The sequence below is a fragment of the Ictidomys tridecemlineatus genome, chromosome Y (genome assembly GCF_052094955.1).
Source record: "Ictidomys tridecemlineatus isolate mIctTri1 chromosome Y, mIctTri1.hap1, whole genome shotgun sequence".
In the NCBI taxonomy this organism is placed as follows: domain Eukaryota; kingdom Metazoa; phylum Chordata; class Mammalia; order Rodentia; family Sciuridae; genus Ictidomys; species Ictidomys tridecemlineatus.
Window position 1 is genome coordinate 1476503 of NC_135494.1, and position 70793 is coordinate 1547295.

The following is a 70793-nucleotide window of genomic DNA, read 5'->3' on the forward strand; positions in this document are numbered from 1 at the left end:
CCTCAGTTTATACAGGACTCCTACTGTAGTGTGCTGATTTTACGTTTTGGGGGTATAAACTATAAATTGAGCTACCGTAAACATTGCCTCATCAATGTTTACAGTAGTTTAATTCACAATAGCCAAGTTATGGGCTTAACCTAGGTAGCCTCCAACAGACGAATGGATAAAGAAAACGTGGTACACATACACAATGGAATGTTACTCTGCCACGAAGAAGAATGAAACGATGGCATTTGCAGGTAAATGGATGGAGTTGGAGAACATCATGCTAAGTGAAGTTAGCCGATTCCCCCCAATCCAAAGGCCAAACGTTTTCTCTGATGAGTGGATGCTGATCCAAAATGCAGGGGGTTGGGGTGACGGGCAGGATGGAGAAACCTGGGATGGGGCAAATGGTGGGGTCTGGAGCATGGAGGTAGGAGAGATGGTGGAATGAGACGGACATCATGACCCTAGGTATATGTGTGAGGACACCGATGGTGCGACTCTTTGTGTACAACCAGAAAAATGAAAAAACGGTGCTCCATCCGTGTGCTGTGAATGGAAAGACATTCTGCTGTCGTGTATAACTAATTAGAACAAATAAATAAATTAGTTTTTTTTTTTTTTTTTTTTTTAAAGACGGAGGGGACCCAGGTTCTGTCTCAGGGCATTGAAACTGCAGAAGTAGCTGGAGCTCTGGACCCTGCCCGGCCCAGCAAGGGATCCAGCAGATTTGGTTGGGGCTCCAGGTGCCCCCGAGTCCATCCAGCCACAGTCTTTCCTCCTTGATTTGGTCAGTTCCCAAAAAATGTTCTGCAGATCGTGTATTGATCACATACATAATGTAGTATTTATTATCTCTATATACTTATGAAGTATATCATGATTAGATGAATATTAAATATTAAATGCACCAACACGAATATTAAATATACAAATACGAATGGATAAATATGTCTAATAGACCTTATGCATTACATCAGATATATAAAACCCATTTTACTATAACTACCTATATGTTTGTATAAAAATATGTGCCTATTTTAATTGCACTGCTGCGATGCGATGTGGGTGCCTGGCAAGCGTTGGACGGCTGAGCCTCATCCCCGACTGCTCCTGACTTTTTCTTCTGTCCGAAGCAACATCTAGGGAGGAAATCATTAAATAATGATCCAAAGGAAGAAGTGAGGTGTGCAGCCAGCCATGCATGCAAGGAGGATCTTGGAGACCAGCCACCCACTGGCCTCTTCGGGAACAGCCAGCCAACGCCCCCCCCCCCCGGGGGGTTGAACCGGAGGCCGGGGCTGGAGACCTGTGTATTCTGGAGGCTCCTCTTGCAAGAAAGAACCGGAAACCTGCTGCACACGCCGGAGGGCGGGCAGCGCGCGGGGCCTGGCCGGGTCCGCGGGCTGCGCTGGGTGCGCGGCGCAGGGACAGCCTCCCCGGGGGGGGGGGGCGCGCAGCAGAGAGGACCTCGCAGCCCAGGCGACCCCCCCGCAGCCGAGGTGCCGCAGGAACTGACGTCCCCGGAGCTGAGCTGGGCTCCCCCCAGAGATCCCTCTGCAGGTAAAGCCGTGTCCGCCGGGTCCCCGCCGCCGCAGGCCGCCCTGCCCGGCAGCCTGTCCCTCTCCTGGCGACTTTGGCCACTCTTAGAAGTTTTTCTGTGCGACTGAAAAGAATCCGCGGGGGCCTTGGGGGCTATTTATTTGGTGGTTTTGAAACTTGGTGTCCGTGGGGGCGGCGCAGGGGCGGCCAGGGGCAGCAGGGGACAGCCTTCTCCGAGGTCCCGTCTCCGGGATGTCCGCAGGCTGCCAGGACGTGGCCACCCAGCCCAGGCCTGGCGGGGGCCCAGCACTGGGGGAAGAGCAGGGGCGCAGTTGCATTGTGGCGCAGGACACTCAGTGAGCTGAGTGACAGGGCGGGCGCGGGCTGCTTCCCTGCGTCCCCGTTGCGCAGCGGTGAACGTGGTGGCCACCGGCCAGCGTGGAGGGGAGCTGCCTCCCAGGGGCTGAGATGCAAACGTGTCCCGGGCAGGAGCAGGCCTTTAGCTGACAGAGTCAAGTCGCTTTTTATCTTGACTCACTCCGCAGCCAAGGCTTGAGCTTTGTCTCTGGTCTCCAATGCAAGGAGTGAAACCAGCACAGCCAGAATGTCCTCCAGAGGCGTGGGCAGAGGCCCTTGGTACATCTTCCTGCAAGAAAAAGAAAACACACACACACACACACACACACACACACACACACACACACACACACACACACAAGCGTCTATTTGATAAAGAATAAAAACCGACTTTGCAATGCCTGTCATAGCCACTGGATATAAGGAGAAGCTGCCTGCGAAACGTGTAGGAATGTAGACTCGCAGCGGTGCACTCTGCAGAGTGACAGGATCCAATAGGTGTCCCTCCAGGTCATAACAACATTCAAAAGTTCCATTTTCTTAAAACCAAGCATTCTTACAAAAGAATCCAAAGTTAAAAAAAAAAAAAAAGCAAGTTTATGAAGGGAGAAAGTTTCAGTGAACTCGGTTTAATGTTTCATTGAAGAAAAAAATCATAAGTGTAGTCTAGTCTAAGGACACAGTGTTTTGTGTTTTTTTTTTTTTTTTTCCCTTTGGTAGCAGTGATTGAACCCAGGGGGTGCTTAACCACTGAGCCACATCCCCCAGCCCTTTTTATTTATTTATTTTTTAATTTTTTTTTTTTTTTTAAGGGCTGGGGATGTGGCTCAAGCGGTAGCGTGCTCGCCTGGCATGCGTGTGGCCGGGGTTCGATCCTCAGCACCACATACAAAGATGTTGTGTCCATCGAAAACGAAAACTAAAAATAAATATCAAAAACTCTCTCTCTCTCTCTCTCTCTCTCTCTCTCTCTCTCTCAAATTTAATATATATATATATATATATATATATTAAATTTGTTCTGATTAGTTCTCTATGCCACTAAAATGCACTTGGACACATCCTACATAAATAGAGTACAACTTCTTATTTTTCTGGTTGTACACGGTGTAGAATCACCCTGGTCCTGTGGTCATATATGCACACAGGGTCATAATGTCCCATGCATTCTTCCCACCCCATACCCCTCCCCTCCCTTCGCTCCCCTCTGCCTGATCCAAAGTACCTCTCTTCTTCCCCAGTCTCCCCTTTGTTATGCATGAGCATCGACATATCAGAGAGAACATTGAGCCTTGGGTGTTTGGGAAATTGGCCTGTTTTACTTAGCATGATAGTCTCCAGCTCCATCCACTTACCAACAGATACCGTCATTGCATTCTTCTTTAAGACTGAGTAATATTCCTCTGTGTATATAGACTTACATTTTCTTTACCATCCCATCAGCTATTTTTTTTTTTAATGTAGAGACAGGGTCTCACTAAGTAACTGAGGGCCTTGATAAGTTGCTGAGGGTGGCCTCCAATTTGTCATCCCCCTGCCTCAGCCTCTCAAGCCTCTGGATTAGAGGCCGGTGCCACTGTATCCAGCATGCCCACAGGATTTATAAATACTAGAGCTGCCGGCATTTGTTGAACTTTTACATTCATTCAGCGCTCACAGACTCAATAGGGGGACTTATCCTGCAAGCTCTGTGCATGGCAACAGCCCCAAACAGCAGCACCTTTCATAAACCTTTTATTTTATTTATTTTTTTTAATATTTATTTTTTAGTTTTCGGTGGACACAACATCTTTGTTGGTATGTGGTGCTGAGGATCGAACCCGGGCCGCACGCATGCCAGGCGAGCGCGCTACGGCTTGAGCCACGTCCCCAGCCCCTCATAAATCTTTTAGATGGTGTTTCACGGAATCTTTTCTTTGCCTGGGCCATGTTTCGATATTACCAGGACATGTCACAGTGTTGCAGTTGCCTACAATACAGTAGCATGCTCGACACATTTGCATCCCAGACACTACAGGCTCTGCCACCCAGCCAGGTATCTAGCCCAGGCTCCCATAGTTTGGCACAGCAGTGAACAGGCCTTAAGTCACTTCCTCTGAAGGCATCCCCTGCTTTGGTGATGTATGAGTGCCTTGAAATTCATATAAAAATATTTCTATGCCCCCCCCCCACTGCCCCACATCACGGTAATGATTTCAGTTTGTAACCAAAAATCGCAAAGTGTAGCAAACACTGGGTAGGCACCACACCTGTGCTAAAAAAAAAAAAAAAAAAACCAAAAAAACACATTTTGCTGCCAACATCCATTACGCCAGCAAAATCATCGGCTTGTATAAACAAGTCAGGCCCCAGGCATCCTCCCTGTCCAAGTCCAGAAGGGAGGTATTTTCCATGTCATGGAGGAGGGGTGTCGGGGACTCAATGATTGCGATCGCCCCTGGGTCTTTCCTGGACTCAGTGCCCGGGCTGCTGATGCACTTTGGGAAGAGGTATCAAGTGGAAAACTTGGAATCCTCCAACCTTGTAGGTCAAAAACGATCCAGTAGGGTGCCTACAGCACATGGGTGAAAAAAAATAATAATAATAAAATTTATTGTATGTTTCAGGATAGCGAGGAGGGCCAGGTGAGGTGGCTCATTCCTTCTGGAAGTCTTGTTGGCTCAGAATGGTTTGTGGGGGGCGGGGCAGGGGCTGTTCCTGGCTTCTTTCCCCTGCCCCTGGAGTGTGCTCCTCCTGTGGATTCGGGGAGGAGGAGCTGCAGGCTTTGCAGGAGCTTCATTTTGGAGACAGTGGTGCCTCGGAGAGTGTGTTTTGTCCGTGGAGATTTGAAGAGCTGCTAACCTCTTAGGAGACTGAATTGTCTACCGAGTGATATTTGAGAGCTAGGCTGCCATCGATATCCCACCATGGGGACCTCAAAATCTCCAAGCCATCATTGGGTACTAGAGGTACTCAGGGGCACGGGACCCCTGAGCCCCGTCCCCAGCCCTATTTTGCATTTTATTTAGAGACAGGGTCTCACGGAGTTGCTTAGGGCCTCGCTTTGGCGGAGGCTGGCCTCCAATCCCAATCCTGCCTCAGCCTCCTGAGCTGCCGGGATGACAGGCGTGGGCACCGCCCCCAGCCAGGCTTAAGTTTCTAAACTGCTGCCTTTGCTATCACAACAGGCCTTTCTGCACCAGCATATGCAGACAATGTGGGTTTTTAAAAAAAATGTTTTTAGGTGCAGATGGACACAACATAATGCCTTTATTTTTATGCGGTGTTGAGCATCGGACCTGGGTCCCGCCTTAGCTGGGCGAGCGCTCCATCGCTGAGCCAGAATCCCAGCCCGACAATGCGGATTTTAAAGATGTTCAGAAAGACCGAGGAGTCGCTGGATACTTTACAGTGACCTTGGTACATTCTCTCCTGGTTCATTTCTGAGCTCCGGGTCCCACCTTGCTCTGACTGGTCCCCACATTGCTGCAAACTTGATCATTTTTTTTTTTTTTAAAAAGGGCATTTGTCCAGATCACGCCATTGCCCATGCAGAGGTAAACATCCAGATGTCACCCTGCTCAGCATGTCACCTCGCTCAGCACATCAGCCTGCTTCCTCCCCATGTCCCAAAGCCCAGAGCCCACAAGTCAACACCAAGCTCTTTCCCTGTGGCAGACACGGCCAGCTCTGCTGTCCCCGATGCCTGGGAGACACCCAGTTGCTCTGAGCTAATGGGTCCCTCGTGCATCTGTGCACAATTTAAGAGAAATGGAGAGGAAGCTTCAGACAGGGAGACAGGACTTGGAAGCAGAGCTCCTGGGTCAGGTGCTCTGGTCTGTCAGCTCAAGACCCCTTGGGGACAGTCAAAAACCCTCATCCCTGTGTGCTGGGAAATGTGTTGACAAAATGCACCGAGCCCGGTGACCAGAGAACATCTGGTCTCTGGCCAATGATTGCACCATGATCGGGAAGGAAAGCTCAGGATTTCAAAAGCGTTGCACACCCAAGGGGCACACTGCCTTGTCGTCAGGACCCACCTGGTTTGTGGGATACGTGTCCCTCTACATTGCACAGATACTAGGTCTCATAAAAGCATAGTGTGGCTCACAGGTGTAAGCACTCCTGTCCTGCAGCAGGCGGGCAGATAAGCAAATGGTGGTGCGTGCAGAGAACAGAAGAGAGAAGAGAACGGCAAACTCACTCTTCCAGCATTGCCAGGGCTCAGTGAGCAAGCCCAGCTCTCTCTCTCTCTCTCTTGCTCAGCAAGGTTTTGCTGACAGGAGTGTCCATTCATTCTTGAATTTTCTACTCCCACATTCTCCCTACCGCAGGCAAGTGGGCTGGTTGCAACAGAAACTATCTGCATTGCAAAGCCCCAAATGCTCCTTCTCTGGACCCACAAAGGTCGAACCCAGGAGTGCTTCACCACTGAGCCGCATCCTCAGCCCTTTGTATTTTACTTTTTAAAATTTTCAGACAGGGTCTCGCTAACTTTTTGCTTAGGATCTTACTAAGTGGCCGAGGCTGGCCTCTGACTTCCTATCCTCCAGCCTCAGCCTCCTACCTTTGCAGAGATGACAGCCCTTCACCACCACGTTGGGCTTGTCCACCTTTTGGATAGAGCGCTGCCGGTGTGTCCAGACCCCGTGCCGGAGCATCGCCTTATGAGAGTTTGCCATGGTTTTAAGGTTCTTCTGGAGCTGATGCCGTCAGAGCAGAGCTTCCCCACGTGGCTCCATCCCCATCTTTCACCTCTAGGAAGGATGTGCTTCCTGCTGCCCAGTTCTCCTCAACCCCTTCTTTTCTCTACAGGAAACACGACAGGAGCGAGGCCATGCGGTGGCGGATGGGATATTCATGGTAAGACAGGACGGTGTGGTCCCCGGGCCCCTGCCTGCGTTTCCTCCCGTCTCTCCCCAAATCCACAGATAAGCAAGGGGCCTCTGCTCGGTGAGGAACCCAGAGACCTTGGAGCCCCGGGCACGGGGATCAGGATCAGTCTGAGGGCTCCAAGCCCCCGTACCTTGGGAGAGCTCCAGTCAGCCTCAGGAGAGATCAGCCCCAAACCTGGTGGGAAGCGCCAAGGGCATCCCATGGCCAGGCGCCTGGCTCTCCGCAGCCCCTATGGCAAAGCTCCTTGGAGACTCCAGGGTCATCTCTGCTCTGCCACACTACGGAGGGGACCTGTGCTTTACTATCTCTCTGGACCGGGACCTCCATCACTTCCAAAGCCCACCTGCGCATCACAGTATCGTGGGATGAAAGATTCAGGGTTTTCCGCTTCTTCCTGGCTTCCCGTTGCCAGCTTCCCGATGTGATGCCAGGTTCCTGGGACCCCGATAGACCTCCAGGAGCCGAATCCAATGCAATCACACAAGAGTCTTTACTGCAAGCTCCAGCCTGGACTCACAGCCGTTCCCGATGCAGTGGTCCCAGGGAGTGAGTCCCGGTCCTTTGTCCAGTGAGATTTGATAGGTTTTGGGGGGTACTCTATGCGTCACAGCATCACACAGCAAATCATTCCACGCCGCGGGAAAAGCAAACAACAGCTCTTCACATTGATTAGCACATTCACTGGCGGGAACAAGTTGGGGAGGGGGGATTGGTTAGTGCAAGAGGGGGATTCATTTAAACTGATTGGTTTGAGCCAAGAGGGGTGTACGTGCTGAACTCCATGATTTCCCAACACGTTATCAACCACCATAAACTACTTGGGGGTCATCTGGCATCCCAGGTATTTCCCTGTCTCATGCTGATTGGTGGCTGCTAGGGGATTGCTATGGGTCCCCACCCAGCCTGACTGAGTCAGGGACACCTGGTCCAGCAGATCTCTCCTGTTATTTGCAGACAAACAACTCAGCAGGGTGGGTGTGTGCCTAGGAGTGCTCTGTGGGTTTGTCCAAGGACAAGGGTCGATTTACCCCTCTACTCTATCTATTTCTGGCTTCACCGGGACTGGCCACTGCCCAGAGCTGGTGTCTACTCAGTGTTCCAACTTGTAGCAAGGTACCCCCAACACACAAGTCCAACCCAGTTTTGCCATTTAAGAAAGAAGGACAAGAGTCAGGCGCGGTGGCGCACGCACCTGTCATCCCAGTGGCTGAGGAGGCTGAGGCAGGACGATCGCGAGGTCAAAGCCAGCCTCTACCAAAGTAAGGCCCTAAGCAACTCAGGGAGACCCTGTCTCTAAATAAAATACAAAATAGGGCTGGGGATGGGACTCATTGGTTGAGGGACCCTGAGTTCAGTCCCTGGTAACATCCCCCCCCCCCAGAGAGAGAGAGAGAGAGAGAGAGAGAAGGAAGAGGAAGAAAAGCCAGTTGGAGAAGGGGAGGGTGCAGTAGCTGTTCTTGGAAACAGATCCATACATTTTAAGGAAGCTTAAAGAAGGCTTTTTAAGTTGCTATTGCCATAACCATTCAACAACACTCTAGAGCCTCCAAAATTACTTTGAAAGTCCAAATAAGACCATCAACTGCATGGGCAATTTTAAATGAATAAAGAAAAAAAAAATCAAAGGCCTGGGGCATAGGTTCAAAGCTAAACCCTAAGCCCATCAAACCCTTAAACACTGACGCCGCGTCCCCCCTGCAAGCGTCTGACCGTCGGCGCGTGCTACAGGGCTGAGCGTGCTTGTGGAGCCTGTGTTTCAGGAGCTGTCTGGCCGTGGCCCTGGGTCTGTGGCTGGGAGGGACGCCGTCCGCCTGCAGGGATGCGGCTGACTCGAGGCCCAACGTCCTACTGATGATGGCGGATGACCTTGGCATTGGAGACCTCGGCTGCTATGGCAACAAGACCCTAAGGCAAGGAATGGGAAATGGGGTTCTTGGGGACCAGAGGAAAGAGCAGGTCCCAGACCTGGTGATTCCTATAGGAATAGAGGGTCCGGCCGCCCCCGGATCTGGAGGCAGGTAATGTGAGGATGCATTCAAGCCTAGGAATGGCCGACGGGGACATTCACAGAAGCCTGCACACGCAAACATGAATCCAGCTCCAATCCACCCAGCAAACCATCATCCACTCACTTGGGTTGAAAATAGGGTTCTCACCCAACCCACTACAGACGGAGGGCGTCTTGGAAATGAGTTTTATTGCTTGTGAGCCCAAAGCCATGCTGAACTGCCCCTCACTCCCAGCCCCTCTTCCATCCAGCCAAGCCCACCCACTCAGGACTGATTTCAATTCTTCTAATGTCCCCTGAGACCCAGCATGGAACTGAATCTGCCGGCCCTGCTGGGTGTGCCCGGCCCGGTACCCTCACGGGTGACCGTGACCTTGGACCTGCCCATGCAGTCCCTGACCGCCCAGGGAGAAGCAGCCTCCCGCTTCTGAACTGCCCATCTGTCTGTCCGTCAGGACTGGCAGCACCTGGTGGACACGGGGTCCACCGTAATTCATCAAGATGCTGTTTCTTTGAAGGTCCTGAGGACATTTAAGGTCCTGGATCATTCTCGAGCACATCTTGATGCACTCACTGATGACCAGCAGCTTACCCTACGCTGATGAAAATCTGGGTTTCTTAGGAGAACACAGCAGAACACAGCACTATTATTTTTCCTCTCTCTCGCCAGGACTCCAAACATCGACCGGCTTGCAGAAGACGGGGTGGTCCTGACCCAGCACATCGCCGCGGCGTCCGTGTGCACCCCGAGCAGGGCTGCTTTCCTGACGGGCAGATACCCCATCCGCTCAGGTCAGTCCCACTGTGAAACCCACCTGGGGAGGAACAGGTGGGTGGCCACCCGCAGCCTCTCTCATTGACACCCAGATGGGGAAAGATGGGTCCCAGCCCACACAGTTCTGCCAGGACACTGCAGCCAGCCCTGGCGCTCTAGCCCCTCGGGGAACAAGGTGACCCAGGCTGGGATTTAACTGTACGAACGTAACATTTTCTGTAGCAGGCAAGGTAGCGAATGTTTTCATTTTTGCAAGCCACACAGTCTCGGGTACAGCTGCTCAACGGCATTTTTGAAGTCCTCTATGGACAGTGCACTCAAAAATGGTTGTGGCCCTGTCCTAATAAAACTTTATCCACATGTGTTGCATTTTGTGCCCCAAAAGGGTTCATGGGTGAAGCAACGCAAGACACTTCAGAGGTGACATGGTTAGAGGAGGAGAGGTGTGACCTGATCAGTGGATTAATCCACTTCAATGGTTTAACCAGGTGGTGACTGCAGCAGGTGGGGTGTGGCTGGAGGAGGGGGTCCCTGGGCTGTGCCTTTGGGGTCTCTGTCCTGTCCCTGGTGAGCAGAGCTCTCTCTGCTCCCTGGTGCCCTGTCCTGAGCTGCTCTCCTCCTCCAGGCCCTGCCACCATATTGTGAAATGATTGGGTTGTAAGAGGTGTAGACTAATAGTGGATTAATCCACTTGGCTGAACTCACTGGGTGTAGACTCATAGTGGATTAATCCACTTGGATGGACTCATTGGGTGGTGACTGTAGCAGGTGGGGTGTGGCTGGAGGAGGGGGTCCCTGGGCTGTGCCTTGGGGGTCTCTGTCCTGTCCCTGGTGAGCAGAGCTCTCTCTGCTTCCTGGTGTAACCTAATAGTGGATTAATCCACTTGGATGGACTCACTGGGTGGTGACTGCAGCAGGTGGGGTGTGGCTGGAGGAGGGGGTCCCTGGGCTGTGCCTTGGGGGTCTCTGTCCTGTCCCTGGTGAGCAGAGCTCTCTCTGCTTCCTGGTGTAACCTAATAATGGATTAATCCACTTGGATGGACTCACTGGGTGGAGACTGCAGCAGGTGGGGTGTGGCTGGAGGAGGGGGTCCCTGGGCTGTGCCTTTGGGGTCTCTGTCCTGTCCCTGGTGAGCAGAGCTCTCTCTGCTTCCTGGTGTAACCTAATAGTGGATTAATCCACTTGGATGGACTCACTGGGTAGTGACTGCAGCAGGTGGGGTGTGGCTGGAGGAGGGGGTCCCTGGGCTGTGCCTTTGGGGTCTCTGTCCTGTCCCTGGTGAGCAGAGCTCTCTCTGCTCCCTGGTGCCCTGTCCTGAGCTGCTCTCCTCCTCCAGGCCCTGCCGCCATCTTGTTCTGCTCCCCTTGGGCCAGAGCCATGGAGTCGGCCAACAGGGACTGAACCTTGGAAACCATGAACCAAATTCAACTTTTCCTCCTCTAAATTTGTTCTTGTCAGGTCTTTTTTTTCCTCCTATAGTAGTGAAAAGAACCAACTGCAGCAACAGGTTATGGAATCTTCTCTACTTTTTTCCCAATTATCTGCAAAGGCCCTGCATGAGTCAGCTTTGTGACAGAAATAAGCTCATTGAGATCCAGATGTCTCTGTGGGGCTCATGGTGTGGAAGGGCCTTGGCTCCTGGGCCTTGGCTCCTTGGCTGTGGTCCTGGGGTGAGAACATGGAGGATCCTTGAAGCAGAGGGAGGGGTGGAGCTCCACTCTGCCCTTCCAGGCCACGCCTCCATGACGTCACTTCCACCCACTAGACCCACCTCTTAAAGGCTCCCTAACGTCCTAATAGACCATCAGCTGGGAACCAGGCCTTCCACACACAGCTTATTGGGGGGACGCACCCAATCCAAACCACAGCAGCACCAATCCATTTCTCACTGGCTGGGGGTACAAAAGTAGGCAGGAGGCCATTTGCTGAGCCTCCTATCACAGCCTCCTATCAGGTATACATTAGGCAGGGTGCAAAAAAAAAAAAAAAGAACTAAACAAATATGTTTAATCAGAGCAAAAATATGAGTGTGTTTCTGAAACTCGTTCGTAAATTTTTGCCCTCTTAATGGAAAGAGAATGGTCTTTGTTTTCTGTGGTCCGTGGGGGGATGTCTTTTGGCAAGATATTTTTCTCTTTCCAAGGCAGGGATTTCTCAATCATCTCAGGTGCCCTTCGTGTCTTATAGATTATTTTTGGGCATGATATATATGTTACTGTTTACCTTAAAATCTGCCATTTGCAAGGGAGTTGGGTAGGAAGTAGATCGAAAATTCAGAACTCTGCGTATGGTCCTCACCGTTTCTCTGGTCTTGAGGCTCAAGAATCTGCCCCAGACTCCAGGGGAGATTCTCACCCAGGACCAGTTAAGGATTTCCCAGGAAAAAGAAGCAACTGGATCTATCATCTGTATCATGTCCCCACTCGTCACCTGTCTCTGCATCCATCCGTCCATCTCTCTCTGGGCTGCAGTATTACGCATGCACTCAACATGTATCTTTATTTTCTGCATTCTGATGCTTTGATATCATGGCCCCCGCTGGCCCTCGGGGAGCTGACCCTCTGGGTGCTGGCCGGTTCCTAGACATAACAGCAATGTGCATGTGAGCTTGTTCTCCATGTGGAACCTTCAGATCCTCTGCCCATGTCCTCTGGGCGAATATCCCCTGCTCCCCTCACCCCAGGTTCTGCAAGCAGGAAATTGGGGCAGTGAGCAGCCCCTGTAGCCCAGAGCAGACCAAAATTATTAACGCTGGCAGGTTTGAAAACGTCTTGCTCTGCCTTGCTTATTTCTTTCCATTTAAAATAAAAAAACTTAAAATGGAGGCATCTCCCTAAATTTCTTCCTCACTCCCTCTGCCTCCTGATCTACCCCGGTGCCTCCCTGCTGGCACCCCATGGCCTGGCATACCCCGTCTTCTCGCAAATGGTCACAAACTCTACTTTCAGTGGTACTCATCCTCTGATCGGGTGGCCCTGCTACACCTAAATAGCAAGAAAACCTTCCTTTTCCTCTGCATAGCTGGGTCGGAGGATGCACTCCTGAAATTCCAGCAATTCAGGAGGCTGAGGCAGGAGGACTGCAAATTTGAGGTCAGCCTCAGGAATTCATCAAGACACTCAAAATAAAAAAAAAGGGTTAGGACTGTGGCTCATGGTAGAGCAACCGTGGGTGCAATACCCAGCACCTCCCCACACATACACACCTGTGTGGAAGTCCAGAGCTCAATGGTTTGCCTGTATTTTAGAACTCTCCAGGAAATCTTCTTTTGTTTATTTACTTATTTTTGATACCAGGGATTGAACCCAGGGGCATTTAACCACTGAGCCGCACTCCCAGCCCTTTCTATTTTTTATTTTCAGACACGGTCTTGCTAAGTTGCTTAGTTCCTCGCTAAGTGGCTGAGGCTGGCCTCCAACTTGCTATCCTCCTGCCTCAGCCTCCCAAGCCACTGGGATTACGTGTGTGCACTACCATACTTGACGCAATGAATCTTTCAATCATTCCAAAATCCACACCAGGCCAACTCCCTGTGCACTCTCTGGAGTGATAACCACCCATTAGCGTACCTAGAAGCTGTGCACATCATTTCACAGATTACTGTGAAAACTCTTTGGTGATAGCAAGAATTTGGGGAAATCAAAGTGCATTTTAAATTCTCATTCCTTTTCCATTAAATTCTTTTTTTTCCCCTTTAGTGACCTAACTGGCACAAGACCGGACACCTTCTCTCCAGCATTGACATTTCATTATGACCTTCCCTGCCACATACGTGGTTCTGTGAGGCAGGTCTTTGCAGGAAGGAACTTTTCAATGTGATTTTCAATAATGGCGAGTTCTACAGAATATTCTAAATTTAAAAGAGTGAACATCATCATCATCAACTGAAAGCAAATACATAATAGTAACTTATTTCTCTTTGTTGGCTGGTCGAAGGCATGGTTTCCAGCAATGCTTTCCGTGTTCTCCAGTGGACAGCAGCAGCCGGGGGCCTGCCCACCAATGAGATAACTTTTGCAAAAATATTGAGAGACCAAGGCTACGCCACTGGACTAATAGGTAGGTACCTTTCTTTCAACTCTGGAGCTCACTACTTTCCTTTTAAGGGTCTATTGAACTCCAAATGTTTGGAAAGGCCACCAGTGAGGGTCCCAGGTAATTTCCCAGATGACAGAAATGATGTGGTCTCCCAGGATGCACAGGGGCCACAAGTTATTCAACAAATGTCAACGGGTCAGGTGTGGTGGCACACACTTATAATCAGCAACTTGGGAGGCTGAGGCAGGAGGATTGCATATTGGAGGCCGGCCTCAGCAACTTAGCAAGACCCTGTCTCAAAAAATTTTTTTAAAATAATATATAAAGGGATGGGGAGGGTGCACAGTGATAGAGCAACCCCTGGGTTACATCCCTGGTACAAAATTAAAAGTCAACACATTCAAAAATAATAGTCATATGGCCAGGCATGGTGGTAGTCCCAGCTACTCCAGAGGCAGAGGCAGGAGGATCATTTGAGGCCAGAAGTTGGAGGCCATCCTAGGGAACATACCGATACCCCCATCACACACACAAAAAAAATAAATATCAAAACAACATAAACTAGATGCTCATTGACCAAATGTTTGCATAAAACTTACCTCGTTCTGTGCTTCCATAACAAACACGTGTTTTTCTATAAGCCAAGAAACCACATTAGACATTGAACAAAAAGTAAGTAAGTGAAACTTCAAGACAACAGACAGGGAGAAGGGAAAGGGGACCATACGGCCATGATCCTCACTTGTAGTGATAACATTTTTTTTTTTTTTTTTGGTAGCATGGATTGAACCCAGGGACACTCAACCACGGAGCCTCATCCCCAGCCGTATTTTGTATTTTATTTAGAGACAGGGTCTCGCTCAGTTGCTTACGGCCTCACTTTGGTTGAGGCTGGCTTTGAACTCACCATCCTCCTGCCTCAGCCTCCCAGGCTGCTGGGATTATAGGCATGCGCCACGGTGTCCAACTCTGTAGTAATTTTTTTTTTTTTATCAGCAATTACTGAACAAGGTTCCCAAGGATATCAGGAGCTAAATGCTACAGGAACCCCTAGATACCCAAATGTTTGGAGGTTCCACTCCTTTATATAACATGGTACCGCGTTGGCATAGAACGTGGACACATCCCCCTGTTGACTGTAAATCGCCTTCATAGGACTTAAAATACCCAAAACAATGTCGGTGCTGCCCGATTCGTTGCTACGCTCTATTGTTTGTTGAGTACCAAGGAAAACAATTTGCCTGTGCTCAGAGAAGATGCAAGTTTCCCCCCTAACATTTTCTATCCATGATTGATGGACAGCAGGAATGCCAATAGACTGCCTGTGGGACCTTGTGTGGAAACCCAGCCTGTGGAGGATCCTGAGTGGACTGTCCAGATGTGACAGAGAACCACCCCCCGTTGGTTTAAGCAAGCAGATTTATGGCAATCTGTCACACCGCTCACGAGAAATTAATACTCAGGGAAATGCTTCCTCTCGGGGCCCTCGTTCCCACAAGGATAAGGTCAGCTGGTGTGGTCCTTGATGTCACAGCCTACACTCCCCCAGCCCCTAGGAGAGGGCTAGAGTAGAGCGAGCATGCTGTCGTAGCCACCTTTCCGTGCAAAATATGCAGGAAACAACAATTTAAAGAAAGAGAGGTTTATTTGAGGCTCATGTTTTCCAAGGTTCAGTCCCTGGTGGCCCAAGGGGAGCAGAACAAGATGGCGGCAGGGCCTGGAGGAGGAGAGCAGCTCAGGACAGGGCACCAGGGAGCAGAGAGAGCTCTGCCCACCAGGGACAGGACAGAGACCCCCAAGGCACAGCCCAGGGACCCCTCCTCCAGCCACACCCCACCTGCCTGCAGCCACCACCCAGTGAGTCCATCCAAGTGGATTAATCCACTTATTAGTCTACACCTCTCCTAACCCAGTCATGTCACAAGATGGCGGCAGGGCCTGGAGGAGGAGAGCAGCTCAGGACAGGGCACCAGGGAGCAGAGAAGCATAGAGAGAGGGAGAGAGAGAGAGGAGCCAAGGACAAGATAGAGTCCCCAGGGCGTGTCTCCAGTGTCCTACTTCCTCCAACTGTGCCCCACGTCTCCGTGGCTCTGGGTTGGGGTGAGGCAGAGCATCATGGTGGAAGGGCATGGTCTAGGAAAGCAGCTCAGTGCATGGCAGATGGAGAGCCGAGGGTAAGACAGAAAGTGGCCGGGGACATGGTGTGTGCTTCAACCAACCTCCTCCCATCACCGTCTCCTACAGCCCCTCCCGGGGCCTGTGTAACTGTCTTGTATCTTTCAATGGATGAATCCCTGCACGAGGCCAGAGCTGACCCAGACCCACTCCGTCGCTCAACCTCACCTGTGCCATTGCTGCCTTGGGGTCTGAGGCTGCAGTGCAGGGGGATTTGGGGCGACAGGGCAGACCCAAGCCATGGTATATGTGATACCTACCGTTGGCCTCTCCTACCCCCAGGAAAATGGCACCTGGGACTGAACTGTGAGTCTCCCCGCGATCACTGCCACCACCCGCAGGCCCACGGGTTCGACAGCTTCCTGGGGATGCCCTTCTCCATGATGGCCGACTGCGCGCGCTGGGAGCTGTCGGAGAAGCGCGCGGGCCTGGAGCGCAGCCTGGGCCTGTGGTTCCAGGTCCTGGCCGTGGCCTCGCTCACGCTGGCGGCGGGCCGCCTCACCCGGCTCACCAGCTCCTGGCTGCCCGCCCTCGGGGCCGCCGGGGCTGCTGCTGTCCTGCTCGCGGCCGCGCGCTTCGCGGGCCACCTGATCGTGCACGCGGATTGCTTCCTCATGAGGAACCACACTGTCACCCAGCAGCCCCTGGACTTGGACAGGGTCACGCCCCTCCTGCTGCACGAAGTCTCCTCCTTCCTGCAAAGGTGAGCCCTGGGGGGAGGGGGGGCGCGCCCTCCAAGCCCCTGACCATGTGCAATGTCCAGCACCTGCTTCTGGCATGTGTGTCTGAGGCCTGGCCCATCCCAGGCTCAGAAAGACCTTTCTCGGCCACATGGGGCACGGGAGATGGCCTGCCAAGCTGCGTGCCTTGCACTATGTCCATGGAAAGACGGTGGCCGTCCAGTTGGAATTTGCTGACTCAGGGCTCAGTTGACCCCCCCACCCTACCCCCCACAGTCACCCAGGGAGTCTGCGGTGGCATCGCCTGGTGCAGCTCGGGTCTGACGCTGGAAATGAACTTGCACACATAACATTCGGATTCATTCTGACTTAATTTAAAAAGCATGGAACATAACCCTGTCCCAATCCAGTTCTCAGTCCCTCCTTTTACCTTATAACCTTTATTGCCTATTGACTTAATCATGATTTTTTTTTTTCTTTTAAATTAGCATCTAGTGGATGTACATGACGGTGAGATCCACTGCGGTACGTTCATGGATGTACACAATAAAATGAGGGGTTGCGTTCATTCTAACCCCATCCTCCTCCCTCGACCTCAGGGCCCTTTCTTCCACTCCATGGATCTCTCTTCTATTTTGATCATATTCCATCTTCTTTTCTTTTTCTCCCCCCTTATTTTTCATCTGGCTTCTGCATAGCACAGAAAACATTTGACCCTTGATTTTATAGGTCTGGCTGATTCACTTAGCCTGATGCTCTCCAGTTCCATCCATTTACCTGCAAAGCCATTCTTCTTCCTAGCTATGTAATACTCCACCGCATATATTCACCATATTTTCTTTCTCGATTCATCCGTGGGTGGACACCTCAGTTGATTCAGGAGCTTGGGTTTTGTGAATTAGCCTGCCATAAACATGAATGTGGCACGCCTCATTTTTAAAGCATGTTTTTTTCATGATTACTTCCTACCGTAAATATTCATTATTTAGCTGATTTCGTATTGACCAAATTCTACTGTTAGCTTGTGTGCATGTACAAATATGTAACAACAAAACCCACCATTGTGTATAATTATAGTGCATCAACAAAAAGGAGAAAGAATTCATGACCTGACAGCGTTTATAAAGAGAATTTCATGCACAATATCGCTTCTTCTATAACCCACGTTTATAAGCAGAGGCAGCTTCTGAATAACTTAACAAAATGCTTGTGCAGACAGATGGCAGTGTGACGTCCTTTATTCCTGGACTGTTAAGTACGTAGAGTTTGAAACTTACAGCATTCAGATGGAAAAGTGTGATGTGGACTTTTAAGTGTAGTTTAAAAGGCAAAATTATCACTAGATAAAGGCGTAAGTTTCTTTTATTTTATTTATTTTATTTTATTTTATTTATTTTATTGTATTTAATTTATTTTATTTTATTTATTTTATTGTATTTATTTTATTTTATTTTATTTATTTTATTTTATTTATTTTATTTTATTTTATTTATTTTATTATTTTATTTTATTTTATTTATTATTTTCTTTTATTTTCTTTTATTTATTTTCTTTTATTTATTTTATTTAATTTATTTTATTTTATTTTATTTTATTATTATTTTATTTATTTTATTTTATTTTATTTATTTTATTTTATTTATTTTATTTTATTTTATTTTATTTATTTATTTTATTTTATTTTATTTATTTTATTATTTTATTTATTTTATTTTATTTATTTTATTTTATTTTATTTTACTTATTTTCTTTTCTTTTATTTCTTTTATTTTATTTTATTTTATTTTATTATTTTATTTTAATTTAATTTTATTTATTTAATTTTATTTATTTAATTTTATTTATTTTATTTTTATTTTATTTTATTTTATTTTATTTATTTTATTTTATTTTATTTTATTTATTTTATTTTATTTTATTATTTTATTTTATTATTTTATTTTATTTTATTTTATTTTATTTTACTTATTTTGTTTTATTTTATTTATTTAATTTAATTTTATTTATTTTATTTTATTATTTTATTTTAATTTAATTTTATTTATTTAATTTTATTTATTTAATTTTATTTATTTTATTTTTATTTATTTTATTTTATTTTATTTTATTTATTTTATTTTATTATTATTTTATTTTATTTATTTTATTTTATTTTATTTATTTTATTTATTTATTTTATTTTATTTTATTATTATTTTATTTTATTTATTTTATTTTATTATTATTTTATTTTATTTTATTTATTTTATTTTATTTTATTTATTTTATTTATTTTATTTTATTTTATTATTATTTTATTTTATTTATTTTATTTTATTTTATTTTATTTTATATTTTATTTTATTTATTTTATTTTATTTTGTACTAGGGATTGAACCCAGAGGTCCTTCGCCACTGAGCCCCAGTCCCCCAGCTCTACTGATTGATTGATTGATTGATTATTTTGAGACAGGGTCTTGCTGAATTGCTCAGGGCGTCACAAAGTAGCTGAGGCTGTCCTCCCTCTTGCAATCCTCCTGCCTCAACCTCCCCAGTTGCTGTGGTTACAGGCGTGTGTCACCAGGCCCTACCCTTTAAGATTCTTAAACATGAGATCCTCCTCCTGCCCAAGAGCCGTTGTGTGGGGACAAAAGCAAAGACAGGTGGCAGGCTAGACCCGTATTCGGGGTCCCCTGGCCTTCAGTATGGATTCTGTCACAATAGCAAGGACAACCCGCCTCGCCTCTCATTCACTGTTAGGAATAAGCACGGGCCTTTCCTCCTCTTGGTCTCCTTTCTGCACGTCCATGTTCCTCTGGTCACCACCAAAGGCTTCCTGGGGAGGAGCCGTCACGGGTTATACGGGGACAACGTGGAGGAGATGGATTGGATGGTGGGTGAGTGTCCCCCCCCCCCAGAAGGCCCCGGGGAGAGATGCCCACGCCCTGGTCCTGCAGGTAGACCAAACCATGCCCCAGGGAGGCCCTGGGCCAGTGCCACTGGGAGCCGGGATAATGCCCCAGATCCCCAATGCCCAGGCTGTCCCCATCATGCCCCCGCGGGCTCCCGTTAGACATGGACACGAGCAGCTTTTTCAAGAAATGCATGAGACCGCACACCCAGGAGCTGGCTCTGGGCGCCACTCTGTCGCCAGCAGCCCCCACGCTGTGCCCTCTGCAGGACACATCCTTGACACGTTAGACCAGGAAGGTCTGGCCGATCGGACCCTCGTCTACTTCACCTCGGACCACGGGGGATGCTTGGAGTCTCGCCTGGGAACCAACCAATATGGAGGCTGGAATGGAGGCTATAAGGGTGAGGCTCAAGGGTGAGGTCCCCAATCCGCGCTGGCCAATGGCCTCTCCCCAGCCCTTCCCAACCCTGGCATTGAAAAGGCACCACCTGCCCACCCCCCCTCCCCAAATTTGCAAACACGGGTGCATATGGACTTGAATTTCTTTCCAGCCCAAAACACCATAGAGACTCTAATTGCATGCTCAGATTTTTTTTTTATATTTTTTAATCTTTTTGCACACGTGGTTTTGGGGATATTGACAGAGCTCTGCAGCCATTAGCACTGTAGAATTTCAAAATATTTTCATTGTCTTAGGAAAAAAAAAAAATCCCTGTGCTTTTAGCAGTCATTCCTTGATCTGTGGGTGCCCCGCCTCCCCAACCACCAACTCCTCTTCTCTCCCTCCATCTCTTCCTGCTCCAGGTAGAAGGTTCCCCGTGGTGTGGCCTTGGTGTCAGGCTTCTTTGATTGAAGAACCATGTTTTCCAAGTTGATCCTGTTGCACGATATGCCAGGGCTTGGTTCCTTTTTATGGAAATGATCTGTCCTCCAGTGGATGGTCCACACCAAGGGTGCCGGGTTCAGATTTCAGAAGGGATGCATTCAAGGTGGTGGGCACCTGGCATGGAACACAATGAGGCTGCCAGGTGCCCACCACCTTGAATGCATCCTGTTTCCATCTCTGTCGATGTTCCATCTGTGTCCCCTGGAGGGTCCGTGACGTGGCCCTTTCCAAACCCTTTGCTTCTGTCTTCCCCCTTCTGCCAATTTGAACGCACCTGAGCAGACAGAGGTAGCTCCCTCCTGCATCCACTCGGAGTTACCTGGGTCAGCGCCTGCTGATCTCATACTACATCATTTTCTCTTCATAGGAGGCAAAGGCATGGGCGGCTGGGAAGGGGGCATCCGTGTTCCCGGGATCTTCCGGTGGCCCGGGGTGCTACCTGCCGGTCGAGTGATCCAGGAGCCCACCAGCCTGATGGACGTGTTCCCCACCGTGGTCCAGCTGGGGGGCGGCCAGGTGCCCCAGGACAGGTAGAGAAGGGACCAAAGAAAGCAGTTCCACTTTGTGGACAGAAAATACGTGTGTGGGGAGATGGATTTGCAGATCTCAAGTTGCACATTCGATTGCATGAGATATCCCTGTGTGTGTGTGTGTGTGTGGAGGTATATATGTGTATCCACAGCTATATCTGAATATATGCACCTACCTCATGCAATTTAATCACGGTGTTATGTGCAATGCAGTATACATAGTCCAATTGATAGATTTATATACTCAAATATATACCCTGTCATGTATTTGCATATCTCCCATGACACATCCAATTGCAAGAGCTGTATAAGTACATACCCGAATTTATGCATATATCTCATGCAATTGAATCACACGGTCCATGAATTTTAATATACTGCAGCGGAATCTAATTTATACACGAGAGACACCTGGCACAGCTCACATTTCAGATCCATTCATGATATATATGAAAACATGAATCAAAGCTGTACCATTTAATTACGTTCAGACATTCTCATATATACACTAGAAATCTACTCCTCATATTTATTAGGAAACTGTGTGGACAACAATTTTAAAGGCTTCGTGATGTTTTCTTTTAACAATCCCATTAGCCTTATTATTGTTATTATTATTATTATTATTATTATTATTATTATTAAAGTACTGTCATTGCTGGGCACAGTGGTACATGCCTGTAATCCCAGTGGCTCAGGAGGCTGAGGCAGGAGGATCACAAACTGGAGGCCAGCCTCAGCAACTTAGCAAGGCTCTAGCAAATCAATGAGACCCTGCCTCGAAAATAAATAAATAAATAATAAATAAATAAATAAATAAATAAAAAATAAATAAATAAAAGGGCTGTGGTTGTGGCTCCGTGGTTAAGCACCCTGTGTTCCATCTCTGAAGCCAAATTTAAAAAAAAAAAAAAAAAGTAGAATCGCATCTGTCCTGAATAACTATTTAGACGGCATCCGCACGGTATTCAGCATTCGGAGGCATCTGCATTTGATTTAAAGTATGTAGGAGCGTGGACATGGGTTATTAGGAAGGAGTAGACCATTTAAATGAGTGTCCTAGGTGTCCTCCGATTGCAGGACTGGGGTCCAGGGGGGGAGGTCCTGCGCTCTGTCCCCCCTGGAGGACAGTGATGGGCAGGTGCACTGTGCAAAGCTGTGACTGCCAATCAGAAGAGGTAGACGCAGCCTTTGGTGGCACAAGCCTGCAGACAAGGTCCCTGGTACCCGAAGCCGACCTCCTCCCACCAGAACAGGGCGTGTGCGGTCGGATGAGCTGTATTTGCAGAGAGCAGAAGACAGGGCGGACAGATAAGGAGATGCCACTCCCTGTGACCATCCCAGAGAGGCCGGGGCTGCCCGGCCTTGTTTAAGGACACGGCATGTTCCACGGGCCTCAAGGTCGATGGCGTGTAAAATAGAGAGGCCTGTCCTCGGTGCTTGGCTTTGTTTTCCCCCTTCAAGGCAAGTTGGGGGACGCCAAATGCAACCAGGTGAGCGGGTTACATTGTATCCAAAGGTGCCACCCATCGGGACAAGCGAGCTGGTTACACTGTGTCTAAAAGTGATGCCAATCGAACCCACAAGCTGGTTACGTTGTATCCAAGGCCATGTCCCCAGGCTTCTGGGCCCCCCCAGGCCCCCCAGCCCTTCCACACCTGCACAACTCTGCTCCTCTCCTGGGATCCGCTCAGCAGGGCCCCTTGGCGCCCCTGGTGCTGAGTGTCGTGTGCTCCCTGCAGAGTGATTGACGGCCGGGACCTGCTGCCCTTGCTCCTGGGGACCGCTCAGCACTCGGACCACGAGTTCCTGCTCCATTACTGCCAGAGGTTTCTGCACGCAGCCCGGTGGCAACAACGGGACCAGGACCGTGAGTACAACGAGGTCCCTTACAGACACAGACACCCAGCACCCTGGTGGCTCTAGACAGTGCATGATTGCTCCTGAGGTCACTTTTACTCAGTGACACTTGACCACATTTTCACTGTCCCCTCCGCATGGCCATGTTCACCCTCTCTGCCTCACCCACTTGCCAGCAGCAGAACTGATTCTTCTTTTTTAAGATCCAGTGCTTGACCAGGTGCAGGGGTGCACCCCTATAATCCCAGCCACTCAGGAGGCTGAGGCAGGAGGACCGAAAGGTAAAGGCCAGCCTCAGCCTCTTAGTTAGAATCTGACTTAAAATTAAAAAAAAAAAAATGAAAGGGCTAGGGATGTGGCTCAGTGGTAAGGCACCCCTGGGTTCAATTGCCAGGACTAAATAATAATAATAACAAGAACAACAACAACAATAATAATAATAATATCAATCCAGGTCTTAGAATTTCATAATCAGGTAATTGTCCCATTTAGCGATACTTGTTTTCTGCCCCCCCCCCCCCCATTTGTCTTTCCCTCTCTATCCCTTTGCCTTCCTGTCTCTTTGCTACTGTGGATTTGCTTTCTGGACCACGATGCAGTCACGTCCGACTCTTTTGCATCAAGAAAGCCAGCAATTCAGTTAAAAAAGATATATATATATTGAAATAAAGCACATCATAAAACTGGATTTTTTCAAATGTTCAATGAGGGGCAGTTGATATATTCAGTGTAGTACAACACCACCCCAATCTGGTTCCTGAACATTTTCCTCACCCTAAAGGGAGCCCTCCTACTTAGCCTTTACTCCTCCTCCTCAGACTCTCCATTGTTTGTTTCTGTGGATTTGCTCATTTCTGCACATTTCGTACAAAAAGTCCTGCACAGGCTCTGCATCAGCCTTCTTTTCCTGAGCACAGTGTTTTCCAGGTTCACATATGGTCTAGCCAATGTCAGAGGTTCCTTCTTTTTCAGGGCTGTGTGATATTCCACAGAGTGGCTGCATTAAATTATATCTATTCGGGTCTTTTTTGGGGAGAGAGGGGTAACTATGGATAGAGCCCAGGGGCATTCAACCCCTGGGCGATGTCTCCAGCCCTAGTTTGTATTTTATTTAGAGACAGGGTCTCACTTAGTTGCTTAGGGCTTCACTTTGGCTGAGGCTGGCTTTGAACTCTCGATTCTTCTGCCTCAGCCTCCCGAGCCACTGGGATCACAGGCCTGCGCCCCCTCACCTGGTGCTATTCATCTCTTGATGGACACGTGGGTGACTCCTGCTGTTGTCCTGACGTCATCTTTCTGATTCTTGCCCCTCCACCAGGAGCAACCCTGTGGAAGGTGCACTTTATGACGCCGATCTTCCAGCCAGAGGGTGCTGGAGCCTGCTACGGGAAGGTGGTCTGCCCCTGCATCGGGGAAGGAGTGGTCCAGCACGACCCGCCTTTGCTCTTTGACCTCTCCAGAGACCCCTCTGAGTCTCATGTCCTCACGCCCGACTCCGAGCCCCGGTTCCACCAAGTGGTGGGCAGGGTCCGGCAGGCCGTGGAGGAGCATCAGCGGTCACTGGGCACAGTTCGCCAGCAGCTGGGCACCCTGAACAACCTGTGGCGGCCGTGGCTGCAGCCCTGCTGCGGCCCCTTCCCCCTGTGCTGGTGCGACACAGAGGACCAAGGGCAGTGACCATCTACGTGGAAAGAGCCAGAGCCCGGTCCATACAGCTCCTCGTGCTGACCTCAGGCATCCGTTGGCTGGTCACCAGTGACTCCGCACATCAACATGAGGTCACAATGCACAATGCACACTGAATGAAACGCACCCTCAGGGGCCACTCTGGGCTGCCAGCAAAGAGCCCAGCACCTCCTGCAATCAGAGGCTGGGACAGAGGACCCCGGGCCAGCCCAGAGGAGGCCACTCTGCAAACAGAAGGTGCTTCCAAATTGCACAGATTTGCAGGTGCGGAGGGGCGAAGTCCCAGAGGACAAACCTGATTCAATAAGACATGGCATGTGCCCAGAGGTCAAGTCTCTGCTTATGGCTCTCAGTAGCAAGGACAGCTCCGCCCTCAAGACCCTCTGTCCTCCCCAAAGCCCTTTCTTCCTAACAGCATCACCGGGGGGAGGAGGGGGTGTAAAGATTTCTATAAAAACTTTTGGGGGGACACCCACACTCAGGTCATCGCACTGGTCAGAGGGCTGCTGGTCCCTGTATTAGTCTCCCTGGGCTGCTGTAACAAGACACCGCAGCCCGGGGGCTTAGAGACCCCCAGACCCTGAGTGCTCATGGATGACCTCGGCCACCACCCGAAGCCAACTCCACCTCTGCCTGATGCTCAAAGCCAGCTCCAGCCCAGTGGATCTCGGGATAAGGAAAGAGATGGCAGCTGGCCATCACTATTAACCCTGCTTCCTCCCCATCACCCATGCTGCGTGGAACACAAAGCCAGCACATTGGGCCAGCGGTGTCCCCAGTCACCAGCCCACCTTGTCACCTCTGAGTTCTTCAGCATCCTCTGGGCTGGGTCTCCTTCTTCAGACCCAGCCACACCCTTGACTCTGTTGACTTTGAGGCCCAAGTCCCCCACAGAGGCTCCATGTTCTGAACCCATTAAGTGCCACGTTTTCCATTCTGCAAATGTATCCAGAAAATTCATATTTTAACTGTTATTATTTTACTCTGAGACAGACTCTCTAAGTTGTTTAGGGCCTTGCTAAGTTGCTGAGGCTGACCCCCAAGTTGCAGTCCTCTTTCCTCAGCCTCCGGAGTCACTCGAGTTATCAGTGTGCACCCACTACCCCTGACTTCAACATTAACCCCAGCTGCTTGGGAGGCTGAGGCAGGAGGATCATGAGTGCAACATGAGCCTCAGCCATGGTGAGGCCCTGAGAACTATGAGAAGCCCTGTCTGTAAATACAATAGAAAACACGACGGGGATCGTGACTCAGTGGTGGAACGCCCTGAGTTGGGTCTCCTGAGCAAGCATGAGAAGGCGGTGCCACAGCATCTTTACTAAAATTAGGCAAAATGTCTCAAAACCAAAAATTTCCTGACAGATAACAGCTGTGGGGGGGTGGAAACATGAGGTTAAGGAGTTACTGAAGCTCCATCCTTGTCCCCGGTGCCAGTCCAATAATGAGGACACAGCTTTGGGGCGGGGGCAGAGTTTATTGCTTTGTTAGCAAAGGAGAGGCACAGGAGCTACCGTCCCCGAGGCCATGACTCTGCCCATCAGCAGGAACAGGGGGCTTTTTTTTTTTTTGGAGGGGTGGGGTGAAAAACAAACCTCTACCTCAGCGCAAAGCCTGTCCAAGGAAGGGACATGACCTTTGTCCTTGGAAAGACCCACAGAGCACTCCTAGGCACATTCTCACCCTGCTGAGTTGTTTATCTACAAATAACAGGAGAGATCTGCTGCGCCAGGTGTCCCTGACTCAGTCAGGCTAGGTGGGGACCCATAGCAACCCCCCTGCAGCCACCAATCAGCATGAGACAGGGAAATACCTGGGATGCCAGGTGACCCTCCAGTAGTTTATGGTGTTGGGAAACCCCATAGTTCAGCAGGAACACCCCTCTTGGCTTAAACCAATCAGTTCAAAGGAATCCCCCTCTTGAGCTCACCAATCACCCCTACCCAATTGTTCCCGCCAGTGAATTTGCTAATCATGTTTTAGAGTTGTTATTTGATTTTCCCGAGGTGTGTGATGATTTGCTAAGAGATGCTATGATGCATGTGAAGTCCCTGCCTTCCCCAAAGAGTGCATAAAACTGCTGCAAACCCTGGGCATCACCAGTTGCGGTGTGCACACAGAGGACCCAGCTAGCTCGCAATAAACACCTCTTTGCTGCTTACTTGGATCTTGGTCTCTGGTGGTCTTTTGGGGGTCCCAAATTTGAGCATAACACTAGGGAACCAGGGATCGAACTCAGGGCACTCAACCACTGAGCCCCATCCAGAGCCCTATTTTGCATTTTATTTAGAGACAGGGTCTCCCTGAGCTGCTCAGGGCCTCATCTTTAAATGGGCTGGGACAGAGCTGCTGTGCTGGGAGTTCCCTGGAGGACGGAGCTCCCACAGCATGTGACATGGAAGGTACCCTGGGAGCAAGGGAGAGAAGTGCAATTCCTCCCCAAGACCCAGGGCTCGGGGAGGCACTGCACCTGGCTTGGGGCTCAGGAGCAGAATGGGACCCGGGTGTGCCCAGGGCTTGGTGGAGAGGGTCTAGCACCCACGGGCATGGGTGAGGCACCGGGTTAGATTCCCAGGGCCACATGTAAATAAAGAAAGGTTCATTGACAACTAAAAAAAAAAAAAAAAGTCCCACTTTTTTGCAGACAGTCTCACTTCCTGCAGGCCCAGCTGGATCTGGAATCCACAGCTAAGGCTGCTATGTTTAGTGTGTATGTAGGTGTAGGTATATAGATGGACAAATGGACAGACAGACACACTGATATGTTAATGAGTGGATGGATGGCTGAATGGGTTGGTGGATGAGGGCAGGCATGCGTGGATGGAGGTGGATGGATGGGTGGACAGATGGTTGGATGGGTGGATGGATGAGTCAATGGATAGGTGGATGGGTAGATGGAGGGGTGGATGGATAGATGAGTCAATGGATGGGCGGGTGGGTGGATGGAGGGGTGGATGGATAGATGAGTCAATGGATGGGTGGGTGGGTGGATGGAGAAGTGGATGGTTCGATGGGTGGATGGGTAGATGGAAGGATAGATGGGTGGATGGAAGGTTGGATGGATGGACATGTGGATGGATGAATGGGTTTATGGTTGGATGAAGGGGTGGATGGTTGGAAGGATGAATGGATGGGTGATGGAGAGGAGGATGGGTGGATGGAAGATGAATTCGTGGACGGGTAAATGGGTGAATGGATGGGTGGAGGAATATATGGGTAGATGTGTGGTTGGATGGTGTCAGATCAGTCGGGGCAGGCAATGGCCAAAGGAGGCAGATTTTAAAGGGCGGCTGAACAGGCTTTATTGAGATATCACTCCTGGGCGGAACTCCATCAGACCCACAGAGGGGACAGGAGAAGGGTCTGAGGAGACACCGCGTGGAAGTTCCACCGGACTGGACTTTTATGGGGCTTACGGCAGGAAGGGAAGGGCTTGGGACAGGAAAAGGGTGTTTCTAGGGTCCCTTGTACCCTTGGAGTTGGTCAGGGGAGTTGGCTGAACTCCAGGATTGGCCAGGGGGGGTCCTGCTGATTGACAGGCGTTACTCAGGAGATCTGGCTGATTGACAGGCGTTTCCGCCGGCATCTGATTGATGTTCTTTTCCTGGTGCGGGCTGCTTTGTTCTAAGTTGCCACTAAGTTGCCACCACCGACCTAACAGATGGCTGGAATGGTGTATGGCTGGACGGTTGGATGGATAGATGGATGGGTAGATGGAGGGGAGGATGGATGAATGGGTGGATGGTGGATGGGTGGGTTGAGGGGTGGATGGGTGGATGAGTAGATGGTGGATGGACAGATTGGTGGATGTGTGAATGGAGAGGCAGATGAGTGGATAGGTGTGGATGGATGAGTGGATTGGTGGGTGGGTGGGTGAGTGGATGGGTGGATGGGCTGGTGGATAGGTGGATGGATGGATGGATGGGTGGATGGGTAGATGACTGTACAGATTGGTGGATGGGTAGATGGGTGGATGGGTGAATGGATGGATAGATGGATTGATAATGGGTAGATGGGTGTGTAGATAGACCAATACGTCATGCATGTGTGAGAAAATGGACAGATGGGTGGAAGGAGGGATGGCTGGTACATAGACAGATGGATAGATATATAGACAGATGCATGCCGATGGATTTGCGGTAAAATTCTTGTGACTTGCTAACCCTGAGAATAAAGGGCTTAAAACAGAGTACAGTTTTACAAGGCTTTATGAAATCATGTACACAGTTTAGGCAAAATAAGAAAACTCCCCACACTTTCTAAGACCCTCTGGCCTCCATAAGCCCCCATTTTGGCCCTGGTTCCCCCACACCCCACAAAGACATGATTTTTGCCCTAGTCCTCAGTCATACCGGGGATCAGGGTTTCTGTGAACACAGAACATGCGAGTATCTTTTGGACTCACTGCTTTCAAATCCTTTGGGTCTGAACCCAGCGGTGGCATTGCTGGGTCATATTGTGATTCAGTCTTAAGCTTTTGAGGGGTCACCATATTGTTCTGCCAAGGGCCACCTGGAGCCCCAGGAGCTAGAGAGGCAGGAGGAGCCTCCCTGGAGCCCGTGGAGGGAGCTGGACACCATTGTAAGAGGCAGGTCCTGTGCACACCTTGACCCCAGAACCTGGGAGTGGGACCTGGTGTGGACACAGGCTCTCTGCAGAGATCATTAGTGAAGGGTCCTGAGATGGGCTCCTCCTGGGTCAGGGGGCCCTCAGGCCATGGCCATGTCCTCCCCAGAGACAGAGGAGGGGACACAGATCCAGAGGAGGAGCCCCATGGGGACGGAGGCAGAGACTGCAGTGAGGGGCCACCCGCCCAGGGCCACCTGGAGCCCAGGAGCTGGAGAGGCAGGAGGAGCCCCCTGGAGCCCTGGAGGGAGCTGGACACCATGGTAAGAGGCGGGTCCTGTCCACCTCTGGACCCCAGGACCTGGGAGTGGGACCTGGTGTGGACACAGGGTCTCTGCAGAGGTCGTTAGTGAAGGGTCTGAGATGGGCTCCTCCTGGGTCAGGGGGCCCTCATGCCATGGCCGTGTCCTCCCCAGAGACAGAGGAGGGGACACAGACACAGAGGGAAGGCCATGTGGAGATGGAGGCAGAGACTAAAGTGGTGGGGCCACCAGCCAAGGGTCATCTGGAGCACCAGGAGCTGGGAGAGGCTGGAAGATACCTTCCTGGATCCTTGCAGCCCTGTGACCCCTGGTCTCAGCCCTCTGCCCTCCAGGGATGGGGGAGGGGGCAGTGGTCATGGATTGCTTTTGATTGAAGTCTCTTTGTTAAAGTCTCTTATTACAGCAGACCCAGGAAAACCCTCACAAACTCTGCCCGGCCTCAAGTTGTTTGAGAGGGTCTAAGACCCTGTTTTTACTCTTGGAAAAGAATCACGTTTGGTGCCGAGTTCCGGAGCACTAAGAAATCTCATTTGCACTGGTCGATTTTTAAGTGAATCATTCCCCTAAACTGCACACACACACAGCACCACCCCACCACCCAAACCGCACTGTTCCCCGGTGTATGGTTCCCATAGCAACCAACATCCCCGATGCCCAGGTCATCTGCCAAGAGCAGAGGGCTTGGAGTGTTGGAAAAACTTTCAGTTCACAACTACTAGCTAGGAGCAGCTCAGAGTGCTAGGAAAACCTACCATCGATCGATCCATCGATCGTACAGGCCTGACAGGAACACCTATAGGACGGGTCACTCTGCTCTAGCGCGTGTGAATCCACATCCTCAGCACTTGTGGTCAGCGTTGTCAAGCTACCAGACTACCAGGTCAGGAAAACAAGAGTCAAATGTTTCAGGGCATGTAACGCCCCCAAGTCATAGCCCCCCTCCCTTAGGGACAAAGACCCTTCCCTCACGGCAGCAATATTTAGTGCTTCCTCATAGTGCGGTTACATTAGGCAGAAGATGACTGGCTTATAGAGGTGAAGGTGTTTACGTGTGACTGGCAGGCACACCCCCCCCTCGAACCCCATGACAATTGTGTGCGTTCCAAAAATAAACCTAGCTACTGGAGGAGGGTGGCCTGAGGTGGGTCTCCAGCCAGTTCTCTCACCACTTCCCGGAGGCTGTGTGTTGATTCCGTGTCTCTCCCCGCTGTGAAAACGTAGCCGAGTGACCATCGACCACGAAGGGACATAGGAACACGTACGTTGGAGGTGTTGGGTGATTTTGGCTCACAGGTCTGCAGAGGCATACAAAGAGAAGAGGAGAAGCAGCCTGGGGTCCCTGCAGGGAAAAACAAAAAGGCCGAAAATAAATGGATTTGGCGTGCAAAGTAGAAGCTGCAGAGCAGTAAGGTGTGAACAGGACGCACATCTAGACGGCAGAGGTCTGGGGAGGGCTTGATCCTGGCATCCAGCCAGTGAAAAGCAAGGAGGCTACCCAACTCCTGTGACGCCTACTGAGCCCTGAGAGAATTATCCAGCCGTGGGAAGCCTCTGGTTTTGCACGGAGTCCAACAGCCCAAAGCGAACCAGGGAGGAGTAGCAGTTACTGCCACACCATCAAGATGAACTGAGAGAGGCCCATTTCCTCTTTGCACCCAAATTGGAGATTCCCAACAACCAACCGGATCCTGAGCCCTCGAAATAAGAAGGTTCCCTCCACTTTAACCCCATGAAAACAGCGCAGAGGTCCCCTCCTGGTCCTGGCAGGACACATGGCTAAACTCTCAGAGGAGGTAGAAAGTTCAGCTAGCACCTAACTCTATATAGACTAGACTTTTCCAGTACATATAGATGCCTGTCATAACGTATGATTCAAGTCATAATAAAACACAACATTTATTACAATAGGCTGGGACAAATGCCTGACTTACAAGTTCTTCACTTCTGTTTTTTTTTTTGGGGGGGGGTTTCCATTTATTTTTGGACATCGGGGGAACTGAATCCTGGGAGATTTCTGACCACTGAGTGTATCTGTCGCTACTGCAGGCCTCACCAAAAACACCCCGGTGACCCTTGGGTCTCTTTAAGTTTGTTTTGTCGCCAGACCTGTCTGCGCTCCTCTCTCTTGTTAAGGTCTTTTGAGCTCAACTCTCAGCAAAGCGCAGAGTTGGGGTTCAGAGCCCAGGGCCTGCCGTTTGGGGTCCTCGGTGGGTCAGGAGATGGCTGATGGTTGGCAGGCGCCTTGGGCCACAGTGAGCGAAGCCAAGGCTGCGCTAAGCGGCAGGCAGGGCACTGGGAGGACTGGACCAGCAGGGACACTAGGATTTTAAACCACAGATGGGGGAGTCACAGCAACCCCGGAGACCAGGGCAGCCGGCAGAGAAGAGAGTCCCCACCCCACCAGCCTCTCAACAGGGGGCCAGGCGCCCCACCGTCCCAGAGGGTACCAGAGCGGGTCCTGCGCTCCACCCGCCCCAGGACCAGAGGGACTGGCTGTCCCAGACGCGCTGGGGGTGGGGCAAATGGGGAGGGCGAACGTCACTGTGTGTGTGTGGGGGGGGGACCAAGCCCTGCTGGGGGAGGGTAGCCAGAAGGAAGGGGCGGGGCTGCCGTGGATCGTGTGGGCGGGGAGAGGAGGCGCGCGCCGTGGGGGTGAGGGACCAGAGGCTCGTCTCAATGCTGGAGGGACTGGGGCGCCCTGGGCGACTTGGAGGACTCGCGTGACCTAGCCATGGTGGGGGGCGGGCGGGGATGGGGGAAAGTCAAGGGTCCGCAGTCCCTGTTTTTTAGTAGAGGATCCAGAGGGGGCGAGGGGTGTCGGCGGGCACAGCTTCCCTGGGGCGGGATGGGGGACTTAGGGACCTCAGAGCAGGACGGGGCGTGGCCTAGAGTGAGGGGCAGTAGAAATGCTGGGGCCGGGACAGGGGCGGGCCTTTGGTTTGGGCTCCGCGGAGCTGCCCCAGGTGGACTGATGCGCCCAGGAGAGAACTGGGGAGCGACATAGGAGGGAAAGGGGCGGCGCCGGGGTCCAGTGGCGGCCCTAGAGTTGGAGGGACCGTCCGTGCTGGGGGGAGGGGAGAGAGGCCCGGGAGCGGGACAGCAGTGGCTTAGACTGTTGCTGGGGGCTCCCCAGCAGCATCAGAGAGGGGGCGCGGGGCGTGCGGGGGTGGGGGTGGGGGGCTCCAGGTGAGCCCCGGGTGGGGACCAGGTGCTTTTCAGGTAGTGAGCTGACGAGAGGGCCATGTGGGGAGGACACTGGACAGGAGTCTCAGCGGGGTGACGGCCATGTTGGGGGAGGGGCAAGATTGTGTTTTACTGAATGTGTGTGACAGGCTGTGGCTGGGGAGGGAACCCAAGCCCGTGGCGGGGGAGAAGGACCCGGACGGGACACAGAGGGCTTTGGTTTCATAGGGGAGACACGGGCATCGGGCTGCGTGTCTTCAAAAGTGCGTGCGTGGGAGGGGGCCGTGGACCCTGGAGCGGCCCTGCGGGCGTCGCAGGCACAGTTTCCGCGGCTCGATCCGGGGGGCCCCCCTTCCTGCTCAGCCTGTGCCCCCTCCTCCCTGCTCGGCCCCCCTCCACCTCCCTCTGCGCCCCACCCCAGCCCTGCGCAGAGAAGGCGTCCGGGGCTGGGTTTCGGGGACCCGCTGTCTCTTGGGGCACCTCTGCTTCCTTCCCTGGCCGGGCCGGAGTGGGACCGAGTCCTGGGGTCCGCGAACCTGGCGGTGTCCGAAGCGCGTCCCTTGGCCCTGCGTGCGCCCCTCTGCGGGGATCCCAAGGCTGCGCGCTGGCGCTGCTGCAGGACCTTGACCCCAGACCTGAGCGCTCGATCCCACCAGCGCCGGCCTGGCGACTCCTCCCATCGGGTGGGCCTTGGGTGTTGGCAGCTGGAAACAGGTTTTCCGGGGTCCCGGCTGCCCGGCGAGGCTGGGGCTTCGGGAGCTGTTTAACTCGAGTGGAGCCCGAGCAAGGTGCCTCCAGGCAGCCAGGGAGGCACAGGGGACTCTATTTCTTCATCCCACCCAGGGTCTTGGACAGCCCCAACGCGATCATAGAATTGGTGCGAGTTCAGCTCCATCAGGCTCCGCGTGTGGAACCTGTAGGGTGCTGGACTGGAGCTCCGTGGTTGCGCACAGGGCCTGGGGTGACTGCGTGCTAAGATAAAGGGACCCTGGGCCAAAGGACTTGGAACGCAGAACCTGCATGATGGCCTTGGCCCTGGTTCTTCCATACAGGCAGATAATCTTTGTTTTCACTGTTCCAAGCCAGTTCCGTATTTTTACCAAACCAAACCGGAGCCTCCCAAAGGTCAGGGCTGCCCTAAACCCTTGGGGATGGGGCATTTGTTGAAAATACACGCAGGAATCTCACCCCTCTCAACTCAGAGTTGGAATCCCCAGAGGTGGTGCTGGGATTGGAGAAACAGTCTTTGTTTTTTTTAAATTTGCAAATTTAAATTATTTGCTTTTCCATATGTGCTTGGATGTACAGATGGGGTCATATCCAGAAACCCCAAATACAGTACCTTGGGAATGCATTTGCCAAATCTCACCTTCGAATATCCTAGATTTCAGCCGCGCAGTATGTTGTATGGATTGTTTCCTCATCCCAGGAAGACTAATACAGTGACCAGCAGTCCTCTGGCCAGTGCGATGACCTCAGAGTGTCTGGAGCTGCCACACAGGAACTGAGCGATGAGAACGTGGAGAGTGGACGGACTGAACCGGGTTGCCCCTCTGTCTGGGCTGGTGATGTAGGTGGCCTTTCCCTTGCTCTGCCTATGATGCCCACACAGCACATGAGATGGGCGTGGCCTTTTAGCTGTCAGTCAATCTGCTGACAGTAGACATCAGGAAGCACCTGGGAGCACCTTCTGTTTGCAGAGTGGCCTCCTCCAGGCTTGACCAGGGCCCTCTGTCTCAGCCTCTAATTGCCGGAGGTCCTGGGCTCTTGGCTGGGAGCCCAGAGTGGCCCATGAGGATTGTGCATAGTGACTTGATGTTGATGTGGGGAGTCACTGGTGACCACGGAATGGATGCCTGAGGTCAATATGAGGAGCTGTTTGGACCAGGCTCCGGCTTTTCCCACGAAGATGGTCACTGCCCTTGTTCATCCATGTCTCACCAGCACAGGGGGAAGGGGCCACAGCAGGGCTGCCGTCATGGCCTCCAAAGGTTGTACAGAGTGCCCAGCTGCTGGGGAAGGGCTCAGGGACCGCTGATGGAAGTTGCGAGTTGTAAGTTGAAGGGAGCCACAAGACCTTTCACAGTCAGCTGTGCTACAAGTGTCCGACGTGGATACCATTGAATTAGGAAAAGTTCAAAGTACTGCTGTCTGGCTGTCACTGTCACACTGAGCAGGTGAGTGGGTCTCCAAGCCAGGACTGAAAAACCAGCCTCTACCTCAGAGCAAAGCCTGTCCAAGGAAGGGGGCGTGACCCTTGTCCTTGAAAAGACCCACAGAGCACTCCCAGGCTCATTCCCACCCTGCTGAGTTGTTTGTCTACAAGTAACAGGAGAGATCTGCTGCCCCAGGTGTCCCTGACTCAGTCAGGCTAGGTGGGGACCCATAGCAACCCCCTAGCAACCACCAATCAGCATGAGACAGGGAAATACCTGGGATGCCAGATGACCCCCCAGTAGTTTATGGTGTTGGGAAACCATGTAGTTCAGCACGTACACCCCTCTTGGCTTAAACCAATCAGTTCAAATGAATCCCCCTCTTGTTCTAGCCAATCACCCCTACCCAACCTGTTCCCACCAGTGAATGTGCTAATCATGTTGTTTGATTTTCCCGCGGTGTGTGATGGTTTGCTGAGAGATGCTATGATGTATGTGGGGGTCCCTGCCTTCCCCAAAGAATGTATAAAACTGCTGCCAACCCTGGGCTCGGGGCCTCTCCGCATCACCAGTTGCTGTGTGTGTGTGCTCGGAGGACCAAGCTAGCTCGCAATAAACACCTCTTTGCTGTTTACATCGATCTTGGTCTCTGGTGGTCTTTTGGGGGTCCTGAATTCGAGCATAACAGGACCATCCGGACAGCACTCTTCTGCGGGTGGCCGTGCATGATAGCCATGCCTGGGTCACGCAATGAAGAGACCTCCTGCTCAAACTTCCAAGAAGTGGGGGGCTTGCACGGCACACTGTAGCGCCTCAGTCCCAATGTCTTCCTGCCATCTCCAAATAAGAGCAATAAAAGGGAAGCCATCGAAACCACCCGAATTTTATGTTGGCACAGAAGCAATTTTACAAAAACCACATTTGAACGTTCACATGGACTTCATCTTCCAGGTTTGGAGATGACCCTGGAACTGAATGTGAGTCAGAAGACAAAGAGCACTGTGGGTGGCCATGCAGAGTGGGCACCTTATAGCTGCCCTTTCAAAAGAAGGCCCCGCGGTGGGGAGGACTGGGGTGAGGTCTGCGACCTGTGCTGGACACCTCGGCTGCAGGGAGGAGCGGACACAAAGGCTTATGTCATGAGTGTGTTGATGGTGTAAATGTATGCTGTGAAGCACGAATAAATGATACTATGAAAAAACTGACCAAAAGCCCCCCCACACACAAAGAAACCCTAGACACAGAGAAAACCTAGCGTAGCCCACAGCAAAAGTGACGGCATGTGACACCCTCTTCTGCAGGTGGGAAGTGATTGCTGTGGCAGAAGCTGACCTCACGCCCTGAGCATCTCCCCTCCTCCACGCCCTTCCCCCAAGGTGATGCTCTGCCCCCAAAGACCCACCCAGGGCAGTGGCCTTGGCTGGCCATGGACTAAGTCTCTGAAACCATGGGAACAAAGTTACGTTTCCCCTCTCAGCGGTTGTCGCCAGGTACCATCACCACAGCATCCAAAAGGGATGGCAGTAGACTCAGGGGGCCTCCGGAGTGGGGTGACATGATGTACCCAGAACACGGAGGAGGGTGCTGCGCGCTGCAGTGGGGGACGGTGGCTGTGTGAGGACCACACAAGGGGAACAGCACGGGGCCCATGGGCTGTGCCAGAGGAGGCCTTCAGGAGCCAGGCCTTGGCCGGCCCTTCCCACCTGGGTGCCTTGGAGACAAAGAGGAATCAACCCAACCTTGAGGCTCACCACAGGCCACCCTGAATTGTGACTCTAGGAGACCAAAGCAGGCCCCCAATACGCCCACTGGTTCCAAGGTTGTTCTTTTGGGCAACTGTGGGCACCGCGGTGGCTCTGAAGACCCCGTGGGTGAGGGCACCTGTGCTAGTGAAGGAGTCTCAGGAAGAGGGCTGCTCCCGCCAGCTCCGACACCCCGAGACCCGTCTGCACAGCAAGGCCCCCTGCTCCCCCACCCATCTCCCTTCCCTCCTGTCATCCTCTCCACCATCCTGACACCCGCTGGTTCCATTCTGTACTCCAGAGGCTCCGCAGTCCTCAAAACCTGGCCCTTTTCTGGGTCTCCACTTGAAGGAGACGCCCCTGCACTGCAAGGGACTGAGTAGCTTCTCTCCCTGAATCTCTCTTACTGCCAATTTAATCCCCAGCAGCCTACAGGCCCTTAATGGGGACAGTTTCCTTGCCAACACGTCCTGAGACCTCTCTTTCACGTCTCTGCAGTCACTCTCTGCTCTCTGGGCTGTACTCCTCTGCAGAGGCTTCATCCAGGTTCCTGAGTTTACAATCCTCTCCTTGATGCAGGGGCCTGTTTTCAACACTTCGCCGTGAGCAGAGTGCCCCCTGCTGGCCGACCTGCGTTATGACCGCTGTTTTACAAGCCTCCTCCGTGGTGTTCAACCTTCAGTCTCCACGCGCTTGTGTGTCTGGTGCACTGCTCCATGTCTGGGTCCATGCGTTCGCTTCTGTACATTGCTTCCAGGGAAAATGAGTTTTTGTGTTGAGATCCCTTTACTAGTTAGTGTACTTATTTTCCTTTACCCAATGATCATTGTTAAAATTTTTCTATAAACCATTTCTCCATAAACTTTAAAAAATGTTAATAAATAATAAAGGGCCACTTTGAAGAGATACTGCCTTTTTCCTCCTTCTAGCTGTGTTATCATCGAATTTGGGACCCCCCCCCCCAAAAGACCACCAGAGACTAAGACCGATGTAAGCTGCAAAGAGGTGTTCATTGCGAGCTAGCTCCGTCCTCCGCGCACACACACACCTCAGCTGGTGACGCTGAGAGGTCCTAAGCCCAGGGTTTGCAGCAGTTCTATACACTCTATGGGGAAGGAAGAGACTCCACTGCCTTCCCCATAGAGTGACTTATTTAGGCCACGAGGGGAGTATGTGCTGAACTACATGGTTTCCCAACATGTTATCAACCACCATAAACTACTGGGAGGGTCATCTGGCATCCCAGGTATTTCCGAATATCATGCTGATTGGCGGTGGCTAGGGGGTTGCTATGGCTCCCTACCAAGGCTGACTGAGTCAGGGACACCTGGCACTGCAGGTCTCTCCTGTTATTTGTAGATAAACAACTCAGCAGGGTGGGTATGAACCTAGGAGTGCTCTGTGGGTCTTTCCAAGGACAAGGGTCTTGCCCCCTTCCTTGGACAGGATTTGCACTGAGGTAGAGGTTGGTTTCTCAATAGTTAAACCAGAAAGAAACAATAAGCCTGCTCAGCTAGGCCCATAAAGCCTGCATATGAAACCCCACTTGGGGCACATATGGCCTGTGGTGTTGATACCGCTGGTTACTGGGGAGGAGTTCTGCTTCCTCAAATGTTGAAGTTTGAACATTAGAGAAGCAAGCCCATGCAAGCACACAAAGCAGGGTTTATTTAAAAATTAGTAACATGGACTTCTCCCCAGGAGGAAGAAGGGAGCCATCCTGGTATTCCCAGAAGGGCGTCACTTAGCTATGGAGGCCTCCTCCACCTGGTGCTTGCTGATAGTTTTAGTGCGGCAGTTCACTGCAGTGCTCCGGGGACTGAAAGCTCACTCAGAGGCCTTGGAACGTCTCAAGTTGCACACCCCCTAGAGTGGCTCTCCAACCCAGAGCCCTGGAGTGAAGGCCGGCTGCAGAATTTCCTAGCGCAAATGGCACTAGCGGAACTGAGAAGCTGCTCTCAAGTTCCCCCAGGACTCCTATAAAAGCTCAGCTGACTGTTAACAATAGATAGAAACAAAAGTCAGTTTGACTGCTTCATCTTAAACACTTAGCAAAGACAGTTAAAACCAAAATACAGCCATTCCTGGGCATTTTAAATAATAGTAATAATAATAATAATAATAATTATTATTATTATTTAAGGTATATAGTTTATGTTAGCCTCCCAAAATAAGTAAGACTGGAGGCTACAAAGAAGGATTCTCAGACAGAAGTGTCTGATAACTATAAAAAGAGACTATCAAGAATAGCTGCCAGAGACAGAAGTTTTTAGTTTAAGGCCTACAAGATATTCCTAACCTACACAGGTAGGCTTGGTGTATGCTAGTATGATTATCCAGCTCTGAGTAACATAATTAAAGGTTTCTCTATTAGACACCGAGGTCATACTAGTAAAAGGGTTTTGCAAGATCAGATGACATTAAATTATTAAACTGTATCTTATGGGGAGTGACAACTGTAACACTAAAAGTTAAATGTTATGCTTACAGTCCTGATAACCGTTAAAGCCTGGTGAGGGAACTTCTATACAGTGACACGTTCCAGCTGCTGCAACATTTACTCAGTACTCATGGTTTTTGTTTCTCTCATAGAAGCACCCATTCCCAGATGACTTTACAACCTGTTCTTCCCCAACCAGACTTCAAACCGAACTGACTTCTAAAAGGCAACTCATGTCCCTCACACCGTGCTCCCTCACGTCACCCTCTCTCAGCTCAGAAGAAGCCAAAATGAGTGACGCCTGTCTTCTTACAACAATGGAGCCAAAAATAAATAGATTATCAATATAAGTAATTAATTAAGTCAGGTAAAATCAGGGAGACCAGTTTTGAGTGGGTTCTAAAAAGTTGGAGACTGTTGCCTGAGGGATTAAAATTCCCTCAGTGCTCTTCCCCTACCCTATCAAAAATTTGAAAGGGACACAGAAGAAAAGGGGGGAATGATAGACCCAACCTGATCTTTTCTTAAAATTGGGCATCTCGCCACAAAACCATGAAAAGCTAATTTCGGCTTTGCTATAAATTACTGCAAATTCTGAACCTACTTGGAATGCCTGCCCGTGCCCTGAACTCAGCCATGTCTGGTTTTCCCTGACCAGGTAACAACCCTTTCCTAAACCTGAGTGATGCCTCATAAATTCTGGCCTTCCCTGGCCGGATAAGGACCCTCTCTGAGTCTCTAAGATCTCCATAAATTCTGATGCCAGGGCCAGCAAAAATGTGTTGTTATCTGTAACCCCCCTTTGTGTAACTTTTTGGGCTATAAAACTGGGCCACAAAGAAGCCTCGGGGCTGTCGAAATAATAAGCTTGCTTTAATTTGATTTTCATTGGAGTCAGTGGTCTTTTCTTGCGTCCTGGTCTAACAGCACCTCAACCCATTTGCCATTAACTATGTGTTTCTCAATTTCATCATGAATTCCTGTGTGAGGCAAAGGAGGGTGTGTTAATGGGGGGGATGTATTTTGATTAGCCTCTTTTCCTGGAGGGGAATACTATAATCTTCCTTTAATTACGCAAGCTACACACGGTGGTCCTTGTACACTTGGCACAGCGATTGTTTTTCTGTAACTAGGCTGTGGCACCGATTGTGCCTTTAGAAAGGGGGGTGGGGAGATCAGTGTACATTGTTAACCGTGGGATAAACATTTCTTGTCAGTGAGGCTTTTCTCAGGAACCCTGATTTGTGATCTTTTCCCTGTGAATTTCTTAAGGAATAGCACTATGGTTTGTATCCTGAGAGAGATTGAAACACACCTTGGGGCCTGTCTCATTTGTGTCCTTGGTCTCATTCTGGGAATTTCCCTGCATTCTCAGGTAACAGGTACTGTTATTATGGATTGACGGGTGCCCTGTTCTCCACATCATGAGGATCATAAACAAAACACTTAACAGGTGATTGGGAGCTGCCTAGGCCCGGAAGCCCTTCACCCCAGTCTTCAAGAGTGGCAGCTGCACTAACTGCACTTAAGCATTAAGCGCTCGTAGGACCTCCAAACGATACCATGGGTACTGGCCAGGAGTTCTGCCTTCCCACATGCTGACGTTTGAACATTAGAGCCCGCCGAAGCAAGCATAGAAAGCAGGGTTTATTTAAACAGGGGGAGCACAGACTTCTCCTGGGAGGGAGAAGGGGCCACAGCTGGCGTCCTGGTATCCCAAGAAGCAAGGTGTTCTGCCCTTGTCCTAGGCTTCCTTGGTTCTGGGGCCCTCTTCCCCTCGTCTTCCTCCTTCCTGGGAACCTGACTAGGCCCAGGGATGCTCCTGAGCTGGTCAAAAGGTGGGAACCAGATGAGCTGAAGGGGGAAGGGCAGGGTGGAGCAGCCAAGGACCATTAATCAGAAACCTTGTAGCTCCCTGTAGGGAGGGGCAATTCCTGGGACACGCTATCTTAGCAGCGGATTGGCTCAAGGGCAGGTTCTTGATAAGGGTGGAGGAAGGGCTCTGAAGGAACTAACATTTCAATCCCTCAGGGAACAGTCTCCAACTTGCCAGACTCATCAAAATTGGCCTCACTCCATTTCCTTGTCTATACTGACTGCCAGTTTAATTCTGGCTTCACCCCAGGGCCTGCGTGCACAAAGGAGCAAGAGTCCAGCACCCAGGAGATTCCAAACGCGGAGACTGGTGGAGCTGAATTCGCACCAATTCTATGAGGGGGGTGGGGCTCTCCCAAGACCCTTGGAAGGAATAAAAACAGGAGGGTTCCCTAAGCTGCCCTGGCTGTATAGGGCTGTCACTCTGCTCGGGCTCCATCCAGATTAAGCAGCTCCAGAAGCCCCAGCTTCACCGGGCGGTGGGGACCCTGGAGAACCTGTTTTCAGGCGCCACTCGCCAGGTTAATCGGATCCACCAGGGTCCAGGAGCACGCCCAGCAGCCCGGTGGGCGGGAACGACAGCGCCCAGATCCCAGCACAGCAGCCAAGAGATCCACGCAGAGGGCTGCTCACAGGCCCAGGGGACGTGTCTCCGCCACCGCCAGGTGCGTGGGACCCTGGGACGCAGAGCCACTCTGGTCTGGGGAGGGGACAGCGCCACACCTTAGGAAGGAAGCGGAGGTGCCCGGAAATGGCGGGTCATCAAAACCCAGCCCCGGGCGCCTTCTCTGCACAACCTGGAGAGCAGCGCTGGGGTGGGGCGCAGAGGGCGGTGGGGGGCCGAGCAGGAGGAGGGGGCGCCGGCCGAGCAGGAAGGGGGCCCAGTTCGAGCCGCGGAAATTGCGCTCGCAACGCCCGCGGGGCCGCTCCCGGGTCCAGCGGGGTGACACGCATCACCCCGGGGCCTCAGAGACTCGCCTCCCGACGCTGAGACCCTCGGGCCTCCGAACCCCTCCAAGACCCGCTCTCTGCCCCCTCACGGCCTGTGTCCCCCCCACACCAGGTCGGCACAGAGGCACTGGAGTGTCCCCCCACTAAGACCCGCTCTGCCCCTCCCATTCGGAGCCGGGACCCCTCCCCATGGCCAAGTCCCACAATCTCTATAAGGCACGTCCCCTGCCCCACGCTGACACGGCTGTGACACCACCCCCCCAATCACATTTTTAAGACACGCAGCCCGATGCCCCTGTCTTCCCAATAAATTCGAAGCACTACGTGTCCCGTTCTGATCCCCATCCACAGCCATGGCCTGTCACTCTAAGACACAATCCTGCTCCTCCCCCAACAGGGTCTTGACCCCGGCTGAGACTCCTGTCCGGTCCCCTCCCCATAAGGCCGTCTCGCCCCATCACTCCCAGAAAACCACCCGGTCCCGACTCCCGGCCCAGCTTGAGTCCCCCAGCACGCCCTGTGCCCCCTCCCTGATGCTGCTGGGGAGCCCCCAGGAACAGTCTAAGCCACTGCTGTCCCGCTCCCGGGCCTCTCTCCCCTCCCCCCAGCACTGACGGTCCCTCCAACTCTAGGGCCGGTCCCTCCAACTCTAGGGCCGCCCTAGAGTTCTAAGTCACTCCCCAGTTCGCTCCTGGGCGCATGTGTGTACCCTGGGCAGCTCCACGGAGCCCAACACTGAGGCCCGCCCCTGTCCCGGCCCCAGCACGTCCAGTCCATCCATCCTAAGGCACGCCCCTTGCACCACCCCACCTCAAGGCCTGGTCTCCCCCTAGACAGGCCCTGGTGGGCTCCTGGGAGCGTCCCCTCCCAACCTCAGTTATGCGTCGCCCGCCCACACTGAGGCTCGCCCCTTGCCCCACCCCCAGCACGTCCCCCTCTAGGACACGCCCCTGCGCCGCCCTCTGCAGTCCACTGCGCACGTTAGGACACGCCCTTGCACGCCCTCCACCCTGGGTCCCTCTAGGAAGGCGCAATCCAGCTCCAGTGCGCGTCCCCCTCGCAGCCCCAGCTCGTGGTGCCCAACACTCAGGCTGGTCCCTGTGCCACCCCCAGCACGCCCACACCCCACCCCCCCACTCTAGGACAGCCCTGTCCTGCTCCTGGCTCCCAAGTCCCCCAAACCGCCCCAGCGCAGCTGTGCACGGCCTTATGATCCCCCCCCCCACACACACACACAGCCCACTAAAAACCGCAGGATGCGGACCCTTGACTCCTCCGTCCCCGCCCCCTGCCACAGCTGGGTCCCCCTCCCAGCGCAAGGACTCGCGGGACCCGCTCCGGGTCCTCCAGTCCGCCTTCTGCGCCCTCGCATGTCCCCGTCTCTCCGGCAGTGAGACTGGGCTCCGGTCCCTGACCCCCATGGCGCACAAGATCTACGGCAGACCCCGCCCCTTCCCTCCGGCTACCCTCCCCCCTCCACACACAAACTCCGCCTGCCCGCCCTCCCCGGTCGCCCCACCCCCAGCGTGTCCTGGACAACCGAGTCCCTCTGGGTCCTGGGGCAGGTGGAGCCCAGGACCCGCCAGTGACGCTCCTGGTAGCCGCTGGGGCGGTGGGGCGCCTGGACCCCTGTTCAGACGCTCAGGGACTCTCTTTTCTGCCGGCTGCCCTGCGTCTCTGGGGTTGCTGTGAATCCCCATCTGTGTCCCTGCGGGTCAGGTCCTTCCAGTGCCCTGTCTGCGGCTTAGCGCAGCCTTGGCTCCGCGCACTGTGGGCCAAGGCGCCTGCCAAGCATCAGCTGCTTCCTGACCCACCAAGGACCCCAAAAGGCAGGCCCCAGGCTCTGAACCCCAACTCTCACCAAGTTCGCCCGCACTTTACTGAGAGTTGAGCTCAAATGACCTTAACACAGAGGATCCATTTAGTGACAAAACAAACTCAAAGAGACCACGACTTGCACAAGAAGAAAGGGTGTTTCCAGGGTCACCCCGGTGTGTTGGTAGCGACAAAAGGTCACCAAAAATGCACTCAGTGATTGTTCCTTAATTTAGTGGTCAGAAATCTCCCAGGATTCAGTTCCCGGATGTCCAAAAATAAGTGGGAAAAAACAGAAAGTGCAAAACTTGAAAGTCAGGCGTTTGTCACAGCACATTGTTACAACTGTTTTATTTGGTTATGATTTGCCCTGTTAATCCTTTGCTGTGCCTAGATTATGAATCATACGTTATGACAGGCATCTATGGATACTGCACAAGTGTAGTCTATTAGGCTTAGGTACTAGCTGAACTGGTTACCTCCTCTGAGAGTTTTGGAATGTGTCCCAGGGTTAAAGTGGAGGGAACCTTCTTATTTTGAGGGCTCAGGTTCTGATTGCTTGCTGAGAATCTCCAGTTTGGGTGCAGGGAGGAAATGGGCCTCCCAGAGTCATCTTGATTGTGTGGCCATTAGCAGTAGGGACTCCACTCTGGTTCGCCATGGGCTGTTGGACCCTATGCAAAACCAGAGGCTTCCCACAGCTGGATAATTCTCTCGGGGCTCAGTTGGCCTCATAGGAGTGCGGTTCAAGCCCTCCCCAGACCCCTGACATCTACATGTGCATGGTGTATATTTTGCATCCCAAATCCTGTACGTTTATTTTCTGCCTTTTGTTTTCCTCTGCAGGGACTCCACGCCGTTTCTCCTCCTTGTATGTTGGCTTCTGCAGACCTGTGAGCCGAAATCACCGAACGCCTCCAAGCCAAACATCCTGCTGATCTTGGCAGATGATCTGGGCCTCGGGGATATTGGTTGCTATGGGAACCATACACTGAGGTAGAGTGCGGTTTGGGTGGTGGGGTGGTGCTGTGTGTGTGTGAAGTTTAGTGGAATAATTTACTTAAAATCGACCAGTGCAAATGAAATTTCTTTTTTCTTTTTTTTTTTTTTTTTAAGATGGAGCAATCCTCTATTTTATACACTTTGAAGTTTTCAGTAAACAATCTTTCAATGGAAAAGAGAACATGAAACATCAGCCTTTTGCCATCAGCAGCTGCTCTGCTCAGGGCCTAGGATCCACCTTGCCCAAGTGGTGAGGTGAAGGGGTATATTTCCCTTCCTTTATTAGCTTATCCCGCTGCTTCTTGATGGTATTCATATATTTCATCGTTTTCAGCCGAGGCAAACATTCTACTAAATCTTCATATTCTATCTTGCATTCTTTCTGGGTGCGGATATTACCAATTCCATGTGCACACTATATCCATTCTTTTCCAAAAGCATGGCATCGAGAAGGAATCTGGTAGGGCTGATCAGCCCTTTGGATTGTTAGATGATGGTCTAAGTTAATGCTCTTAGTGCTGCGGAACTCAGCACCAAACATGATTCTTTTCCAAGAGTAAAAATAGGGTCTTAGCCCTCTCAAACAACTTGAGGCCTGGCTGAGTTTGTGTGGGTTTTCCTGGGGCTGCTGTAATAAATAACCCAAAACAAAGAGACTTAAAAGTAATCCAGGAACCACCTCCCCACCCCAGCCCTGGAGGGCAGAAGCTGGACCAGGGTCCCAGCCTGAACTCCCTGCACAGGCTCCAGGGAGGCTCCTCCTGCCTCTCCAGCTCCTGGGCTTCAGGTGGCCCTGGGCGGGTGGCCCCTCACTGCAGTCTCTGCCTCCATCTTCATGTGGCTCCTCCTTTGGGTCTGGGTCCCCTCCTCTGTCTCTTGGGAGGACACGGCCATTACATGAGGGCCCTCTGACCCAGGAGGAGCCCATCTCAGACCCTTCACTAATGATCTCTGCAGAGAGCCTGTTTCCATACAAGGTCCCACTCCCAGGTTCTGGGGTCAAGGTGTGCACAGGACCTGCCTCTTACAATGGTGTCCAGCTCCCTCCACGGGCTCCAGGGAGGCTCCTCCTGCCTCTCTCAGCTCCTGGGGTTCCAGGTGGCCCTTGGCAGAACAATATGGTGACCCCTCAAAAGCTTAAGACTGAATCACAGTATGACCCAGCAATGCCACCGCTGGGTTCAGACCCAAAGGATTTGAAAGCAGTGAGTCCAAAAGATACTCATATGTTCTGTGTTCACAGAAACCCTGATCCCCAGTATGACTGAGGACTAGGGCAAAAATCATGTCTTAGTGGGGTGTGGGGGAGCCAGGGCCAAAATGGGGGCCAAAGAGAAGTTCTGAATGGGGGTCTTTGGAGGCCAGAGGATCTTAGAGAGTGTGGGGTATTGTCTTATTTTGGCTAAACTGTATAGAGGATTACATACAGGCTTATAAAATTGTCCTCCATTCTGAGCCCTTTATTCTCAGGGTTAGCAAATCACTAGAATTTTACCCCAAATCCATAAGTATGCATCTTATGTATGCATCCATGAATGAGCTATCCCTCCAACCACCCATCTACCCATGTTTTCATCCAGGCATCATCCATTCCTCTATCTGCCCATCCACCTATGGTAGATGGATAGCTGGATGGGTGAGTGGATGGATGGGTGGGTGGATAGATGGGTGGGTAAATGGGTGGAAGGATGGATGGGTGGGTGGATGGGTGAGTGGATGGATGGATGGGTGGGTGGATGGGTGAGTGGATGGATGGATGGGTGGGTGGATGAGTGAGTGGATGGATGGGTGGGTGGATAGATGGTTGCCTGGATGGATAGAGGGGGGATGGATGGGGGGGGTGGATGGATAGATGGGAGGATGAGTGGATGGATGGATGGATGGATGGATGGATGGATGGATAGACAGTTGCCTGGATGAATGGATGGATGGGTGAATGGATGAACGCATGGGTGGATGGATGGATGTTGGGTGTGTCTCGGTGGATGAAAGGATGGATGGGTGGATGGAGAGATGGATGGATAGATGGATGCATGGATAGGTGGGTGGTTGGGTGGATAGGCAGGCAGATGGGTGGGTGGATGGGCAAATGGGTGGATGGGTGAATGGATGAATAGATAAACAGATGGATGGATGGTTGAATGGTGGATGAATGGGTGGGTGGGTGCCGCAGTATGGCTGGGCACAAAATCACGAGCCACTCAAGCAGGAACAAACTTTATTTTTTGAAACTGCTGCCAATGCCCGGTACGTGCCTGGGAAGATCACACACGGCATTCTCCCCCAAGTTCTCCCGGAACCCCAGATCAAGTTCCTCCCCCGGAATTCCCTCCTACTGCACTTCCCCAACCAATGGGAACTCTCCAGGAGTCCTGCAGCAGGCTGAGGTGAACAGCAGGAGTCCAATATCCATATGAATGTAAATCTTAACATAATCATATCATCTCAATGGCTAGCTGGCATCACCTTTCAACCAAAAATGCCCTGCATCATATTACTTGGCTGTGGCTCTTAGCAGGTGGGTGAGTGGATGGATGGATGGATGGATGGGCGGATGGATGTTTGGCTGGATGGGTGGCTGGCTGGCTGGATGAATGGGGGGACTGACAGATTCTCATGCTAAGGCTGGGTTCTTTAGCCTTTGTCCTACTGGTGTACTGGCCCAGATCACTCTCTGTGACGGGCACATCCTGTTCATTGTAGGATGTTGAACAATATTTCTGGTCTTTACCTGCTGCTCACCAATAGCACCACATCCCAAAGTGGGACATCACCAGTGTCTCTGCACTTTGCCAGTTGTCCTCAGGGGAATAGAACTGTCCTTATGGGGGGCCATTAGGTGGTCAGCTTTGGGTGCATGAAGAACAAGATCTCAGCTTCTATAGCTTAGCTCCCACCAGATGCAGCCTCCTCCAAGGTAGAAGGGAAGAGACTAGCTCCTGTCATCTGCCAGTCCGTGGGGGAATTCCTTGAGCTCTAGGGGCTGGGTCACTGCCTTTGGGTTTCATATCTATAGTGAGATTCTCAATCAATTTTTGCACATCTGACTGCAAAAGCTCTTAGGTGAAGTGTTTCATTTTCTCGTTGAATTTTTCACCTGAGAAAGCTGGTAGGAAACTCAGGGTGCACACTTCAGGAATGTTGATGGGATATTCAAAGCACACAAGCCCCCTGGGTTGCATGCCCCCCCAAAAATAAGAAAAAGCCAAAAACTTTGCCTTTGTGTGTGACATCGTTCATCTCTTCCTTCAAACGTAATTTTGTTGGGATCCATCTTCCTAAGAAGCCCTGTGATGTAACCACAGAGTTATTGTGACAAGAGGTCCCCATAACCCACTCTAAGAGGAGAATGTCACCACGCAGATGTGCATTTCACCCACAACCCACCCAAGGTCCTGGCTGAGCCCAGACTGCCTCAAGTGGGGTTAGAACCCACCTCATTCCTGTCTGGACAAAAGCTTCTCACGCAGCCTGTGTTTATAATCACTGTTCAACGTCTGTCACTCATCACCTCCCCCCGAAAGTGAAATCAGCAAGGTGTCTGTGTGCCAAAAGTCAAAATTCAAAATCTGGGGTGCCCTTTGTTGCGTTGGCAACAGCTGAGGTGGGGGAGGGCTGTAGGAGGAACCGCCCAGGGTGAGCCTCATCTGTCCTTTGCAAACTCAGAGAGTTGGGCGCCCTAAGACAGGTGCCATGCATCTGAGGGAAGTTCCATGCTGGCCTCTTTTGGAGCCCAGTGTGTTCCTGTCCCTTTCCCAAATGACATTCATCTGATTTGCTCAGGACCCCCAATATCGACCGGCTGGCGGGGGAGGACGTGAGACTCACCCAGCACCTGGCAGCCGCCATGCTCTGCACCCCAATAAGAGAAGCCTTTCTCACTGGGAGATATGCCCTGTAATCAGATGGGTGACTTGGGGACCGTGGTCAGAAGCTCCGGCCTGCAGCCTGGACCCCATCACCAATCTAGCTGGGTAGCCATCCCCGAGAGACTGGTAAAGGGAAGGCCAATGTGCCCTCCTGTCACCTTCCTGCAGTGTGTGCTCAGAACAGGGTGTCCTATGCCCTCACCCCTCAGCACCCTCAGACCTCGTGGGTGTTAAAACCCACGCACAAAGCCGGGCACAGTGGTGCACACCTCTCATTCCAGCAGTCGGGAGGCTGAGGCAGGTGGATCTAGAGTTCAAATCGAGCCTCAGCCAAAAGGAGGCCCTAAGCAACTCAGTGAGACCCCGAAATGCAAAATAGGGCTGCAGATGGGGCTCAGAGGTTAGGTACCCCTGGTTTAATCAAATGTGAGTCACAGATATCCATGACTCACCTATCATGATATGTCATAATTATTCTGATTTAAAATTTTGGAAAAAGAGAGGAAAGAGAGATAATGAATGACACATAAATCGGGTGTGTTTTCTTGTGTGTCAAAAAAGCCAACAGAGCATTTGCTTTTTACCCGTGTTCCAGTCTGCTAACATTATAACACCTATCTTTAATGTTATATTAATAAAACAGAGTCTGCACCTCCTATGGAAGCAGCCTTAACCATCATGAATTTGTTTCAATAACGGGAGGGTCTTTTTTCTTATGTAAAAATACATCAAATTGAGATCAATGGTCCACTTTCATTTTTATCCATTGAAGCAACTGAAAGCACCTTTCCAGAAGCCCATGTCTCAAATTCCCTCCAAATCATGCAGTCTCCATCCCAGCAGCACTTACAATATCAAGAAATATGCTCTCTGAGAAAAAGAAATCTTTCTTTCCCAAGTCCCTTTTCTCATTTGGTCAACTCACTTTTGGCTGAATGAATTTGTGTTTACCTCAGACTATGAATAAAAACAAATTATAAGGGCTGGGGATGTGGCTCAAGCGGTAGCGCGCTCGCCTGGCATGCGTGCGGCCCGGGTTCGATCCTCAACACCACATACAAACAAAGATGTTGTGTCTGCCGAGAACTAAAAAATAAATATTAAAAATTAAAAAAAAAAACAAATTATAAATCAGAGCCAGTCACAGATGACACAAACACAGTTCTCCCTGGGGGCATGTTCCAGGGAGCATAATACATCCAATCCAGGGAGCCCTGCAGAGTCTTCCCTAGGGTGGGCCCAGGACAGGTCAATGGAGGTAATTGACCTGTCCTTAAATCACACTATCACAGCAGATCAGAACCCAGGTTCTCTGCTAGAGGCCCTCTGTCCTCCGTGCAGGGTACCCAGGGTAGGGGCACAGTGTACCAGGGTTCCAGGGAACAGGAGGAGATGCCCACCCTGCGGCACACACCAGGTTGACCCTGGGCCCAGTGTACCAAGACTCCACAGAAGGGGGAGATGCCAAACCTGCGGTGTACACCATGGTGACTCTGTGCAGAGAGGGGTCTGATGGGAGCCCATGAGGCTGAGAGGGAGTATGTTCCCTGGTGGCCACCAAGGCCATCAGGAAAGAGGAACATGAGTGTGGAGAACTGAGGGGACTCTGAGCTCAGGCAGTGCAGGGAAGAAGGAGACAGTGGAGAGCAGATCCAGGCACGACTGGGTGGTCATGGCCCAGGAAGTTCATCAGACCCAGGAGTAAATGGGCATCCATGCAAGTGCCTCCTGCTCCACAGTCATTAATAGACCCCAGGACCAGTGGTGTCCAGGCCTCCTGGGCACAATGACCCCAGCAGAGCACAGCAAGAACACCCAGAAGTTTATAGCAACAAGTAGGACCCCCTGCAGCACAGAGCAAGCACTGGGAAGCAGGACTCCTGGGAATTTATTGTCTGTAAGGTCAAGAGGTGTATTGCCTTCATGAAGGGTGACCACCTCCCGGTGCTGCACCCACTGTGGATTTGGTCTGGGTCATGACTGCTGGAAAAGGAAGCTCTAAAGTGTCTATAAACCATGAAACCAGTGCTCCTGAATCCCATCAGAGACCCTGCTGTTAATGTTAAAAGAAAAATTCCTGGCTACCATGAGAAATCTTTTGCCAATGGAGGCTCTATTAGTGATGGGGTGCAGATGAGGCTGGACACCTGAGGAAGATTCAGGGCGTTGACTTATTAGCGGCAGGGTTCAGAGGGGTATCACCTAAAATTTTCTGGACCTTGATGTTGGAATTTCATTATCTTTACACCCAGTGGGACGGGGTGGAGGTTTATTTTATTTTATTTTTGTAGGAGTCTACATAAATTTTTTTGGTTGTTCAAAGAAAGTGAATTTTAATCATTTTTTAGATTATTCAGAGATCTTCCAAACTTTACCCCAAAAAAGTAATATCATCACATCTTCATTCTAACACATATTGATATCTTTGCAAAACCTTTTCCTGATATTTGTTTTAAAGAAAATTATGGTGAGGGTCTCTGGAGAAGCTTATTTAAGATTCTTAGGTGCAGAAGGGGACACCAATACATAGGACATCCGACTGGGGCCCTCCTTACCTAGTTTTGATCACATGCTGTGTTTGAAGAAAATCATCACACGATGTTCCCAGGACTACTGAGGTACCCTGAACACAGAGAGAAGTCCAGCCTGGGTTTTCTGGCATATTCCACCTAAGTATTAGTCATGGGGAGAAAAGCTAAGGTGGATGTCAGTGGTTGAAATTCCCTGCTGTATAAGATGTTTAAGAAAGGGACCAGGTGAAAACATGGGAAAAACCTGCAGAGCTGCATCTACCAAAGTGGTCCTCAGTGGGGTCCACACACACAGCAGCAGCAAACTCACCACCTGAGCTAGGGGAGGGCTCAGTGCTAGAGCACCTGTCTAGCAGGCACAAGGCAGGATTGGGTCCCTGGCACCAGGGAAAGAGAAGAAATAGAAAGGAACTCAATTAAGTACAGGGCAAAGTACATTTTGAGAAGATGCCTCTCCTAACAATACATACAAATTACAACTTTTATAATGCCCTTTAATGTGCCTACTTACAACACAACACATGAGACTTAGAAGAAACACGAGTGACACAGTGGTGGTCCCAGAGTCATCAACAGGCCAATAAGGCACCAAGGAAAGGGAAGAGGCCAGTCACAGAGCACAAAAAGGCACATCTCTATGGTCCCAGCTGCTAGGAGGCTGAGGCAGGGTGACCACAAGTTTGAGGCCAGCGTCACCCCATCTCAAAAAATAACAATACAAGGGCTAGGGGGAAGCTCAGTGTGGAGCACTCCTGGGTGAAATCTGAAGGAAAGAAGGGAGCAAAGGAGGAACAAAGAGACATTTGGCCAATCTGCAAAGAATGCTGGAGTGCACAGGCCTCAACTCACATGCACAATGTGTAAGCAAACTTTAGAAAAATACAAAAGCATAAATTGAGAAGACATGAAGTCATAATAATTTTTGAGAAAAAGTAGTGGGCAGCATCATTTTGAGAAAAGTCAAAGAAATCAATAGTTGCATGACACAGTGAGGATGAAAGCACTGCACTAGGGAGGGTATGTAGAGAAAAGGGCGACTTGATCCTGTACATGAGTGTGCACACGGGTGTGAGTGTGCATGTGTGGGTGGCACAACTCACGTCTCCCAGGTGATTGCTTTTGTAGTTTAACTTGGTGCTCTAGATAACACTCACATGAGCAACAGTCCACGTTCCATAGTCTCTGAGACTCTGCAAAATTGATTAGCTTGTGTCTGGTGCACAGAGGGAAAAATAAAATTGTTTGTTAAAAAAAATTCTGTAATAGTCAGTGATTACTTACATTTCATTTTATCATAAGATCTTAACAGGAATGAATAGTTTGATTCCTTAAATACTAAAGCAGTTCTCCCACCCTGTTTTCAACAGAAATTATCTAAAATAAACATTGTTCAAGTGGACTTCAGTTTACTCCAACAGGAAATATAAAAATTTGGAGTATAAGGTGTGAATTAATGTCCTTGTGATGCTCAGAATCATTCTAGAGTCTTAGAGCTTGAAGGGCATTCATATACATAAACACATTAAAAAGTAATTCTTGCCTCTGAATCAAGTAGAACTTGGAAACTCTCAGAAAGGAGGCACATATTGATTTACATCAAAGTTTCAAGAAACATCCAGGAGCCAGGCATGATAGCACATCTGTAATCCCAGTGGCTATAGAATGAGAATCACAAGTTCAAACCCAGCCTCACCAACATACTGAGCCCCTTGGGAAGAATTTAAAAAGCACTTCAATAAACAGTTAAAAATAAATAAATAAATAAAAAGGGGTAGGGATGGGATCAGGGCTTATGCACTTTAGATATGACGATGGTGGTGGTGGTAATGATGATGATGATAATTACAATAGAAATGTTTATTTTCTCTTCTATGACCCTGGTAATTATATTTAAAACCTCTCACCATTTTTATTTTGTCACAACATATATAAAAGTCATAAAAGTGGGCAAGATGAGAGAAAATGGACTCAAGGGAAAAAGAGATGAAAACTCTAAAAAAGAATTAAAATGCTGCCAATACAGGTTCATACATTTTAACTACAAACCTTGTGTACTATTGCATAGCATACTTGTATGTAAAGAATCATACTACACACTAGATTTTGCACACACAAACAAAGTAAATATAAGAATATGTCATCATATCGGAGAGTTGACTGCAGATGCAAAAAATATAGTGAGAAAAATTAAATCTAACAAGAAGAGATATTTAACTGGGAGAAACATGTTGCTTTCACATCTTCATGCTGACACAATTCCTACATCTACTCCAGGGTGCACTCTCATTACCTCTGAATAGACAAAAACAAAACAAAACAAAACAACAACAACAACAAAAAAAATGAAGGCATACACCCTTTTTACACACCTACAGTTGTTTTCTGAAAACAAGGTTCCTTGCAGAAGGGGTTGCTTGACTAATTCCAGTGACAAAGCAGGCTGAGGCAGGGGATCATAAGATCAAAGTCTACCTCAGCAACATAGTGAGTACCTAAGCAATTCAGTGAGACCATGTCTAAATATTTGAAAAAAAGAATTTAAAGAACTGGGATGTGGCTCAATGGTTAATTGTCTCAGAGCCGAATCCCTGGTACCAAAACAAGTAAAATAAAATAAAGTAAAAAATTCCCTCAAGCTTGATGAGTATAAGTCTAAAACAAACTGAAACAACTGAGGGTCTCACCACATTTTTATATACAAGGCTTTTCTCCAGAGTGAGTTCTCCCATGATACTCAAAAAGCTACTGGAAAGGTGAAACTGTTACCACATTGTTTAAAGAGCAGTAGGGTTTTCCCAGATGTGAATCCTCTTTATGTCTTTGGAGGAAACCATGAAAGCTGAATACTTCCCCACATGGCTGATCCAGAGGACTTTCTACAGCATGAATCCTTTTACACAATTGAACAAAACTGGAACACCTGAGCCCTTTTTATTTCTTACTTGCATAAAATTTATTCATTTTGAAATGAATGTTTCAAGGGGTATCTTCCCAGTTCTTAGAAAAATGTGGGAAAATTAGAAGACTTCCCACATTTCTCACATTCTCAGGTTTCTCTCCACGAGTATTTTCGTAGATGAGAAGCAAAGCAGGGCTGAGGTGGGAAGCTGATAGGATGTAGCCAATCCTCCACATTCCGAGGGTTTTTGTTCCAGGGTGAGTGAAATGGCTAAGAAGGCACCAGGGAAAAAGGAATGATTTTCTAATTTTTTTTACATTTAAAGCATTATTCAGTTAGATGTGGTCGTGGATGCCCTTAATCCCAGAGTCTTGGGGAGCTCAGGCAGAAGGATCACAAATGTGAAGCCAGACTCAGAAACTTAGGAAGACACTAAGGAACTCCACAATTCCCTGACTCAAATAAAAAGTAAAAGGGATGTGGTTCAGTGATAGAGGACCCTCAGACTAAATCCCAAGTACAACTTATAGACAGAAAAATAGATAAATAAATAGATAGATAGGTACATTTATTGACTGATTGATTCAGACATGTGAGCACTTTATTCTTTTTGAATTTGACAAGAAATATTGATTTACCACATTTCACAATCAAAAGAATTTTTCTCCAGAAAACTTACTACATGTTAATGAGTGAAACATTATTAACAGAAGACTTTGCCAATTGTTTTCATGACTATGATTTCTCTCCACTATGGCTTTCTTCATGTAAGTGAAGCTGAGAAGATGTAACAAAGGCTTTTACACATTGTTTACAAACATAGAGCTTCTCTCCAATATGTGTTCTTCCATGTCTTTGAAGATCACTGGAATTAGCAAAGGCTTTGCCACAAAGCGTACACTCATAAGGCTTCTATCCAGTATAATTTTTTTTCATGTGAGTGAAGGCCAGACGACTGAGTGAAGGCTTTTCCACACTCCTTACACTCATACACTCATAGTTACACTGACAGGATATATCCAATCCTCCACATTCTTCTCTCCAGTATGTTTTCTTTCATGTCTGTGAAGGTTAGCAGACTTAGCAAGGCTTTGCCACACTGCTTACATTCATAGGGCTCCTCTCCAATATGTGTTCTTCCATGTCTGCAAAGGTAACTGGATGTAGCAAAGGCTTTTCCACACTGCTTACATTCATAGGGCTTCTCTCCAGTATGGGTTTTTTCATGTGAGTGAAGGTAACTGGATATAGCAAAGGCTTTTCCACACTGGTTACATTCATAGGGCTTCTCTCCAGTATGTACTCTTGCATGAATCTGAAGGTTTTGGACATAGCAAATGCTTTGCCACACTGCTTACATTCATAGGGTTTCTCTCCAGTATGTGTTCTCTCATGTCTGTGGAAGACAGTGGATCTAGTAAAGGATTTGCCGCACTGCTTACATTCATATGGCTTTTCTCCAGTATGTGTTCTCTCATGTCTGTGCACAGTGGATTTAGCAAAGGATTTTCCACACTGCTTACATTCATAGGGCTTCTCTCCAGTATATGTTTTTCCATGTGTTTGAAGGTCACTGGATCTAGCAAAGGCTTTGCCACACTGCTTACATTCATAGGGTTTCTCTTTACTATGTGTTTTTCCATGAATCTGAAGGTAACTGGATCCAGCAAAGGCTTTGCTGCACTGCTTCCATTCGTAGGGCTTCTCTCCAGTATGTATTTTTTCATGTCTGTGAAGGTCACTGGATCTAGCAAAGGCTTTTCCACACTGATGACATTCATAGGGTTTTTATCTAGTATGAAGTTTTTCATGTGACCGAAGGCCAGAAGACTGAGTGAAGGCTTTCCCACACTGCTTACACTCATAGGCCTTCTCTGCAGTATGCATTCTTCCATAAATCTGAAGGTCACTGGATCTAGCAAAGGCTTTGTCTCACTGCTTACATTCATAGGGCTTCTCTCCAGTATGCATTCTCTGATGTATTCTAAATAAACTGGGGTAAGCAAAGTCTTTTCCACATACCTTACATTTAAAATGGGCATGCCCAGTGTGCTTGCTCATGTGAGTTTGAAGACTTGCAAGTGAAAAGAAGGTTGGAGCACAATGTTTACATTCATGGAGTTTCTCTCCAGAATGAGTACTTTCATGTCTTCTAACTAAAGAAGAAAAATGAAAGGCTTTCCCAAATACATTACTCTTCAAAGGTTTACCTCTACTGTGTGTTCTCATGTCTTTTTGAACACCTGTGAGAGAAGAAAATGCTTCACCACATTGTTGACAATCATTGAGTTGCCACCCAGTATGAGTTTTTTCATGTCTTTGAATGCCACTGGAACAACTGATGACTTTCCCACATAACTGTACTATCATAAGATTCATCTCCAGTTTTTATTAACATTTGTGTGTGAACACTTTTGAGAGAAACCAGAGATTTCCTATATTGTTTAAATTCACATGGCTTCTCTGCACATTCCTCATGTTTGTAGTATTTGTGTCCAGAATGAGATGTGATCTGCCTATGAAGGAATGAAGGACACATGAAGTCTTTGCACACATAATGAAGTCACATGGATTTACTCTAAGATTTTTCTTTATTTCATTAAGGATTGGAATTAATTTGAAGGTTTCCCCACACTATTTTGTGCCTTTGAAATTTACCATATGACTTCTTTTTTTTTAAAGAGAGAGTGAGAGAGGAGAGAGAGTGAGAGAGAGAGAGAATTTTTAATATTTATTTTTTAGTTCTCGGCGGACACAACATCTTTGTTGGTATGTGGTGCTGAGGATCGAACCCGGGCCGCACGCATGCCAGGCGAGCGCGCTACCGCTTGAGCCACATCTCCAGCCCCACCATATGACTTCTTTGAAGAAGAAGTGACCAGCATATAATTGATGCCTGATTCATTCACAATGTTCTATTTATTTATAGGTCCTTACATTACTACCAACATCAGGTAAAGGCTAGGTTTTCTGACTTGTTCAACTTGCCTGAAAATAGATTGAAAGGAAACAATCCTTTGCAACACAACTTCTCTATGGATATTATCCAAATAGTGATATTCACATATGCAATTTCATAGTACTTTTTGCATGTCAAATACTTTGAAAAAACTGAATACCTGTTACAGCTAGGTATATATTTCTGGTAAAAAATATTATAAGAATAAATACATTTCAAATTATGCATTCTTCTTCAGTTGGTTTGCTTTAAAACTTATATAACAGTTTTCAGATTCCCTCACAAATTCTTCTTGTGAGTACAGTTACCTTACATTACTCCCAGAGTTTTCAATCTGATCTTCAGTGGTGTTGTCTTCCCACTTGTTTCCTAAAATGAGAGAACAGAACAATCTTTATAAATATTTAGGAGCTAGAAATGCTTTGCCAAATCCTAGGTGCCATATATGCTGCAATAATTCACCAACTTATTCCCTTTTCACCTTCTACATAAATGACCAAATTAAGCATGAATTCTCTATTTGATTAATTTTAGAAACATCATTATTACCTATAGAAGCCAGGTTTCTGAGGACTTCCAGCATCACATCTCTGTAAAGGTTCTTCTGGGAAGGATCCAGCAAAGTCCATTCCTCCTGGGTGAAGTTCACAGCCACATCCTCAAAGGTCACTGAGATCTAAAATATCCCACAAATGTATAGTGGAGGCCAGGAGAGATTGACAGCATGAGAAATCTACACTCAACATGCATGATGATCACATGATTCCCTGGCCTCTCGATTAATCCCACGATTTGGTCCATCAAATCTTTACTGCACTCAATTTCTTTCTTTTTTTTTTTTAAAGTAACTAATCTAGAATAACAGATGTCCTGAACTATGAGAGAGAGAGAGAGAGAGAGAGAGAGAGAGAGAGAGAGAGAGAGAGATTTTTAATATTTATTTATTTTTTTAGTCTTTGGCGGACACAATATCTTTGTTTGTATTTGGTGCTGAGGATCGACCCTGGGCCGCACGCATACCAGGCCAGCATGCTACCGCTTGAGCCACACCCCCAGCCCTGCACTCAATTTGTTACACCCACTCCAAAACTACAAATTGGCTCTTCAGAAGAGAAACATCATAGTGTTTTATACTCTTTCTCTGGGGAGTTCACAGGAAGTAACATAGGTTCCCACATCACTCCTAACTTATTTGTTGGTTGCACCTCTATTACATGTCCTAGAAACGTCCTGTGTGGTACAGAGCTAATAGAAGCACTTCTGATAGTACTTATCTTTATAAAAGAAAGGTGATACATAGGAAATTGCAGGAATCATGTGAAGGACAGATACTAGTTTTTATGAAATCACATTCAAAAATTTATCCACCACTATTTTTCAGCAATAATGCAAGACAAAGTTTCTCTGTATCTTATGTGGCATTTTGGAATCTAGGGTTGGATTTCAATTTGAAAGACAAGATAGAATCTTTACAAACTTTCTATGCACACTCAAGAATAGAAAAAGATAGGGGCTTGGGATGTGGCTCAAGCGGTAGCGTGCTCACCTGGCATGCCCAGGTTCGATCCTCAGCACTACATACAAAACAAAGATGTTCTGTCTGCCAATAACTAAAAAATAAAAAAAATATTAAAAAAAAAGAATAGAAAAAGATAAATTAGGTAATTAGGAGTTTTCTTTTTTTTTGGTTTGGTTCCCCCGAGATTAAACCCAGAGATATTTTACTACTGAGCCACATCCCCAGTCATTTTTATACTTTATTTTGAGATGCAGTCTCACCAGGTTGCAGAAGGCCCAGCTAAGTTGCTAAGGCTGTCCTCAAATTTGCAACACTCCTGTCTCAGCCCCTGCAGCAGGAAGGATCACAGGTGTGCCCCACTGTACCTGGCTGTATGTTGTGGACTTTAACAATGGAAATGTAACTAGACTTTAAAATCCACTTCTTTCTTGCCTCTTTAATAATAGTCCATCCCATTTGGCTCTGAATAATTAAACCTGGGCCTCAGATAAGTGAGCACATCATTTCAAAGTGATACACAGAAAGCTTTGGTGCTGAGGGAGCACACATGTGTCAGGCTCAAGGGGCAGGGAAGGGCCCTGACAGCAGGGACATGCCCCTCCTGGTCTTGCTCCCTGAAAGCCTCTAGAATCACCCTCCCAGGGACCTGGACCATGACTCCAGTCTAGGAGGCTTTTCAGGTTTGCACAGCTCTGCACTGGGGTGGGTGGTCCTTATGCTCTGGGAGAGGTTTCGCTCCTTCACACTGTGAGACTAAAAGGGCAGGATCACTGGTGACCTGGCCCCTCAGCACCAGCATCCACAGGCTGACTGGCCACCTGTCCCCAAGGAATGGGAACAGGGCTTGGGGAAAACAAGGTCCCAAGAAGTTAGTGGTCTAGATGAGGCTTGTTCCAGGACATTCCTTAGAGCCAAGACCTCAGCTGATCCCCTATGAGGCTGTACCTCACAACTTTGGCTGTCCTCTAAGAGGAGCTGACCTAGGGCCTAAAATTCCTTGTACCATGCAGGGGACAGGACAGCTGTGGTCACATGGTGGCAGCCCCAAGAAAGGATAATGGCTGAGAACATAGGACTCTCTGAGATGTTCAAAAAAAACCTGGCTGAGAACATCAGATTTGGTGTCTACACTAAGAAAGATAAAAAAGAACCCAGAAGTTTTGCAGGAGTTAACTGAAGTTCTCTATGAACTTTCTCTGTATCAATGAACCTTCAGACCACCTCACTTTGGGGAACTAGACCACCATGAGGTATAAGACAGGGTTCTGTATGGTTGGCAACAATTATCTTGGCCTCTCTAAGGATCTTTCAAAGCCAATTACCTTCATTTCTGTATTAGTCCAAAATTCTCCAAACAAATAAATTTCTCAGAATATATTACCAACCTTACCTGACAAATAACCACAATTTTCCAAAGCTAACAATGTAATAAGGGACCTCCAGAAGACATTTCCCCCTTTTTTTACTGTAGCCACCCATCTGATGATCCTGCCAATGCCCTTGGTTAATGTATTCATGCATAACTTTCTTTTACAAATGTTCTTGTCAGCCATGCACAGTGGGGCACAACTGTAATCCCAGGAGCTTGAGAGACTGGGTCAGGAGGACTGCTAAATTCAAACCCAGCCTCAGCAACTTAGTGAGGCCCTAAGGAATGAAGTGAGATCATGTCTCAAAATAAAACATAAAATGGGTTGAGGATGTGGCTCAATGATTAAGTTGTTCTGGGTTCAAACCATGTTATTAAAAAAATGTAATTTCTTCCAGAATAGGACACATATATCATTCAGGATAAATTGAATCCATGTTCCTGAGGATGGACATTAATATTTGGGTCAAAATAAACTATTTTCCTCAGGCATGGTGGCCAGTGCCTTTAATTCCAACAGCTTGAGAAGCTGAGGCAAGAGGATCAGAAGTTCCAGGAGAGCCTAGACAACATAACCAGATCCTGTCTGAAAATAAAATTTTAAAGGGCTAGAGATGAACGACAAGAGAATAAATCAGACATTATTATCCTATTTGACTACCTGACCCATGTGAATAGACATTGGGTACAAACAGAAAAAGTGGAAGTTACACTCTATTTATGTATGATGTGTCAAAATGCATTTTTCTCTCATGTAGAAGTAATAAAAGGCAAGTAAAATAAATAACTTCTGCCAAAACCAAACAAACAAACAAAAAAGGGCTGAGGATGTAGCTTAAGATTCAATATCCCTAGTACCAATAATCCACTGCCTTATTTCACTTAGAGCAGCTATCTTACCAGAACACAAGATGTGACAAGTAACTATTCTTTCCCATCAAGTATGATATTCAGAAACAGAAAAAAAAAGTGTGATGCTTGCCAGAGATAGTGGCACATGCTGTAATCCTAGAGACTCAGGAGGCTGAGGCAGGGTGATCATCAGTTGGAGGACAGTGTCCAAAACAAGTGGTATGCATCTCTTTTTTTTTTTAAAAAAGGGGGGGTGGTGGGGGAATTTCCTGAGGATTTTACTGATAAGGCTTCTCTAGTTTTGATCCACAATATAAAAAGAAAATATTCCTTGCAATACTTCACTAGAGGAAAAGTGAAATTTAATAGACTGTGTTCATGTAAAACACAGGAAGAAGAACAGACATTTGAGAGTGATGGGAAGTGGAGAGGAAGATGGCATTTTTGAACGCAGCAGGCAACTGCAAATGAAGGACCTACAGCATCCTTCACAGACTCTGAACAGGAAAAAGGAAAGTGGATTTGCATCCTGCTTCCCACACATTTGGAACAGTGGGGGCGGGCCAGCAGCAGGGAGGGGAGGGGATAGGAGACCTGAGCAGCCCATTCAACAATTGAAGCCACAGGATGGAGCCAGGGCCACGTGCCAGCGAGAATTGGGCCTCATGCTCTGAGCTGACCTCAGGGACCAGCCCACCCCTCAGGCCCAGGGAGCAGAAGCCCAGAGACAAATACCATGGAGGACTAGGCCGCACCCTCTGCACCAACACCCAGCTCACCCCCGGGACAGTGGACAGAGGCTTAGGGTCAGCCGCCAGGAGGTGACTTCAAGGTTCTACCATCCAGCCCAACCCCCAGGACCAGGGGACAAAGACCCAGGGCAACCTCCAGAGGCGACTGCCCCACGCTCTGCAGCTCACCCGTCTGTAGGGGCCCTAAGGCAGGTGCTGACGACCATGAAACTTCAGTCCTTGTCACAAACTCACCATTTTTGTCTTCCTTGGGGACCTGGTGTTCTCGAGGAACCTCCAGGCACCAGAGATCTCGCGTACACAGGTGGCTCAGAATAACCTTGGCCTTCTCAGTAGAGCATGTGGGGCCCAGGAAGGAAGAGTGGAATTGGTGAGAAAAAAAAAGCCCAAGAGATTGCAAAAGCCCGCCCTTCCCCTCTGTTCAGGAATCTGATTGGACAGTTCCACCCCAGAAACCCTAATGGGCCGCCTCCAGGAACTCCTGTGCCTTATGACAGACAGCTAATGTTATCCAATCACTTCCTAAAATTCCCTAGAGTGACAGATCCTTGGTCCCAGCCCATTTCAGGAGGAGTGTCTTTGCTGGGTTGGAAAAAATCCCAGTTAGAAGCCTTTGCTTGGAACTTGGTGAGGATGGGATTGAGCTATGGCTCTGGGAGACTGCTTTCCCAGCATGGGTGATGCCCTGGGTGTGAACTCCACCACAGAAACAAAGAGCAATTTAAAAAAGTTACTTGGGGAGTGTGAGGCAGGAGGAGCCCAAGGTTCGGGTCAGGATCTACACTGTTAACCGTGTTTACTGTGACGGGTCCTTGCTTCCCCAAATGCTGAAGTATAACACAGAGAAGCACGTAGAGAGTGGAAAGTGGAAGGCTCAATTAAGGGAGAGCAGAAAAGATTCACCCCCACCCCCAGGAAGAAGGGGACTGGAAAGGAGAAATCCTTGGAAAACAGAAGTCTTCTCTCTTTTACATCTAAGGTCGTCTTTTGTCCTCCCACATTCCTGTACTTTATTTCTCTTTATTGTGCATGTGATGGGGGTTGCAGGTGGAAGGACAAAGGGTGGGAAACTGGTGGACTGGTGGGGCATGGACAGAAACCAGGGCAGGAACAGCCTAGGGTGGTTGGATTAGCATCTCCCTGTTTTACTGGGAGCTACTTCATTAACCCTTATTTAGCACCTGCCCAGGGTCATGGTGAAGTGGCACCCCCTTTCTCCACACAAAAGCCCTCTTCCCCATGGCTGATTTTAGGACTGTCAGCAAAAGAGTCCATTGTAGATAAACTTTCTATTTTCATGTCACCCTGTTTACTTGGCCACTGGCAGAGAAGATACCAGCACTCCAGGTGCTGGACACCCCCTTACTAGTTATTACAAATGCATCCACTATAGTACTTTGAAGAAATGTGGAAACAAGGCCTCTGGCCTTGAGCTGGGCTTCACAGAGATGTCTACATTTTTAAGATAAGTTACAATTGGGCTCCATGGTAACAGCTGGCAGGGGAGGAAAGAAAGGGGAGAAGAAGCTCTCCCCTTCTCAGGTGTTGTCCTTGAAGAGTTAACTTTCCCAGAACAGAGAAAGAAAAAGCTGCTTTTATGTGAACTTCTGTGAACTTCTGAGCCCCGCTTGTTACATGCTTGGTATAAAACTCTGAAACTCCCTGAACTCAGGTTCACAGGATTGATTGATTACAGCAAAGTCTGTACCCTCTGAACCTGGCTGCAGCCAAATAAAACTGTTTCCTGCTATCTTTGGTGCCTTGCCTCATTTGTCCCTACAACAATGGGACATTAATATTTCAATTTCTCAGGTGTTGTTCTGGTTTTCCCAGGTTCAGATTAGACTCCATTTTCTTTATGGTTCCTATTGGACCACATTAACCTAGCTACATAGACTCTTCTCTTTAAATCTGGCTTCACAAACAGGGAAATCCTATCTGAAAATAAAATAAAAAGGTTGGAGATCTAGCTCAGAGATCGAGCCCCACAGGGAATATACAACAGAACCTCAAAGAAAAAGATACCTATATATATATATAGTATCAGCTGGTGTGACCTCAGACAACTTAGCAAGACAGTCACAAAATTTTTAAAACAATATTTAAAGATCGCACATATATCACACATGTGTGATATCTAAAAATAAAAACGGTTTGACAATCATTTCTGTAATTTTCCTCACCTTCTGCCCCCTGATCATTTGAGGAGATAGCCTGAGCTAAGGAAGAAGCAATTGGTGTTGTTGAATTGGCCCAGTGCTCTCTCCCTAGAAGAACAGGGGAAAATGGGGAACAGGAGTGAATCCTCTAAGGCAGCAATGTGCACTGGAAATAAAATGGCTGCTTTGTGCTTAATGTCCAAGTTCTACATTCCACTATTAGGGCAGTTCTAGGAAGTGACCTGACTCTGGTGATTCCATGCTGTTTACCCCCAAAACCAAACAGAAAATGTCATGATGAAAAGAAGGAAAGAAACTTTGATCAGTGGAGCTGATAGACCCAACCTGATCTTTTCTTAAAATTGGGAGCCATCTCGCCACAAAGCCATGAGAAGATAATTTTGCAGTTAGTATAAATTACTGCAAATTCTGAACCTGCTTGAAATGCCTGCTCGTGCCTTGAACTCACCCATGCCTGGCTCTCTGACCAGATAGCAGCCCTCTCTGAAACTCTAGTGATGCCTCACAAATCTTTGCCTTCCCTGGCCAGACAACGACCCTCTGTGAGCCTCTAATGGTCTTCATAAATTCTGATGTTGGGGCCAGCAACAAAATGTAAACTACCATTAGTGTGATGCTTGTCAGAGTTGTGTTATCTGTAAGCCCCCTTTGTGTTGGGAAAACATATAACGGTCAGCACCCCAGGAAAAAAAAAAACAACGTGGCGTCTAACAACCCTCTTCATTTTCTTTGTTTCTTTTACTGGTGTGAAACGTTCGCGCCAGTGCCTATGTTCAAACCCTGCTGGTGGGAAGTTTTAGCCCCAATTAGAATTAACTTCTTGGGCTCCGGAACTGACATATGGAAGAGCTTGCCAATAAATGGGAGACCTGTTATCTACCTCAGCCTGCGACCTCTCCTTAGACCTATATAAACACACAGCCTTTTGTAATAAATCGGAAACTTCTTTGGTAATCTGTGTCGTGTGGTACAGCGTTTTCCAGTCTTACAGTGGTGCCGAAAACCTGGGAGATGGTGTGCTTGACAAACCGAGCCCCGTCTCTGCCACCGCCGTCACCAACGATACATTTTGCCCTCGTCTGTCTTTTTGGGCGCGGCTGCCTGCACTCACCACGGATCTGGCCTAGGTACGTTCCCCCCTCCCCTGCTCGCCAACTCCCTTGGGACTCCCAGCAGGAGTCGTGACCGTGATTGTCCACCATGCTCCTGACGCCCGGTGGGGAGGAGGGTATACACCCCACTAAGACCTTCACTGGTCGAAGTGGACCCTCTGGCGACCCGCTTCCCTTTGAGGTGTGAGGCTTCTGGGTTGACAGAGAGGGGCTCCCTGGTCTCTTCCTCCTCCGTAGAGCTGCACACTGCGGTAGCTGTGCGCCCTGCCTGGCCCAGGACTGTGCCCGCCCCCACCCAGCAGAGCCCTGCGCCCCGCTGGAGCTGTGTTCAGCCCAGAGCTGAACTTCCGGCCAGGGGCTGCGTTCCCTGGGGCTCTGCTCTTTCCTTCCTTCTTTAAACTTCTCGTTCCAGTGGGAAATTTTTCTGGTGCCAGGTGACCCGTGGCCTTGACCCTTACAGGGTCACACAGACTGCACTTCGTCCATGGTGATGACCGAGCTGTGCCCTCTGTGCCTACTCGCAGTGGACTGGTCACTTCGGGGATGCCCACGTGATCGTCCATCTGCTCTACACTTGGAGGAAGCTCCTACGGCCCGGCCCGGGGTTAATTCTTTTACTCCCTCTGCTCTCCCTTCCTCCACTCTCTAACTATGGGTGCCTCCTCGCCTATACCAGAAGCCTCACCACTCAAGTGTCTCCTTAAGAATTTGGCTACTTTCTCTCTCCCCGGATCTCAAGCCCCAAATCCTTATCAGATTCTGTACCCAAGATTGGCCCACATATCCGCTAGATAATGACAATCATTGACCTCCAGAAGGCTCGTTAGATCCAAATTTCCTCTGGGACCTTTTAACTATTGCCAGTGCCTCAAAGGGTAGAAAGAGTTCCCAGTCCTCCACCGTCCTGCCTTCTGCTCATGGGTGGGATCTCTCTGAGCCTCTCCCCCTCCCCCAACTCTGCTCACCTCTTCTACTGATAAGCCCTTCCCCTCGCCCTACTCATGCCTCTCTTCTCCTGTCAGTGTCCCACTGATCCCTTTTATCAGGTAACTCACAGTGCCTTTGTTCTGTCAGGGAAGTAGCTGGTGCTGAAGGGATAGTCCGAGTGCATGTCCCATAACTGAACCTAACTGGGACTGCATGCAAGCAGTTTCTAATAAAGTAGTTAACTTTGATAAACTGAAGGACATTACCCAAAACCCTGATGAAAATCCATCCTTACTTCTCAACCACCTTACAGAGGCCCTAACCAAATACACTAGGCTAGATCTTGAGTCTCCCATCAGGGCTACAGTGTTAGCAACCCATTTCATTACTCAATCGGCTCATGATATTAGAAAAAGCTCAAATGAGCTGCGGAGGACTCTCAGACCCCTACCTGAGATCTGGTGAAAATGGCTTTTAAAGCAGGCTCCATTGCAGAAAAAGGTAACACCCCAAACTCAGGCCTTGACAGCAGCCCTGAGGCCTACGTCTCCAGCAAGTTTCAGAGGGAACCAGCATTCCTCTCCACCAGAGGCTTGCCTCAAATATGGATGCGAAGGTCACTGGGCTCCCCAATGCCCAAACCCATGGCCTCCTTCCAGGCCATGCCCCACCTGTAAGCAGACAAGACATTGGAAGATTGACTGTTTTTGGCTGGTCCTTCCTTGGCACCTCTATGCAGGAGGTATGACCAGTCAGGCAGTCCCCTCTCCTGAACTTTTGGGGTTTGCAGAAGACTGAAGAAGCCCAGATTCAAAGACCCTCCTCAGCCCTCTCTGAGCTCAGGGTAATGCTCCAGGCAGTGGGTAAGTCCATAACCTTCCTTGTGGACATGGGGGCTACCTATTGTGTCTTGCCTGCCCATTCTAGGGCTCTGTTTCCTTCCCATGTATCAGTTATGGGGATTGATAACAAGCCATTATCCCCAAACAGAACTGTAAAGCTGGTCTGTGCCCTGGAGGGATACCCATTCACTCACTATTCTGGTCATTCCATCCTGTCAGTTCCTCTCCTAGGCAGAGATGTTCTCCAATTATTAGGAGCCACCCTCCCATTACACCCCAAGAATACTACCACCCATCTCCTTTGGCCTTTAACTCTTACCCTCTCTAATGACCTGACAGTACCTACTGGGCCATTGCCCCCTGATCCCTAGGTCTGAGACATCTCCATGCTGGTTATTGCCTCCCAACACAAGCCAGTCCATACCCAGCTGAAACACCAAACTAAACTTCCTTGTGTTCCCAATTTCCCATCTCCAAAACCCATAGGGAGGGACTTAAACCCATTATACACTGGTTGCTGGCCCAGGGACTCCTTATTCCTACTGACTCCCCCTGCAACACCCCCATACTGCTGGTGCGCAAACCCTCCGGAGTCTATCGCTTAGTCCAGGAACTCTGCCTAATTAATGAGGCAGTTATTCCCATCCACTCGGTTTCCAACCCTCATGCTTTTCTTTCTCATATCCCCTTTGACAATTCACTTTACTGTGCTGGACCTTAAAGCTGACTTTTTTACAGTGCCTTTGCATCCTGACTCATATTACCTCTTTGCCTTCACATGGGAAGACCTTACATTCTTTAGGTTTCAACAGCTGACATGGACAGACCTACCCCAAGGCTTCAGGGACAGTCCCTACCACTTTGGTCAGGCCTTGACACAGGATTTAACTGTAAGTTGGGGATAGCACTCTCTTACAGTTGGATAGAAGCCTTCCCTACCTCCAGGAAAACTGCTGACACCATCAGAAACTGCTGACACTGTCGCCTCCATCCTCATTAAGCAGAGCATTCCTAGGTTCGAACTTCCTGCCTCCATCCAGTCAGACAACGGTCCAGCCTTCACTTCTCGGATTGTTTAATAGTTTCCAAAGGCCTTAACATCACTTGTGTTAAGGTCTATAAACAAGTCAGGATGGTGCCTGGCAAATGTTAGAGTCTGTAAACAAGTCTGGATGGCGCCTGGCATTTTGCCAGAGTGGTTTATGAAGTAACGCCAGCGAGCCATTTAGTGTGGAGATTCCTTATTGGTTGACTTCTGTATCGAGTTTATGTTAATTAAGATGAGCTGTGTGGAATGTATAAATACCCCTCCGGTCCTACAATAAACGGCTCCTACTCCTGCTGTATCAATGTACACAAGTTGTTTGTTACACCCCCCCCCCGTTATTTTGCTGTAGCCGGACTGCAGCACACTTGGAGACCCCACATCCCCCACTGACCCCAATCCTCGGGTAATGTTGAGAGGCCTAATGGCATTCTCAAGGATCATCTCACTAAGCTTGCTATTGAACATAGACTGTCCTGGTCCAATCTTTTGCCATTGGCCCTCACCCAAATTTGGGCAACTCCTAGAGCCCCCTCAGGACTTAGCCCCTTTGAGCTGTTCTATGGATGCCTTTCTCAACCAACTAAAACTTTCCTGTCACTCCTCCCCCCATCTTGTGTCCCACCTGCCCTACTCCACCATGATACTTGGAGATTCAAAGTCAGAGGGACATATGTCCAAGGCATATGTAACGAGACATATGTCCTTGTTACACTCACCTAGTATCTTCAGTCGATTGCGCCCCTACCGGATGTAATGCATCTATCTTCCTTCCCCTCTCCTACCAGAATTCTGAACTTTAAAAAATAGCCACTAGGCCTTACCTTTGCTTCTTATATGATCACACAGAGGATTACTGCAAATGGTAGCCTCTTAATGGGATCCCAGGAAGGTTATGAAAAGGGCACGTCTCCATCCCTCATCCCTGACAGCCCCTTTCCAGATCCTCTCATTCCCATGAGCCAGGGAAACCTTTAATTTTCATAACTAGTTGATGCTGTAGTTGGACATGATACTAAAATGTGTCCTCTAGAGCTTTGGAGTTGTTCTGTAACCTCACTTGCAGTGGAAGCAGAAATGAGAGTCAGACTCCATCCTTCCTCATGCATTAAGAAATCCTGTAGGAGGAGTGGGAAGTGTGTGGGAAGGGCGCCCCCTGCCTGGCTCCTGCGGGATCACATGACTGCCCTGCTCTCAGCATTCATGTTAGCCTCAGACTGTGTCACCTGAGCAAGGAGCAGATATGGGAACCCTGATTCCCCAGGATTCAGAGGTGTTGCGTGTTTGCACAGAGCATGTGGATAACATCAGAAAAACAGGGGAGATAAAATAACACAGCCGGACTAGGTGAGACCTCGTCTATGGGAGGCCAAACTACCATGTGATTGTGTCGGTCTCTCCTACTGATTGGTGTGGCATCATCATTGGTCACCCTGTGATCTGGTTGCCTATGTAACCCAAAGGATGACCAATCTTTAGGGTCGTGTGACAGTGTCCTCGTGCATGGGTGTGCCTTCCTATATCCCCATGGGTGAAGCTATGCTCATGTGTTCCTTTGTAGTATTACCTCTTGCCCTATTTGGGATAGAATGTTCCATGGAGATGCCTTTTGTGTGTCCCCTTCTCTTCCTCTTCCCTTGGATGTATCCTTCCTGGATGTCAGTCAACCTGCTGACACAGACATCAGGAAGCTAGACTCAGGCCCCTGAAACCTGACTCCTTGCCTCATTTGAATGACTTCTCCTCAATAAAATGGTTCAGCACATTCTTGTGCGCTCTCTCTCTCTCTCTCTCTCTCTCTCTCTCTCTCTCTCTCTCTCGTTCAGAGGACCTCTCACAGCATCTCAAAGAAAAAGGTATTTCTGTCTCTTGTGTGGTTATTTTGCACAGCCCAGTTAGCTCAGTTCCCCTGGAGCCAGACTCAGTGAGACCCAGTGTGTGTGAGGCCAAACTAGCATTTGACTCTGTCGCCCCTTCTGATTGGTGTGGCATCATTTTTGTTCACTCTGTGATCTGGTTGCCTATGTAACCCAGATGATAGTCCCAATCTTTGGAGTCCTGTGATTGTGTCCTCTTGCATAGGCGAGCCTTCCTACAACCCTGTGGGCCGAGCTATGCTCACCTGTTCCTTTGTGATATTACCCCTTGCCCTGTTTGGGATATGACATTTTTGTGTTTCCTTCTCTTGCTCTGCCCTTGGGTGTGGCCTTCCTAGATGTCAGTCAACTTACAAAAATTAACAATTAGCATTTTGAAAATTATTCTCAGGAAACACCATAAAGAGTAGCAGAAATATTTGAAGGGTTCACAATTTAGAATTCATTTTTTAATTTGTCAATCATTTTATTATGGAGTCACTAGAGTTCCTTTTATAGTCTGGATACTAGGAAATAATTAAATATGTAATGTGAAATGTTTTCTCCTGCTCAGCAACTTGTGTTTTTAAAAAATATTTTCACTTGTATGACCTCCTTATTAGCCACAACAATGTTTATAGCAGGTCAATTTGCAACGGCTAGACTATGGACTAAGCTAAGTGCCCCTCCAAAGATGAACGGATAAAGAAAATGTGGTATATATAATCAAGGGAATATCAGTCAGGTTTAAAGTAGACTAAAATTATGGCATTTTCTAGTAAATGATTGGAGTTGGAGAATATCATGCTAAGTGAAATAAGCCAATCCCACAAAACCAAAAAGGAATGTTTTCTCTAATATGCAGATGCTAATTCAGGAGGGATGGGGCACTAGGGCAGAATAGTTTTACCTTAGATTAGGTTGAGGGAAGTGATGGGAGAAATGGGAGAGGGATGTGGGGATAGGAAAAATAGTAGTAGAATGAAACAGACATCATTACTGTGTTTACATATTTGACTACATGACTAATATGATTCTGCAACATGTACACTCAGAAAAATGAGAAATGATATCCCATCCAACTATGATATATCAAAGTGCATATATGCATTCTAATGTCATGTACTACTAATTAAAGAAATAAAAAATTAATTTTTTTCCACACAAAAATTGTATGTATAATTATAAAAACTATAATCATTATTAATTATATTTTGATGTACACATACATTTTGGGATGGTTAAATATAAAAAGTATTCTCATGTTCTTTTAAAAATTGGAGGAGGTATTCTTTATGTCAAATTTTCTGTTCTGGTGCTGAGGATGTGGTTCAAACGGTAGAGTGCTCGCCTGGCAAGCGTGTGGCCCAGTTTCGATCCTCAGCACCACATACAAACAAACATGTTGTGTCCACTGATATCTAAAAAATAAATATTTAAAAAATTCTCTCTTTTTCTCTCTCTTTCAAAAAAATTTCTGTTCTTACTGGTGAGGTGGTACATGCCCATATTTCCAGTGGCTCAGGAGGCTGGACCAGAAAGACTGTGAGTTCAAAGGCAGCCTCAGCAACTTATTGAGGCCTGAGCAACACTGTGACACCCTGTCTTTGAATAAAATATAAAGAATAGCAGGAGATGTGGCTTAGTGCATAAATGCCCCTGGGTTTAATCTTAAGAAAGAAAGAAAGAAAGAAAGAAAGAAAGAAAGAAAGAAAGAAAGAAAGAAAGAAAGAAAGAA

General features: G+C 49.0%; 2 protein-coding genes and 2 long non-coding RNA genes across 6 annotated transcripts; 2 read left to right on the forward strand and 2 right to left on the reverse strand.

The window, feature by feature from the left end:
- The first annotated feature begins 1177 nt into the window (after positions 1-1177).
- On the forward strand, positions 1178-26451 carry LOC101960995 (arylsulfatase L). 3 transcript variants are annotated; one of them, XM_078035319.1, is made up of 11 exons: positions 1178-1551; positions 6682-6729; positions 8511-8672; positions 9441-9562; positions 13482-13604; positions 16041-16461; positions 19178-19314; positions 19598-19732; positions 20585-20747; positions 22490-22617; positions 23926-26451. In XM_078035319.1, exons 1-11 carry the CDS (start codon positions 1193-1195, stop codon positions 24282-24284), a joined length of 2157 nt encoding a protein of 718 aa, XP_077891445.1. In that variant the 5' UTR covers positions 1178-1192; the 3' UTR covers positions 24285-26451. The 3 variants fall into 3 exon arrangements, with proteins under 3 accessions (XP_077891445.1, XP_077891446.1, XP_077891447.1); XM_078035320.1 differs by having other exon boundaries at positions 8523-8672; XM_078035321.1 differs by having other exon boundaries at positions 1458-1551; positions 8491-8672.
- A 2029-nt stretch (positions 26452-28480) lies between these two features.
- Positions 28481-34541, reverse strand: LOC144371968 (uncharacterized). The gene is made up of 2 exons (XR_013432026.1): positions 32899-34541; positions 28481-30518 (listed from the first exon to the last, which is right to left on the reverse strand). It is a non-coding gene; the product is annotated as an uncharacterized LOC144371968 (long non-coding RNA).
- A 6514-nt stretch (positions 34542-41055) lies between these two features.
- LOC120890326 (uncharacterized) lies at positions 41056-48223 on the forward strand. Its single transcript, XR_013432024.1, has 3 exons — positions 41056-41240; positions 44188-44337; positions 48127-48223. It is a non-coding gene; the product is annotated as an uncharacterized LOC120890326 (long non-coding RNA).
- Positions 48224-54179: 5956 nt separating this feature from the next.
- On the reverse strand, positions 54180-64475 carry LOC110599153 (uncharacterized). Its single transcript, XM_078035544.1, is given in 6 exon segments — positions 54180-54554; positions 54649-54968; positions 54971-55791; positions 56910-56970; positions 57151-57277; positions 64263-64475. Coding segments are annotated over 6 exon segments (1719 nt in total). The 3' UTR covers positions 54180-54377.
- Between the last annotated feature and the right edge of the window lie 6318 nt (positions 64476-70793).

Excerpts from the sequence above, each read along its gene's own strand:
- LOC101960995 (XM_078035319.1), top strand. The coding sequence starts at position 1,193 with ATGCAAGGAGGATCTTGGAGACCAGCCACCCACTGGCCTCTTCGGGAA. Across the intron at positions 13,605-16,040 it reads CTACGCCACTGGACTAATAG|GAAAATGGCACCTGGGACTG; the intron begins GTAGGTACCTTT and ends TCCTACCCCCAG. Across the intron at positions 19,733-20,584 it reads CTGGAATGGAGGCTATAAGG|GAGGCAAAGGCATGGGCGGC; the intron begins GTGAGGCTCAAG and ends TTCTCTTCATAG.